This window comes from Eucyclogobius newberryi, unplaced genomic scaffold (assembly GCF_026437365.1).
Source record: "Eucyclogobius newberryi isolate DKJ021-1_F unplaced genomic scaffold, fEucNew1.0.hap1 SCAF_2, whole genome shotgun sequence".
Classification (NCBI taxonomy): domain Eukaryota; kingdom Metazoa; phylum Chordata; class Actinopteri; order Gobiiformes; family Gobiidae; genus Eucyclogobius; species Eucyclogobius newberryi.
In genome coordinates this window covers 4011786-4083874 of record NW_027315834.1, presented here as the reverse complement: position 1 = coordinate 4083874, position 72089 = coordinate 4011786, and the positions used below count along the sequence as shown (strand labels likewise).

Here is a 72089-nt window from a genome sequence, read left to right as displayed (position 1 = left end):
GTCAAACAATCAGATAAAGGTTGAAAAATGTATTTTCTTATTATTTCTAGGTTTTAAAGTCTGTACAGTCCAGATCATGACTACGATTATCAAAATACAACAACACCATTTATTTCATTTTTTTTACAGTTATTGGCCGCAGCCTCATTAAACTCAAACCTTATTTTGCTGGCATGATCAATCTCAGTTGTTCTTTGCATTTCTCTGGCCTCATCAGCAGCTTGATTATTGGTTTCCATGGTGTTTAAAGTGCTCTTCTGAGAGGCAGTCAGCTGTAGAACCAAATGACAGAAGCATTGGAAACACTAAAGCATTCAGAATATTAACCTTAATAATAAACAGTAGGCCACATAAACATATATTGTAAAATATGTTATACACATGATTTACAGTCACAGGCAGACTTACTCTATTTCTAAGTTTCTGTCAGAACTCCGTCGTCTCCTGAAGCTGTTTCTCTCGTTTTTCTTCTGTATCTTCAATTTTACGTTTTTGGACAAAACAATTCACAAAAATACGTACCGCAGCTAAAAGTGGCTAACGTTTTTTGATCTATAAACCAACTTCCAGCCTGTTGACTCTTCTGGTGCGAGACGTTTGCCAAACGTTGCCATGGTAACATGCTGCGTTCACGTGTTCACGGAGGATTCTCTTCGTCTGTGACAAACCCAGAAGGTCGCTGTTATTTGATCGGCTGGTCTTGTGTAGGCTGATTAAGGTTGTGTTCGTTTTATTAAACATTTCATACTTTGTCGTTTTCATAAATATGACGCCGGTGCTGTAACGAGGGACTTTTGTGAACACTAGATGGCGCCACAGCTCCTTGACGGTCGTTTGCTGAAAAGGACGTTTTTGTGTCGGTTTGTTTGGTTATTAAACTGAGATGGGAAAAGAGGACGAACAGCAGAAGAGCAGGACACAGGCTTTAGATTGTGACATGTTTTATACCGTTCTCATAAATATGAAGTAAAGGACATTTCACTTCACATTCAGTTGTATTTGACTGAAGCATCAGCTGTTTACTATTATGTTTTATCATGGAAGGCTCAGTGCACTTTCCTGACACAGAGGATTGTCTACTTAGAATCAGAGTCAGAAAAAGGTTTATTGCCATTGTCAGTGACGCTTCAGTGGTCAAATAAGTCATGTATAAAATAAAGAATTTACTAATCAAACAAATATAGACTTAGTTTGAGTAATAGTACAAAAATGAGAAGTGCAATAAATAGTTGATTTACACTGCATCTGGAAAGTATGCAGTGTATGCCTTATTCTTATCCCCAATATTATTATTATTAAATGTATTAAATGATTTGCCCCATACCCCAAAAATTACAACTTGAAAGAAGTTTAGAATTATTTGCAAATATATTAATAATAATCATCATTTTAAAAAGCACGTGTTCACAGTGTTTGCCATGACACTCAACATTGGTTTCAGGTACATTGTTTTTCCTTTCCGTCCTTGAGATGCTTCTACAAGTTGATTGTAGTCCACTTGTGGTAAACTCAGTTGTTTATATGAGGTCCCACAGTGTCAGAAGGAATTGTCTGCTGACCGCTGAGACAGGATTGTGTCATGGCATAGATCTGGGGACGAGTGCAGAAACATGTCATTGAAGCTTTCCTCTGAGCACACTGGCCTCCATCATCTTAATGGAAAAAGTATGTGTAGAGGCTAATCCTTGTTCTTTGTTTCTCAATTTTAACCTCTTCGGAAAATGATGCATGAGGCTGTTTTACGCGTAGGACCATGGATGTAGTCGCAGCACGGTAAAACGACCGCGTTGCTCCAGCCATCTCTCTTTATTAGAGTTTAGAACAAAAACGTCTTCACCTTTGTTACATGACAGGTAACAGTAGTGCGCCTCCAAACGTCCAGGACATGCACACACATCAAAACTTCTTTTAAATAAAACATTATTACTTATATTAAATTAATAATGTAAAATATCACGTACAAAAATCACACATGAGAGTCCACACTGGAGAGAAACCTTACAGCTGTGATGTTTGTGAGAAGGCATTTTCAAACTCAGGCAGCTTAATAAGTAAGACACATGAGAGTACACAGCGTTGAAAAGCCTTAGTTTTATCAGATGCATGTGTTTTCATATCAAACACCTGCTAATGTTCATGTTTTATGATAAATGAGCTCGTCATCTGGACACAGTTTTTTTTTAGAAAAACAGGACATTTCAACTCATCCAAGAGTCATTCTCAATCTGCGGATCTAGTTTGAGAATGCAGTTATTTATTCTACTCTGAGTAGGTAATTGTCCATTGTTTTTGAATTCATTGTTCAGTGTTTGATGTTTGTGTTGCACCAAACCGCCAGGACAAGTTCCTATGTTTGTGAATCCCATTCATTAACAAATGGCAATAAACTTTATTCTGATTCTGATTCTAAAAAAGGTTCCAAGGTAAAGTCTGACCTTTGGCATGAAGCTGGAGGTATAGATTTACTTATGTTTCATTTTCGAGGAAACAATTTTGACAAAGGTCAGTGTCAGTGGTCAAGGCTTTCCAGCGACGTGTTTAAAGAAAAAACAACCAAAACAAAAATAAATGGTTAATTATTTAATCTTACATTAATTACAAAAAACAACAATAGGAGACATGAAAATTACCATGTACAAATGTCATTAAATCAAGATCATGAATTAATCCATTCTGAATCTTCTGGTCGGAGTCACTTTGAGTCAATTTTGTCAAAGTCCAAAAAAAAGTAAGTAGTCAAAGGTGGAAGAAAAAGTCACTTCAAGGCCTCCAACGTCCTTATGCAGCCTCAGATCCATCAGCAAACAGACCTTAGAAATAGGTCAGTCCAGGTAAATAGTCTTAATCCGGACTTGGCAAACAAATCCTTTCCGATCTGGAAATGTCTCCAAAATATTTCCCATTATCCAGGAATTTCATGGCGCAGTACTGTCCATAACAATCACAATAATGTTGAACTTGTCTCCATCTTCTCGTAGCATACAGGTCGGCAGGCTGGAACTCCCCATGAGATAAAGACTGCAAGTTCTTCATAAACCGGGTGTTGGTTCCCTTTACTCTCCTATAATCAGACTCCTGAATTCCTCAGGGAACCTTCTCTCCTGACTGAATGTTATGACTGCGGGTGCCGCTTCATTCAAGTCCTCCACAGTGAGACTGACGCACATGTTGTTTTGAATTGCTTCATCTCATCTTCCAATTCATTGCATTGAGCGTAACTTGCTCCGAGCTCCTTTTTCTTCTTAGAGCAGGACAACAGCCTCTTCTTGCACCTCTACCACGCCACAGATTTATTTAGGCAGGCCCTTTTCAAATAGTTCAGCCTCTGTTCAACAGCCCTTTTAGTGTTTAGCATGCTGATGTTCAGCTCCTTCAGTGGAAGCCGAACCTTATAGTGACCATCTAAATGTTTAGCAGATGATGTCACCATTTTGAGGATTTTTTTGTTGTTATGTCAGTAAACTTTGCTCTCCTGTTATGCTTCTCCTGTAGGTCGCAGGCACAACTTCTCCACCGCTCCCTCATCTTGTATGGCAACGTTTTTATGATTTCAAGTTTGCTGTTCCAACATTTTGACTAAATATATTGCCATACTGTGTCATTGTGTTGTGTCATTCATCATTATAATCGTGTGCAATACTGTGACATAATGTCGATCTTCCTGGTGCAATATCATCTGTCCATATAACAGCTGTAAATAAGAGTGTTACTATTGTTACTATTATTTTATTTTTTTATTAAGAGTCTAAGAGGTTTTTTTTCATCAGAGTTTTTCTACAAGAGTGTTTTTTATAAGTTATCTGCTTTTTATTATCTACTTCTGTACCTACCCTGCGTTAAAACACTAGAATTACCCCATAGTGGGAAAAATTAAGGCTCACCTGATCTTACCTGGTTTAGACCTGGTTTAGACCTGGTTTAGACCTGGTTTAAACCTGGTTTAGACCTGGTTTAAACCTGGTTTAGACCTGGTTTAGACCTGGTTTAGACCTGGTTTAAACCTGGTTTAGACCTGGTTTAGACCTGGTTTAGACCTGGTTTAGACCTGGTTTAAACCTGGTTTAGACCTGGTTTAGACCTGGTTTAGACCTGGTTTAAACCTGGTTTAAACCTGGTTTAGACCTGGTTTAGACCTGGTTTAGACCTGGTTTAAACCTGGTTTAGACCTGGTTTAGACCTGGTTTAGACCTGGGTTTGTCGTTTCAGAACCTTTTCACGTGACACACGCTCCCTCTAGTGGAAGACAGAGGTTGGTGCAGACCTCACAGTCCCGGGACAGGGGGGCGGGGCTTCAGGAGAGAAATGTAATAAAACCATTATGAAATATGATTAAAGATAAAGGTCTGTCTGTGACCAAAGGTCCTCCAACACCAGCTTTACTCTGATTTGTATTCAACAAATAAAATCTAGGTATAATTTAAAATGTGTTGTTCCTCTGTGCAGAGATTGTTTCTATGTGTTTTATTTTCTCACCGGATGTGACAGAGTTTAGTCGAACTACATGGGATGAATTTACAGAAGCTTGTTGCAAAGACCTAGATAAGGTTAATGAAGGTGCAGTAGATGAGTGGAAAACAGTTTGTGTGAAATGATTGCGTGTAATGTTCAGTTATATATTCCAGAAAGAAAAGGCCCAAAACAAAAGGTATGTGTGCCATGGTTGAGGAGTGTAGGAGTGTAGCGAGGCAATTAGGAAGAGGAATAAAGCATATAAGAGACTAAGGAGGCAGCCAATAGAGCATAATGCAGTAGAATATAAGAGGCTAAGAGCTGTTGCAAGGAGAGTTATTATTAAGAGTGCAAAGAAAGCATGTTGGAGGAAATACTGTGGTAAGCTGGGTGCGGAAACCTCTGTTCATGTAATATGGTCAGCTGTAAGACAAATGTCAGGGAATAAACGCTTGAGATCTGTTCCGCTGTTGGATAGTGATGGAGTTGTAGCAGTCACTGAGAGGCAGAAGGCAGGTCTTTTAGCCAGAGCTTTTCAGCTCGTCCACAGTGGAGCAAACTTGGGGGATGTAGGGATCAGTAGGAGGTACACAATGTTACATAATCAGTCGTACAAACTTGAAATAAACATGGATAATCCAATTATCATTGTTTTCAAATGTTCTGATGGTGTTTACTAAATGGTACTGAATAACACGGCTCAGACAACATTAGAATTGTGTTGAAATCCATCCATCCATCCATTTTCTACCGCTTGTTCCCTTTCGGGGTCGCGGGTGACTGGAGCCTATCCCATTGACTTCGGGCCTTAGGCGGGGTACACCCTGGACAGTGGCCAACTCGTCGCAGGGTTGCTTAAACTTGTTGAAAGTTTAAGCAAAATTATATTTCCTTTTGGGATTGTATACAAACGTTTCCCATGTTTACTTTGCTGTTGGGAATCAGCAAAAGAGGGAGATGTGATGTAATATTTAATTTGATCACTATGTGTTCCACTAGGAGGCGCCACTGTTTTGTGTTGCAGCTTGTCGCTGCTTGATGACGTAAGAAGTGCCCTCTGACCTAAGATAGACGCTGTTATCGCTGTTACTGACTTCTGTCTAATCCTCTCAATAAAAGACATTTAAGTCGACTCCAACGGCTCCAACTCAACACAGCCGAAGGTAAGTGGAGAATGACATTGTATTTGTACAGGAATGTGTTTCATTCACTTATATCCAGCGTTTAGGACAACGTTTTAACTTGTGTGTGACGTTAGCTAGTCGGCTAACGCTACAAACCTAGAACAACAACGTAAATGAAATGAAAACTCTTTTTATCGGCTCGGCTGGATGTGAAGTGAATTACTGAGAGTGTGTTTCTACTATTATTTCACCTATTTATTGCTGCTTATGAAAGATATACGTGTTTCAACCGGCAACAATAGACTCGGAAAACTACCGGAAATTGAAGAGGTTGAGAAGTTTTGTTTTTGTGTTTTTAAATGATAATTTCAATGAATACATCCATTCTTGTGAAAGTAGGCAGTAGATGGTTAACAGACGTACAAGAAGTACTAATACGGATTAATAATGAAAATGAAAAAGTAGATAAAATGTAGTCAAAGAGGAGAGAAGAGTTGTAGTTGAGTTGAGTTCCAGGTTGTTTTTCACTCCTTTCTTTCATGTGCTTCAGAGATGAAAAGAAAAAGCATAGCTCCTTATGAAATACACTGAAAAGTAACACTCCCAGCATTGAGAGATAACGAAGTAACTGTTGAATTAAAACAATAAATCATGAGATAGAATGAAATGAGATAAACCAAAGTGAAAGTATCTTCACTGAGATTAAGCCCATGACACAATTTCTTTACATTTGATTCAACTCTCATATTAAAGGCCTGTTTTTTAAGTAGTGCAAATATCAAATAAGTAAAACTATTGCCCTTTATTTATATAATTTGATAATTAGTCATCGTTACTTACATCCCCAATTGTTCTTTTTACTTCTTGACAGAAAAAGTCACGTTTTAGAAGGTTTTAGTCAAATTTCCATTCTTTCTTTGATATGGATCAACAGGAGAAAAAGTGGGTGGAGCTTGTGAACAATATTGACAGCTTCTGAACACAATGAATAGTTTATGCTCGCCACATTTAAAGGCGAGTTTATTTGTAGAGCACATTTCATACACAAGGCAATTCAAAGTGCTTCACAACAGGAAAAAAATCATTAAAATCACAAAGAAATGACAGAAATCACGAAACAGTTTGTGAAATAAAAGAAGAGTGCAAAGAAAAATGCTTTCAGTCATATTCACAGCTAAACAACACAGTTTTTCTAAGATTTAAACATTGTCAGAGTAGAACCTGTCTCACATCTTCAGGAAGAATGTTCCAGATTTTAACTGCATAAAACTGAAATACAGATTCCCCATGTCCTGACTCTGGCACCAGCAGGAGGCCGGTCCATGTTTAGTCCTGACTCTGGCACCAGCAGGAGGCCGCTCCATGTTTAGTCCTGACTCTGGCACCAGCAGGAGGCCGGTCCATGTTTAGTCCTGACTCTGGCACCAGCAGGAGGCCGGTCCATGTTTAGTCCTGACTCTGGCACCAGCAGGAGGCCGCTCCATGTTTAGTCCTGACTCTGGCACCAGCAGGAGGCCGGTCCATGTTTAATCCTGACTCTGGCACCAGCAGGAGGCCGGTCCATGCTTAGTCCCGAACATCTTCTATCATAATATAGTTCCCTCAGTGTACAGGACAAAATTAAGACGGAGAAAGACAGTTTGAGCTGGCTCAGAAGAGACAGAAATCTACAGAGACGAGAGATGTGATGCGATCCGTCGCGCTAATAAACAAACTCGCGTGTAGCCTCAAGGCTTTTTCTGTGCGTCCGCGCGGGGGGAGTGCGCACTTCCGCTTGAGTTCTCAAATTGTCCATTACGCCTTTTAATTAAGAGTGATTTGTTACATAAGGATCTGACATTTAGCACAGGAAGTTTCAGTGGGACTGGGCCTTATCTTTTCACAGGGAATATGAATCACATTTCCCAGATTCGGCACGGCAGTCTGACTCGCATTGTGTTTTCCCATCTTTGTGATGTGACTACAGAAATGGCACAAGGGGGGGCTATTTTTACACAGTACCCTGGTCAGTTTGCTTTTTAATATGACAATAAGTCCCGGCAACGCTGAGACCCAGTGCATCCCATATATGGGAGATACCAGATGGTCCCATATCATGCAAAATTGACTTTTTAGAGCCTCATATGTGCTCAAAGTGTTTGTGTGATTGATTCCTGCAGTCTTTAGCTAGAGAACACTGCTGCCGCTGACACAGTTTGTTTATTTGTATTCCCGGGGTCAGTGGAGACAGGCCAGGAGGACGCGGGGCGGGGAGAGGACGCGGGGCGGGGAGAGGACGCGGGGCGGGGAGAGGACGCGGGGCGGGGAGAGGACGCGGGGCGGGGAGAGGACGCGGGGCGGGGAGAGGACGCGGGGCGGGGAGAGGACGCGGGGCGGGGAGAGGACGCGGGGCGGGGAGAGGACGCGGGGCGGGGAGAGGACGCGGACGCGGGGCGGGGAGAGGACGCGGACGCGGGGCGGGGAGAGGACGCGGACGCGGGGCGGGGAGAGGACGCGGACGCTGGGCGGGGAGAGGACGCGGACGCTGGGCGGGGAGAGGACGCGGACGCTGGGCGGGGAGAGGACGCGGACGCTGGGCGGGGAGAGGACGCGGACGCTGGGCGGGGAGAGGACGCGGACGCTGGGCGGGGAGAGGACGCGGACGCTGGGCGGGGAGAGGACGCGGACGCTGGGCGGGGAGAGGACGCGGACGCTGGGCGGGGAGAGGACGCGGACGCTGGGCGGGGAGAGGACGCGGACGCTGGGCGGGGAGAGGACGCGGACGCTGGGAGAGGACGAGGACGCGGACGCTGGGCGGGGAGAGGACGCGGACGCTGGGAGAGGACGCGGACGCTGGGAGAGGACGAGGACGCGGACGCTGGGCGGGGAGAGGACGCGGACGCTGGGCGGGGAGAGGACGCGGACGCTGGGCGGGGAGCGGACGCGGACGCTGGGCGGGGAGCGGACGCGGACGCTGGGCGGGGAGCGGACGCGGACGCTGGGCGGGGAGCGGACGCGGACGCTGGGCGGGGAGCGGACGCGGACGCTGGGCGGGGAGCGGACGCGGACGCTGGGCGGGGAGCGGACGCGGACGCTGGGCGGGGAGAGGACGCGGACGCTGGGCGGGGAGAGGACGCGGACGCTGGGCGGGGAGAGGACGCGGACGCTGGGCGGGGAGAGGACGCGGACGCTGGGCGGGGAGAGGACGCGGACGCTGGGCGGGGACGCGGGGAGGGGAGAGGACGCGGACGCGGGGAGGGGAGAGGACGCGGACGCTGGGCGGGGAGAGGACGCGGACGCTGGGCGGGGAGAGGACGCGGACGCTGGGCGGGGAGAGGACGCGGACGCTGGGCGGGGAGAGGACGCGGACGCTGGGCGGGGAGAGGACGCGGACGCTGGGCGGGGAGAGGACGCGGACGCTGGGCGGGGAGAGGACGCGGACGCTGGGCGGGGAGAGGACGCGGACGCTGGGCGGGGAGAGGACGCGGACGCTGGGCGGGGAGAGGACGCGGACGCTGGGCGGGGAGAGGACGCGGACGCGGGGCGGGGAGAGGACGCGGACGCGGGGAGGGGAGAGGGGGAGGGGAGGGGAGAGGGGGAGAGGACGCGGGGAGGGGAGAGGACGCGGGGAGGGGAGAGGACGCGGGGAGGGGAGAGGACGCGGGGAGGGGAGAGGACGCGGGGAGGGGAGAGGACGCGGGGAGGGGAGAGGACGCGGACGCGGGGAGCGGACGCGGGGAGCGGACGCGGGGAGAGGACGCGGGGCGGGAGAGCCTGGTCCGCTGCGCTGGAGGAAAGATCTAGAGCCTTGTGACCCTTCAAACTTGTGGTGTGGAACCTACAATTATGAAAATTGACGAAAATTTTGCACAACATTCCATTTTGGTATCCTGATCAAAAAGGTAAATGGGACCCATATTTGTTACGACTTAGCCGTAGCGATTACCGAAACGCCCCATGTTATTCCAATGGGAAAATTGCCAAATCTCTGAAATGTGAACATGCTGACACTTTATACTTTTACAAACCCCTTCTTGGCCGAGTAACCTGAAATTTGTTGAAACTGAATCTTCAGGGGTGGACCATCAAAAGTTATCAATATTTTTATTCTAAGCTTCACGGTCTGTTTGCAGCATGCTGACACTTTATACTTCTAAGAACCCCTCTTCTTGCAGCGTGGCAAGGGCCGATCATTGCCGCTTGCAGCTATACTTGCTTTTATTCTATGATAACCAAGCTGAGAAATAGATTTTCAAAGTTAGGGCCCCCCAAGCAATTTCAGGGGCCCACAATCGCGCGGGGCATGGCGGCGTCATAAGAACAAGATAAATGTGTTGTTTTAAACCTGGTTATTAGCATGTAAAACAATTTAAAGTACTTTTATCTGTTATTTGATATGAAGAGCACAAATACTGAATCATATAAACCAGAGATCATGATCTTTAAAACTGTTTAATTCAATATAATAATGTTTATTATATATAAAATAAATACTGTTTACCGCATTTGACACAAGGAGATGTTGTGGAATATATGAAATCACGTTCTACAAAATAAACTACAACTATGGACTAATATACATTGCCCCGAAAATTAGACCGGGCATTTCCGAGGACACGTGAACGCAACACGAACGCAGCGGCCAATCAGATGCCCGCTTTCATCGATATTACATCACGGAGACCGCTCGGCCAATGAGAAGCGTGTCTGTCAAAACGAAACTTAAGCGATGAAAATGCCCAAATATGACCAAATTACTAGTTAAATCTTGATTTTTTTCCGAGGAGGGGCACGGCGGGCCCCCTCCTATTTCAAACCATGGGCTCGCCGGAGATTCAACTGCTTGCGGGCCCCGGCCCCCCGTCTATTTCGCAGCCTGATAACTAGGCATTCCCGTGTGCCGCTGTGTCATGCATTGTGTACCGGCGCACGCCTCTGCCTCTTTTTACACCCCCATTTTCTCCATGCTGAGACTACGTCACGGGGTGGGCGGGGGAGGCAGATCGCTCATCGTGAGGGTGGAGGTAAATCTCAAACTAAGCCATCTTCATTTCCAGGTTTGTGAGCGGGGTCCAAGATATGGGTGATATTTTATAACTATTATGGGTGTTGCGCAACACTTATTATGATCAAATATACCCTTAGGGTAGACTACGAAACGGGAAAAATTGCATGATATGGGATCTTTAAATATACTAAATGTTTTTGCTGAATGTTTCGGTTTGTTTGTTCAGACATTAGTCACAAGACGGTTATGAAGTTCTCAGGTGTGAACTGTTGCCTTTTTAGTGAACTGACCCAAACTACCATTTTTAGAGCCAATTACTTTCCCAGGAATGTTGTGTAGGAGCATTGCGACCCCTGCTGACCAATTTGTGCCATGACTAAAACATATTTTGTCTCTCCAACAGTAAAGTCCTGTTCATTTCATAACTCACTGAAGCTTGTGAAAATAAATCTTATTTTTTATGTAACAACACCACTCTCAACAATGGAACTGACAAAAGTATAAGTTCTATATTTAACACTATTATTACTTTACGTCTTCTTTTTCTGTGTTTATGGTAGATCTAAAAGTCCATCAGAAGAATGGGATTCACCTGTGACCAGTGTGGAAAGACATGGAGGTCTGCTTTTGCACTCAAGAAACACTGCAGAACTCACACAGGAGAAAAGCCTTTTAAGTGTGACCAGTGTGGGAAAAGTTTTTCTCGAGCAAATAATCTCAAAAGACACACCATAATCCATACTGGAGAGAAACCTTACAGCTGTGATGTTTGTGAGAAGGCATTCTCACACTCGAGCAGCTTAACATCACACATGAGAACCCACACTGGAGAGAAACCTTACAGCTGTGATGTTTGTGAGAGGGCATTTTCAGAATCAAACCACCTAATAACACACATGAGAATCCACACTGGAGAGAAACCTTACAGCTGTGATGTTTGTAAGAGGGCATTTTCAAACTTAAGCCACTTAATATCACACATGAGGGTTCACACTGGAGAGAAACTTTACAGCTGTGATGTTTGTAAGAAGGTATTTTCCCAGTCAAATCACTTAAAAAGGCACATGAGAATCCACACTGGAGAGAAACCTTACAGCTGTGATGTTTGTGAGAAGGCATTTTCAAACTCGGCTAGCTTTATATTACACATGAGAATTCACACTGGAGAGAAACCTTTTAAGTGTGACCAGTGTGAAAAGGCTTTTAAAACATCACCAGATCTCACCAGACATTACCGAACCCACACAGGAGAAAAACCATACGAATGTGACCAGTGTGGAAACAGTTTTACTCAAGCAGGTGCGCTCAAAAGCCACACCATAATCCACACTGGAGAGAAACCTTACAGCTGTGATGTTTGTGAGAAGGCATTCTCATACTCAAGCAGCTTAACATCACACATGAGAACCCACACTGGAGAGAAACCTTACTGCTGTGATGTTTGTCAGAGGGCATTTTCAGAATCAAACCACCTAATAACACACATGAGAATCCACACTGGAGAGAAGCCTTACAGCTGTGATGTTTGTAAGAGGGCATTTTCAAACTTAAGCCACTTAATATCACACATGAGGTTTCACACTGGAGAGAAACTTTACAGCTGTGATGTTTGTAAGAAGGTATTTTCCCAGTCAAATCACTTAAAAAGGCACATGAGAATCCACACTGGAGAGAAACCTTACAGCTGTGAAGTTTGTGAGAAGGCATTTTCAAACTCGGCTAGCTTTATATTACACATGAGACTTCACACTGGAGAGAAACCTTTTAAGTGTGACCAGTGTGAAAAGGCTTTTAAAACATCACCAGATCTCACCAGACATTACCGAACCCACACAGGAGAAAAACCATACGAGTGTGACCAGTGTGGAAACAGTTTTACTCAAGCAGGTGCGCTCAAAAGACACACCAGAATCCACACTGGAGAGAAACCTTACAGCTGTGATGTTTGTGAGAAGGCATTTTCACACTCAAGCAGCTTAATAAGGCACGTGAGAGTCCACGCTGTTTAAAAGCCTTAGTCTTATCAGATACATGTGTTTTCATATCAAAAACCTGCTAATGTTCATGTTTTACGATGAATGAGCTTGTCATCTGGACACAGTCATTCTCAATCTGCTGATCTAGTTTGAGAAAGCAGATATTTATTCTACTCTGAGTAGGCCCTGCCCACCAGGCAGAACCTACCGATGAAGGGTGTTTGCAGTTTCACTTGAGATTACTCCTCTTTGTATCCTAACTGTAAAGGGCTATCAAACCCTTTGGACTTTAGCTCCCTCATCACTGAGTACCTCATTAGCATCAGAATGGCCAGGTCTTCTCCCGCCCCATGGCTTCAAGACACTATTGTATACGACAGGTATATTGAACCTTAAACTTCCATTTCTGTTCAAAGAGGGATTCTCTTTCTGAACAAAATGGCCGCTGTAGGACATATGTGTCCAAAGAGACCTTTAAAAGACATGACCTTTTCATCATTCAAGACACTATTGCAGAAAGCAAAGCAAAATGTTGGATGGGTGGAAGAATGTTCCCCATCCCCCATGGACCAACAACACTGTCTTCACCACACCCCCCTCCCCCCCTTTGGGTCAACACCTCTGATAAAGAACACAGAGGGCACCAAATGGGTCCAAGGGCCTGACCCCTGTGGAGAAGTGGAATCATCCACTGTAACAAATCCTCTTGTTCTGCTGGATGGAAACTTTCTCAGGATTAAGTCCTTAATGACTGTATTTCACATTTAAAGTGACTTAACGTTTACTGTGTGATCTAAACTTGTAACTAAATCATGCTTTAGTTTAGTTTGCCTTAAGAACTGTGTTTGAAATGTGTTTGTCATATTTAATGTACTTCCTCATGACCTGCTAATGATGTGTGTTCATTGACATTCTTGCAGTATGTTGTTATGGTTACATGTCATTTTACCAGTTTAAGTTATATCTGTCCAAATTAGGAATATGTTTGACTGAGAGTACGCCCACTCGAGGCCACACCCCATTCACCCTAAACTAATCCAAAATAATTCCAATTAATGATTAGGATCGGGTTTGACAATTGAATTTCTCTGAATATTCATTGTAACTTTTAATAAAAATATTTTGGCTAAAATATGAGAGTGTTTTCAATAACGTTTAGGCTTTGTCAACCATTCACTCACCAATGCTAGTCTGTGCTGTGATTTTTGTTGGCAAAAGTTTTTCTGATTCTGTTTTCACAAATGTAAATGGTTTTTCAAGTTTGACAGTGTCCACTTCATCAGGAGTTAATGATGGGCTGCAAAGTTATTTGGAATTGTGCTTTCAAGTCGTCGTCGGCCGTTAGTATCCAAGTCTTAATATATTCAGATACTATTGCTTAAGAAATCAACTATTTTGGAGAATAATTATGCTTTTTTGCATTATACGTCTTTTTGCCTTCACATAACCTAAAAGTGTGACATCACTCCGGGGGATTGTCTAGCCAATATGGCAGATATTTACACTGAAGTGGACAGCGATAGCGATGAAAATGCGCGTGAATCCTCGTCAAGTGAGAGGATTTTAACGAATGACAAACCACATCCAGTTGATGAACAGGTCCAGCAACTGCTGCCTCATATACTTGAGCCTGACGCCTCGTCAGACGATGAAAATGGAGCGGATGAGAATGATGATGAGGAGACGAGAATGAGATGGCGACTGGACATCGACAGACTTTCTAAATGGTGCGTGTTAAACTGGAATATTTCCCATGAAATTATGTGAAATAAAATGATGACAAGGTCCTCTTGCTCTATTAGTTCGAAACTACATATTACTAGTCAAACTGAAAACGGGAGTCAAGAACGTGCCGGTGGCTCGATTCCATTTCATTTCAAATCCATTCAACTTCCAGGTATAATTATTACAACCAGTAATATGCATAAAGTGAGCACTCTCACATTAACTAGGCCAACTAACAGATGGAGTACATGGAGTTTTTTGACCGATATACTAATCAAGTGTAGAACTGGTTATTACAATATTGCGTAATGTATCTACAGTAATTATTGTTTCCTGTATTCTCATTTCGTCTATAAATGATATGTGAAAGGATCATTATTAGGAGGAAAACAAAAGATCATCCAGTTGTTTGATGCTAGTGAAATAAAACCGGTGCACTTGTTCACATTGCCAAGTCCTGTCTCTTGCTCGAGAAAATATTTGCTGCAAAGAGGCACCAGAGGTGCAAGCCAAGATGGATGAGGCAACACCAGTGCCTGCCTGTATAACGGATCACCAACTTGTCTTAATCCATGGTCCTTTCAGTGTGCTTGGTCTGCATACAAACAACAGTATAGACGTGCCTATGATGGACCTCAAGATGCCAAGTACAGGCACATAGCCTATAGAGGTCATTCCTGTGATGTCACACGACCGCTCCCCCACGCTCCCCCAGGCTCTTTTGGCCATGTTGTCCGTCGGCAGTGCGTGTCTACCTTCTGTCTGCTTCGATTTACGACGAAACACGACGGTTCGAAGAGGCACAAAACCTCATTAATGATATCGGTCACTTTACTATAATCAAAATGGTGAAGATATATGTGGCAGTTGGATGCAGCAACCGGGAAGATGAACTGAGAGAAGTTCTATCGGATACCGAGAAACCCGGAAAGAAGAGCGCGATGGACATTATATATATATATATATATATATATATATATAATCTTTAGACTTTCACAAACTCCTCTTAGGGCGTTAGACATATTAACCTGAAATTTGGTGAGACTCATCTTCAGGGGTGGACCATCAAAAGTTATCCACATTTTTATTCAACGAGTCACGGTGTCTGTGCGGCAAAGCCGCACATTTTGCCAAGAATTCAAAATAAAATTGCTTTTTGATGGTAAAACAAAGGGGAGAAGATGTGACAGCGTCACAGATTCAGCAGTAGGCGTAACAAAAGGACAATTTGGGCGCGTTAGCGCCCCCTCTTGCGGCGTGGCGGCGGCGTAGCGAGGGCCGATCATTGCCGCTTGCGGCTATATTTTTATGTATTTCTATTACTTTATTTTGAACATGTATATGGAATTAATGATGTCTTACGTTGTAGGAAGATGCCACAACTGTTAGTTGTAAATTTATTGGGGGTTTTAATTAGGCTGAGCAAAATAATGTCTGTTTGCCGTAACCCGACCGACCCAGTGTGAAACTAGCCGACTGAATATTTTTTATCAGCAGTTTGTTGAAATAACGTCCGCGAGTTAATGACAACAAATTGCCTTAAACAAGTTGATGTGCCTCTGTCGGCGCCACTCTAGTGTCCATAGGACATGCCAGGCTCTGTCAGGGTGTTTTACCCAATGCATTCTGTGATTGACACACGCCCAGTAGCGTCATCACAACAAACATGGCGGTGCCCCTGTCCCCCGCATGTTCCCCCCACTCGCCTTCGCTACCAAAATAAAGGATAACGGCGTACAAAAGGTCGATTGAAATGTCTTAAAATCGTGAGATTGAGTCTCCTGATCGGGTTGATCGAGACGTTTTCCGTCATTGACTGTTGAAGCCTGACCCCTGGACTGTTGAAGCCTGACCCCTGGACTGTTGAAGCCTGACCCCTAGACTGTTGAAGCCTGACCCCTGGTGGTCACTCCGACTCAAAAAATTGCAAAATCTGGATCTTTTTTTTTTGCCTTCAAAGTAAAAAAAATAAGAATTTGCCTACCGACCGACCCACTTGAAAAATGTTGACTCGGGTTACAGCAAACAGACAATTTATTTGAGGTAGCCTTATCTAAATATTTTGCTCAGTAGGAGGGGCAAGTGGGGGATAAAGCAGAGCCGCTCTTGGCTGGCGGTGAGTCTGTCACCGACAACAGAGCAGGTAAGTGTGTTGAGAGAGTCTGAAAGAGTCTTAGAGTGTTAAAGTTGAACTCCACGTTTGAACTCTGTAAATATATCGAGTTTTGGACATTTTTCCTCACTGTAGATATTTTGGCACTTTGGTTTTTGAAATGACTCTTGATATTACATGAAAATTGATAGTCAATAGAGTGACTCTCTACCCCAATATTTCCTCCCAAGATTTTAATTTATATACATATATAGAAGCAGTTTTAGCAGATTAGCTATGAAAGCCACAAACAACATATCCACAACCAGATAGACAAGACAGTGATGGCACAGTGAGCACAAGTACCAGTGAGGCCTATATAGAGCTCATTCATGTGACGTCACACGAGTGTTCGCCTTATTGTCTGTCAGTAGATCGTGTTTACCACTACAAGCCAATTCAATACTGCCGTCTGTCTGCTTCGATTTACAACGAAACACTGTTTGAAGAGGCCCAAAACCTCATTAATGATATCGAACGCTTTACTATAATCAAAATGGTGAAGGCATGTGTGGCAGTTGGATGCAGCAACCGGGAAGATAAACGGAGAGATCTGAAGTTCTATCAGATACCGATAAACCCGGAAAGAAGAGCGTGATGGACAGCTGCAATAAAACGTTAGAACTGGGAACCAAACGATCACCGCAGACTATGTAGTCGTCATTTCATATCTGTTCAGTTACTATTTGTAGTTGAGTTAAAACTGTCACTCACTTGCGCGACAGAGGAAGAGGGCGCTCAAGCGGACTTGTGAACCATCGGACCAGTGGGCTTGAATCGTAAATGTCCGGGGTACAATATATCCGAAAGAGTTGGTGATTTACGCATTAAATATGGATCTGAGTTGATTGATTGCAGTTTTTATAAATATTGACCTTTGTGTAGCTCATCCAAGGAGTTTGTGGAATCTGAAAGCACTGGGGCCTCCATAATGTACGTTTGAGATCCCTTTCCACACTCAATCAGTGCATACTGACAGCAACAAGGGACGGACAATCTGGCGGCACAGTATGCGATCACGTGGTTTTGTGACGTCGGTGAATAAGCTCTATAGACCTCGTGCAGCTGACGTCAGCGGGTCACGTGACACATGTCGCTGGACGGCAAAGCAAACCACCACGCATAGTGAAACCCAATAGATCCATGAGTGAAACACTGCCGACACTTAACTTTTTCGTCTCTATTCACCTCGAACACAACCACTACAAAATGGTAATCTCATGCTTAGCATATGGATGTACCAATCGACAAGGAAAGAAAGAAGACATTTAATTTGATCGCTTCCCAAAAGCCCCAGAAAGGTGAGCGAGATGGGTGGCTGCGGTGAGGAGACAAAACTGGCAACCGAGTGCCACTGGCAGAATGTGCAGCAAACACTTCCCGAACGTTTAGTTCTTTCAGCCCAAGCTATTGTATTGAACTGCAACAGGCCTTCGACACGATCAGTGGCTTATTCTGCACTTTCCACAGCTGGACTCCACTAACCCGTCCTAACACAAAATAACTGTAGGCATCTAAACTTTTATAAGCTTTAATCGCTTTTTCAGTGAAGTAGGGCTGACGATTCACCAAGTAATTGTACAGGTCGTGGTAGACAAAGTCGGGGATGTCTGATGGACGGTGTTAGAGCGATGTTCACCACTGCATATGTGGGAGCCATATTTGGGTTTTGTGCACGCGCTTAGATAAGACGACTCGGCTGTGTTTGGGGGGCGGCGCTAAGAGGTGTGTAAGGTTAATTAGGGAGGGCGCTCACCTGCGTTTAGTGGCTTGTTTAATGGTGGCGGGGTGAGCACGGGGAAGCAGACTTGTTGACCGTTTTTCGCTACCTTTACGTTTTGTTACCGTTTCTTGTTTTGTTATTCATTCACATTTTACGCCTGGTTTAAGTTGATCTTTTCTGTCACTCCAGACTGTGCAGTTATCATTGTTGTGTCCCTATTGTGTGTCATCAAACTAAAAGTATGTGCCGGCTTTTGTTTCTGCGGTTTGGAACAATAAATAACCTGGCATGTGCCCCTGTCTGCACGCGTCTTCAATCTCATATACTCGTGTCTTAGCCTGCCGCGGCTTTGGTTTGGTTTTGGATGCCGCAATAGCATATGTTGGCACTATTTTGTTGTGCGCAAGGTTTAAATGATAAAGGTGGAGCCTCCTGTTACTCTCTGAAACAGAGCGGCTGAGCAGCGCGGCTTCCGAACGTGAAAGACACACATGTCTCCTGCCTTGCGTGTTGCTAACTTGGTGTGTTGCTGATAGTATTCTGTAAAGATTTCTACACAATCAGAAGGCACGGGTGCGAGTTCCCGTGCACAAGCAGAGCGACCCGCAGCAATAGACTCAACAGACGCCAATCTTGAATCGATGTGAACAAACTTGCAGGCAAATTAAAGGGGTCCTGCACCCGAACAAGTGAGCTTTTTACCACATATCGGTTCTTTAACTCTCCATCTAAATGTTCTACATACTTCGGTAATGTCGGGTTGGCTGAATCACCGCTCATTTTGGATCGATTCAGTGTAATTTGTGTCTAGCTGTAGTTTTCCAGTATAGGTACGCGTTTGTTTTGCCGTCCAGCGTCAAACTGTTGTCACATGTCACAGTCAGATACTTTAGGGCAGCGTCGCAGCTTTTGATTGATTCAGGATAAGGGCGTATCAGCCCTCTACGCTAAATACGGCTGGAGGAAACACTGCCAATAAGGCCACTTCAATGCGAAGCGCTCACTTCTGAGAAAAGTAAACTGTAATTTTAAACCTGTGCAAGGATTATAATTATATATATTTTTTTAATTTAATTTTTTTTTATTTGGCCTAAAGTTGAAATGACCTGCTGCGCATACCATAGTATGAAAAGCTGTACATCTTTGGAGCAAAGTGGTTGACAAGGCTATGATGGCTTTCTACTCCACTTGTTTGACCGTATGAGGACATCTTGACAACAACATCTTTAAGGAAATTAGGTTTTGTTAAGAGCTCCTCCTACTCAACAAAGCATTCTCTACCTGAAAAGATGTTTTGCTTAAATTGTGACAATGGTTGGTTTCTTTATCATGAAGAATATAAGGGAAGAATATACTTGGTTTGAACCATTTCTTCTTCAAGCCAGGACCATGGCTTTGACACTTATGTATGTTCTGCAAGTGGTCAATGGTCCATAACCACTTCTCCTTTATGGTGTCTTCATCACCAGGGTCTGACCACTGAACACAATACAATACAATACACATACAATACAGCTGATATGCTATCCCCTTTATCCACTCCTTGATACTCTCATTGCGGGTGCATCCAGCTTTTTGCTGAGTCCTGAAAGTATACAAGGCATGTGGGTGAAAACTAGGAAAACAAGATGGCATAAGACAATATTTCGATTCTAGTTACCTTTCACCACATGCCAGCAATCATAGAAATGAGGCACTTCCCAACTTTCTCGTACCCACTTGGCCTCCTGTCTGTGTCGGTCTGTCACTAGAGCTGTTATTGGATGGTCCCCAACTTCTTGTCGACAACATTTTAGAGCCTCCAGCTCCATGTGATAGCTTCCCAGGGTTTCATTGCTCTAAAAAATAGATGGTATAACCAACAGGTTTTCTAAGCTCTGATTTATTCCATAAGATGTGTAAGAAACTTGCTGTGCTAAATGTCAGATCCTTATGTAACAAATCTCTCTTAATTAATAATTTTATTTCTTCTTCTTTTATGTTTTTAACTGAAACATGGCTTGACAAAAACACAGGAAATGTAGTTCTGATAGAATCTGCTCCACCTAACTTTAAGTTTGAATCTGAAACACGAGAAAACAAAAAAGGGGGTGGAGTCTGTGCTGTCTTTAGAGATGAAATAATTACCCGCAGGTTGTCTTTTGGGGTGTTTTCATCATTTGAGTATGTATCCTTTAAAATGGAGCTAAAACGGTCTCCATCCATTCTCTTCATTGTTTTATACAAACCTCCCCAGCACTGCCAAAGTTTTATTGATGATTTTACTGAGATGCTTTCAGTCGTATGCACAGACTTTGATGGTTTGGTCATTACAGGTGATTTCAATGTGCACGTTGATAATATTTGTGACAGAAACACTAAAGAGCTTGATGCTGTCCTTGAAACCTTCAGTCTTACTCAGCATGTGAGAGGCCCCACCCACAGCAAAGGACACACTCTAGATCTCATAATTACAAAGGGGGTAAATATTTCAAATGTTAATGTGATCGATGTTGCTCTGTCTGATCATTTCTGTGTCTTTTTTGACCTGTCTGTTTCTCCCAAACCTCCGGTTGGTCCTGCAGTTGTTCAGAGGAGACACATAAGTGATGGCACAGGTACACTCTTTATGGAAATGATAAACTTTGAAAATGTCTCATTTTCTAATGTAAATGATTTGTTGAACTCTGTTACATCTAGTGTTTTGAATGTTCTGGACACCAATGCCCCTATAAAGGCTAAAATGGTTAAAAATAAGCAGAAGGCGCCGTGGAGAAATGATGATTCGGTCAGGGCACAGAAAAGGGAGTGCCGCAGGGCCGAACGGAAATGGCGCAAGTCAAAGCTCCAGGTTCAAAAAGAGATTTACAAAGAAAAGCTGAACATGTACAACCTAATCTTATGTGTAACTAGGGAAAGATATTTTTCTGAAATAATTGGAAGCTGCAGTTACAACTCGCGTGTCCTGTTTGCCACAGTAAACAGATTAACAAACCCTCCAGCTCAGCTGCCGTTTGAACTCATTTCCACATCCAAGTGTAATGAGTTTGCATTATTCTTTAATGACAAAGTTCAGGGCATTAAAAATGCTATAAATCCCACAATGCAAAAAATTACCCTAAAACCACCAAGACACTTAGAGCTAACTCACTTTGCACCAGTAACTGACAAAACTGTCCATGAGATCATCACCAGTCTGAGTTCATCTACATGCTGCCTTGATGTGTTACCCACCAAATTTCTAAAGTCTGTGCTGAACAGTTTGTTAGCACCATTCACTCACATAGTTAACATGTCGCTTCAATCTGGAACATTCCCAATGTCTTTGAAAACTGCGGTCATAAAGCCTCTCCTAAAGAAGAGCAGTCTTGATGCCGCAGTACTGAGTCATTACCGGCCCATCTCTAAACTGCCATTTTGGGGCAAAGTCCTTGAAAAGGTTGTTTACCAACAGCTCACAGATTTCCTCTTAATAAACAACTCATTTGATGTTTTTCAGTCAGGTTTTAGACCTCATCACAGCACTGAGACTGCTCTTGTCAAGGTGACAAATGACACCCGCCTGAACACTGACACGGGCAAAGCCTCAGTCTTAATTCTGTTAGATCTGAGTGCTGCTTTTGACACTGTCGATCATGGGATCCTCTTACAGAGACTAGAGGACTGGGTGGGCATCACTGGCACTGCCCTAAACTGGTTAAGGTACTATCTGGAAGACAGGAAGTACTTTGTTGAAATTGGTAGCTGTGTCTCAGACCACATGACCCTGACCTGTGGAGTGCCCCAAGGGTCAGTCCTGGGTCCCCTTCTGTTCAACCTCTACATGCTGCCGTTGGGTCAGTTGATACGCAGTGAAAATGTGTCCTATCACAATTATGCAGACGACACTCAGATCTATGTTTCACTATCGGCAGGTGACTATGGACCAGTGGATTCACTCTGTCACTGCATCCAACAGATCAGTGTGTGGATGCAAAACAACTTTCTCCAGCTGAACTCAGACAAGACTGAAATAATCGTTTTTGGCCCACAGAAACAAAGAGAAAGTGTTAGCGGTCACCTCCAGAGTCTCGCTCTAAAACTTACAAACCAAATTAGAAATCTGGGGGTAATAATGGACTCAGACTTGAACTTTAATAGCCACGTCAAATCAATAACATCAGCAGCTTTTTACCATCTAAAAAACATTGCCAAAATCAAAAATATAGTGTCAAAACCAGATTTAGAGAGACTTATCCATGCGTTTGTCTCCAGTAGATTAGACTACTGTAACGGCCTGCTCACTGGTCTCTCCAAACGAGCTGTAAAACCGCCGCAGTACATCCAGAACACTGCTGCTCGGGTCCTGACCAGAACCAGGAAGTATGAGCACATTAGTCCTGTTCTCAGGTCTCTGCACTGGCTCCTGTGGCTCAGAGAATAGACTTTAAAGCAGCTCTGCTTGTGTATAAGTCTCTCCATGGCCTAGCACCAAAGTACATCTTGGATATGTTAGTGCCATATGAACCATCTCAGACTCTGAGGACCTCAGGGACCGGCCTCCTGCTGGTGCCCAGAGTCAGGACAAAACATGGGGAATCTGCGTTTCAGTTTTATGCAGCTAAAATCTGGAACAGTCTTCCTGAAGATGTGAGACAGACTTCTACTCTGACAATGTTCAAATCTAAGCTAAAAACAGTTTTGTTTAGCTGCGCATGTGACTGAAAGGATTTTTTCTTTGCACTCTTCTCTTTTGTTTGTGATTTTATTAGTTTAGAAAATCAGTTGGATTGATGATTTTTAATTTAATTAATTTTATTGTATTTCTGTTTCTGTAATTTCTTTGTGATTTGAATGCATTTTTCCTGCTGTGTGAAGCACTTTGAATTGCCTTGTGTATGAAATGTGCTCTACAAATAAACTTGCCTTGCCTTGCCTTGCCTTACGCGTAAAGTCATATCTCACAAGTTGAACTGAAATCAGCTTATTTGTGGCTCGCTCCACGAGACTGTAACTCCCAAACTTTGCACAATGACCCATGGGTCATCGGGCATCAGCTCCTGAAATGAGACTTTTGCCCTGGTACTTTTCCATGAGTCTCTCTTTGCTGTCCTTGCAGGTATCAAAAACAACCTCATGTAGGTAAAGAGACTGATGATAAAAGAATGTCCTCATTGAGGAAACTGAAAATAAAAAGTGATCATCAGAATATGTAGACAACTAATTCTGGAGTATATTGAAACAAAATAATCCAGATAAAAACAAATATTATACAGTTAGAACCTACAGCCAAAGCCGCAAGACTTTGGCTGGCATCCACCCGGTGAACAATATGGCTGCACTGAGGAGAATGTTGAGAACTGGCATTTGTCTGACTGATGGTTGACTTCACCATTCACCTTTTTATTTATATATATATATATATATATATATATATATATATATATATATATATATATATATATATATATATATACCACAGAGAACCCGGAGAGCAAGTTTGGTTCTCTGAGTCAGAGCTGAATGTTGTTTTTGGGTGTGTTTTTTGCCTGAGTCAGGGTGTAGGCCTGCCCTTCTCAGAGGTTAAAAAAAAAAAAAGGGTTGTGACGTTTGTTTGAGTGTTGTACGTTTTTCAAATGCCAACGATTGCATTTTTCTGTGTTGATTTTCGTACGTTTTTGATGTGTAATTTGTTATTACTGCATTGTACCACTGTTGTTCTGGAGTGATATCACATGTTTAATTCTCATCCAGAGTGGGGCTCGTTACCGGCCTGGCCCCTTTAAGAGAGAGAGGGGCATTGTGGGTAGCGGGTGTGTTGTTGTTTTGGTTGTGTTTTTCGCCTCGCGCGTGTGTCTGCCGCCGCTGGTCCGTATGTCCTGCATTCTGCTTCATGTGATCAATAAAATCGTGTTGCAACGAGTCGTAGTCCTGCTCAGCCTCTGCACCACGGTTATGAGTTTACTGGGCAGAGGAAGAAAGTAAGAGACACAAGAAGAAGAAGCAAACCTCCTCCACACGGCGTCTGCTGCTGGACTCTCGGCTTCATCGCTTTGCTCTGATTAAACCCAAGACCTACAACGGCTCCAACTCAACACAGCCGAAGGTAAGTGGAGAATGACATTGTATTTGTACAGGAATGTGTTTCATTCACTTATATCCAGCGTTTAGGACAACGTTTTAACTTGTTTGTGACGTTAGCTAGTCGGCTAACGCTACAAACTTAAAACAACTCAAATTAAATGAAAACTCTTTTTATCGGCTCGGCTGGATGTGAAGTGAATTACTGACGGTGCATTTCTACTATTACTTCACACATTTATTGCTGCTTATGAGAGCTATACGTGTTTCAACCGTTGTCCCGGCAACAATAGACTCGGAAAACTACCGGAAATTGAGGAGGAAGTTTTTTTTAATGTTTTTAAAATGATAATTTAAATTAATGCATCCATTCTTGTGAACATAGGCAATAGATGATTAACCGACGTACAAGAAGTACTAATACGGATTAGTACTGAAAGTAAAAGTAAATAAAATGTAGTCAAAGAGGAGAGAAGAGTTGTTGTTGAGTTTTCTCCAGAGGTTCAGTTCAAGGTTGTTTTTCACTCCTTTCTTTCATGTGCTTGAGATGAAAAGAAAACACATAGTTCCTCATGAAATACACTGAAAAGTAACAAAAACAAACTAACACCCCCAGCATTGAGAGATAATGAAGTAACTGTTGAATTAAAACCATAAATCATGAGATAGAATAAAATAACGTGAGATAAACCAAAATGAAAGTAGCTTCACTGAGATGAAGCCCATGACACAATTTCTTTACATTTGATTCAACTCTCATATTAAAGGCCCAAAACCTCATTAATGATATTGGACGCTTTACTATAATCAAAATGGTGAAGGTATGTGTGGCAGTTGGTGCAGCAACCGGGAAGATAAACGGAGAGAAGTTCTATCGGATACTACAGAGAAACCCGGAAAGAAGAGCGCGATGGAGAGCTGCGACAAAACGTCCGAACCAAACGATCACCACGGACTATGTTGTCATTTTATATCTTTATTCAAAATTGGGACTTGTGAACCATCGGACCAGTGGGCTTGAATCGTAAATGTCCGGGTACGAGATATTCGAAAGAGTCTGTGATTTAGGCATCAAATATTGATCTGAGTTTATTGATCTTTCTAGAAGAAGATGTCTAAGTATTGACCTTTTGTGTAGCTCATCCAAGGAGTTTGTGGAATCTGAAAGCATTGGGGCCTCCATCATTTACGTTTGAGATCACTTTTCACTCTTGAAGGTTATGGAAAGCCAACATGATCACACTCCGTCACTTAGGAGCGGCGTATTTTCCGACGCTCGTCGTTCTCTTAATTTACGCCGTACGATTGTGATCATATTGGCTTCCCAGCATTCATTGGCATTCTCCGGACCGCGGCTCGGCAGCCAATAAGAGCCAAATACACAAATTTCGTCGACCAATCAGTGCGCATCATAGAAATTTTAATGGCGGACTACTGTCAAACGCCTTCCGGCCCGATTTAATGATAATATTCCCTTTTTTTCTAAAATGTATAAAATGGATTGAATGCCTAATCTAATCTCTTTATCCTCGATCCTGCCAGAAAATATGTGTAACGCACAACAAGCTGATTAATAACACTCCAATTAAAGCTGGATAAGATGTACATGAATAAAGCCAAAGGTGCATTTATACGTTTTAAAGTCAAAGGGTTAGAAGAGGGTGAACAACATCCTACTGCCTTTTTTATACCCTAAAGGCAAACTAAAAACAGCATGAATAAACTTTTAATTAATGGAACTGTTATTGATGATCCAAAGGAAATATCACATTATTCTGAAAATTACTATTCAAAATATATATAAATCACACTTTTCACATGCTCACGTGAATAATTTTATAAAAAATATAGACGACATAAAAACCATCGGTGAACCTAATAAAACAATTTGCGATTCACCAATGACTTGGACAGAAATGTCTGGACCTGGATCACCACTCGGACCTGGACCACCTTGAGGATTACATCGACAAATGCTACAATAGACTCTGCAATACAAAAAAACACGCACTTAAGCCTCGCCCACCGCAACTGACTCGTCTTCATCGTCACCATCACCAACGCCTCCAAAAACGAACTGGAGTTCAACCACTCAACTCACCGCCAAACTCTCCACCTTAACCACACAACTCACCTCCGTCACCGCCGAAAACAAAGCAATGCAAGAAACCATCCTGGATCTACAGTCACACCGCCCGACCCAGACCCGACTCCGCCCGACCCAGACCCGACTCCGCCCGACCCAGACCCGACTCCGCCCGACCCAGACCCGACTCCGCCCGACCCAGACCCGACTCCGCCAGACCCGACTCCGCCCGACCCAGACCCGACTCCGCCCGACCCAGACCCGACTCCGCCCGACCTAGACCCATCATCGTCAAATTAGAACATTTCAAACGAAAGGAACAGGTTCAGAGACGAGGCCGATAACTCAAAGAAACTCATACCCAACTCAACGACCAATTTCCACATGAGGTCATCCGCAGACGTAAGATCTACTGTCATTACAGTAGATAAATTATACATTGATGGACAGTTATTCAAAGACAAAGACACTCCCCCTGGCTTAATTAACTACAATGATGATGATGATGATGATGATTATGATCCACTCACTTTATTCTCCTTTAACTTTCTGTAGTTTCTCTCCCTCACAAACATGCACATTATACCTGCACCTCACACCCTCACTGTACACACACACGCACATACACACACACGTGTTTTTTTTGTTCTTGTTGTCCAACCAAAATAAGATAAGATATGCCTTTATTGTCCACACATGGTGAAATATCGGTGTTACAACGCAAGTAGATACAGAGGATAAGAACAGATAACTCATAGGAAGTTTTTTTTTAAAAACACTCTAATAAAAGAACTCTTATAAACAAAAACTCTTAACAAAACTCCTGTAGACAGAACCTCTCATATCTTAATAGGGAATTGAGGGGAAAAATAAAGATGAAATAAAAATAGCTAGCAAAAGAAAATAATAATAATAATAATATAAATAATGGTAAAGTAAACACTCTAATTTACATCCGTTATATGCACATGAATATGACATTATTGCGTGTTGCGTATTGTTACTGTTTTGTATCTGTAAATTAATAAATTAAAAATATCCTAAATGTTTTTGCTGAATGTTCCAGTTTCTGTTTGCTTGTTCATACATTAGTTACTTGCCTGTCACACGACGGTTATGAAGTTATCTCAGGTGTGAACTGTTATCCTTTTAGTGAACTGACTCAAACTACCATTTTTAGTGCCAATTACTTACCCAGGAATGTTGCGTAGGAGCATTGTGACTCCTGCTGACCAATTTGTGCCATAACTAAAACATATTTTGTCTCCCCAACATTTTTCATCAGTGGTTTTGTTGTGTGTTGTTGAAGAAAACTATGTGACTTTGTTTTAGTCGAATCTCTCATACCCCTAGCATTGAGAGATGTCTGCCATGTGGGGCGGGCTGCGGCCTCATGAGTTTGAGTCCGGCTTTCACCTGTTTGCTGCATGTCGTTCCCCAGTCTAATTCCTATTTCACGCTGCACTGTCCTGTTTTTTAGCCTACAGGCCAAAAAAGTATACGGATTGTAAAATGCAAAGGATCAAACACATTACACATTCACACAAACACATTTAATTATTTCACTGTATGTTCATTGATGTTCAACATCTTTATGCCAAACCCTTTGCCAAAATGTTGAATGTAAACATGTTAAAATGACAGAGCCCATGGTCAGACTGGTTTGATACTGTCCGTCCTCACCCAAAGCCAGAGCGTGTTACACTGTCCACATTCTTATAGAAACAGTAAAGTCCTGTTCATTCAACTCACTGAAGCTTGTGAAAATTACTCTTATTTTTCCATAACAACACCACTCTCAACGGTGATAAGGAATTGACAAAAGTATAAGTTCTTTATTTGACACTATTATTACTTTGTCTTCTTTTTCTGTGTTCATGGCAGATCTAAAAGTCCATCAGAAGAATGGGGTTCACCTGTGACCAGTGTGGAAAGACATTGAGCGATGCTTCTGCCCTCAAGAAACACTACAGAACTCACACTGGAGAAAAGCCATACAAGTGTGACCAGTGTGGGAAAGGTTTTTCTCAAGCAGGTGCTCTCAAGAAACACACCAGAATCCACACTGGAGAGAAACCTTACAGCTGTAATGTTTGTGAGAAGGCCTTTTCAGACTCAAGCTACTTAATATCACACATGAAAATCCACACTGGAGAGAAACCTTACACCTGTGATATATGTGAGAAGGCTTTTTCCTACTCAAGCAACTTAATAAAACACATGAGAGTCCACACTGGAGAGAAACCATATGAGTGTGACCAGTGTGGAAACAGTTTTTCTACAGCAGGTCATCTCAAAAGGCACAGCAGAATGCACACAGGAGAGAAACCTTACAGCTGTGATGTTTGCGAGAAGGCATTTTCAAGATCAAGCAGCTTAGTATCTCACATGAGAATCCACACTGGTGAGAAACCTTACAGTTGTGATGTTTGTGAGAGGGTATTTTCAGACTCAAGCAGCTTAATAAAACACATGAGAATTCACACTGGAGAGAAACCTTTTAAGTGTGACCAGTGTGAAAAGGCTTTTAGAACATCACATGAGCTCTCGCTTCACTACCAAACCCACACAGGAGAAAAACCATTTGAGTGTGACCAGTGTGGAAACAGTTTTTCTACAGCAAGTACTCTCAAAAGACACACCAGAATACACTCTGGAGAGAAACCTCACAGCTGTGATGTTTGTGAGATGGCATTTTCAGACTCAAGCAGCTTAATAAAACACATGAGAATCCACACAGGAGAGAAACCTTACAGCTGTAATGTTTGTGAGATGGCATTTTCAGACTCAAGCAGCTTAATAAAACACATGAGAATCCACACAGGAGAGAAACCTTACAGCTGTAATGTTTGTGAGAAGGCATTTTCAGACTCAAGCAGCTTAATAAAACACATGAGAATCCACACTGGGAAGAAACCTTACAGCTGTGATGTTTGTGAGAAGGTATTTTCCCAGTTAGCCCACTTAATATCACACATGAGAGTCCACACCGGAGAAAAACCTTACACCTGTGATATCTGTGAGAAGGCTTTTTCCCACTCAAGCCACTTAATGTCACACATGAGAGTCCACACTGGAGAGAAACCTTACACCTGTGATATCTGTGAGAAGGCTTTTTCCCACTCAAGCAACTTAATAAAACACATGAGAGGCCACACTGGAGAGAAACCATATGAGTGTGACCAGTGTGGAAACAGTTTTTCTACAGCAGGTCATCTCAAAAGACACAGCATAATCCACACAGGAGAGAAACCTTACAGCTGTGATGTTTGCGAGAAGGCATTTTCAAGATCAAGCTGCTTAATATCACACATGAAAATCCACACTGGTGAGAAACCTTACAGTTGTGATGTTTGTGAGAAGGCATTTTCACACTCAAGCCACTTAATGTCACACATGAGAGTCCACACTGGAGAGAAACCTTACACCTGTGATATCTGTGAGAAGGCTTTTTCCCACTCAAGCAACTTAATAAAACACATGAGAGTCCACACTGTTGAAAAGCCTTAGTCTTATCAGATGCATGTGTTTTCATATCAAACACCTGCTAATGTGTGCTAATGTTTTACGATAAATGAGCTCGTCATCTGGACACTGTTTTTATGGAAAAACAGGACGTTTTAAATCATCCAAGAGTCATTCCTCAATCTGCGGATCTAGTTTGAGAATGCAGATATTTATTCTACTCTGAGTAGGCCCCGCCCACTAGGCGGAACCTACTGACGAAGGGTATTTACAGTTTCACTAAAGATTACTCTCCTTTGTATCCTAACTATAAAGGGCTATCAAACCCTTTTGTTAGCTGATTTTAGCTCCTTTGTGTAAAGAATGTGTAATGAATTGCTCTGATATTTTTGTTTATTAAACCACACAAAATCATTCTGGTTTATAGACCTTTTTATTGATCTTTTTTTAGAGTTATAATTGTCAGTGAATGAATCGAGTTCTCCCATTTCAGAAAATGAGACTCAGTAGTTATTAATGATTTGCTGAACAAGCTTCAGATGGAGCCCTTTTAAAATATAAATCTGAACATTAACTACCTAAAATCCGAGTCCCAGAGGATATACATAACATATTGGTGCAGCTGTGTGAGGAGGATACGAGAGATATACCCTACATAATGGTGCTGCCCGTGTGAGGATGCATATGTTACACCTCCTTAACTCTTTCAAACCATCGCTCAAGATTCAGATGCACTGCACTCTGTGGTCCTGAACTCTAGTGTCTTCTGTGCTGATAAAGCCTCTTGTGCAGTGGCTGATTAGGCTCACTATGTAACGCTCTTTACAACTTCCTTCACTGCTTATTATTTTAACGCTGTGGCCGGTACTAGCAAGATGAGGTTTTAGTGATTTCTACTAGTACAAATACTGTAGTATTATTCATGTCCTGTGAAATTACGTGGCATACGACCAGAATCAGGAGCTGTGATCCAGCCATGATGGGCCTGTGTGTTGAGGAGCTGACGCCTCCGGGGTTCAGCTCGGAATCACACTCTGGAGCTTGGTCTGGAGCTGTGGCTCCGACGGTGTCGGGCTGAAGAAGCACTGGATCAGTTCCTCTTGATCTGCCTTTTCCTTGGCTTTGAGGCGTTTCTCAGATAACAAAAAGGCTTTGGCACTGATTCAACAATGAGGCTTGTCCTGGATCCAAGTTTTGTTGTAGACTTGAAAAGTTGCAAAAAATGTCCTTTGCTGCATGTTACAATTTAAAGCAAAAATCGTGTCCAAAGACGGGCACAGATTTTTTTTGGGAGAGAATAAAGCTAGCTTCCGTAGGTGTGTCTCTCTCTGGAATGTCTTTGGCTCCTATGTTAGTCTAGCATCGCATTGAGTAGGCCAGAGATGAGCCCTTCTCTCCTCGAGATCCTTCCTCCTTGAAGACCTCTGATGGCACTGGGTTTGGTCTCCTTTCTCTCCCTCTGTTAGGCAGAATAATGCTATTTCAACCAAAGTCTTTCTGCTTGATTTATTTTCTTTTTTGCATGTTGTATTTCTTTATATTATGTTAAAAATGAAACACTTGTGAAAACACCAGGGTTCACTGGCCTGACTATCCTAACATTTGACAAATAAGTTTCTTATTTTAATTTGTGTGACATATAATGCAAATTAATTCATAGTAACTGTTTACAAACACAGTCTGGTGACAAGTTAATTAGGCCTTTATATTCTAATAGAACAGTTTGGACTGAAGTGAAATGTTGCTGTTTTGGGGACATGTTAAATGAAGTGTTATTTGAACCAGAAACTCCTGATTTGTTATTGTTTATTACTATGAACTATAACATTTATTTAAAAAGAATTGAATCTGCTTTTAAAAATGGTTTACTGAATGTAAAATAAATGATTGAAAACAGATTACTCGATTGATCTAAGACGATAATCGAAAGATTACCCGATAACTAAAATCAATAGCTACAGCCCTAGTAGGAACCACAACAGCCAAACACAATAGAACAAACAATCTTCAATTGTTTGCTCATTACAATAAAGTGAAAAGAGCTCCCAGGCTGATCCATAAAGAGATCAGAGAACTATTTTCTAGGTAAAAAGGCCTAGGTATGGTTGATATAAGGTTTTCCCCTTTGGCATTTACAAACCAAAGTTGGAACACACTGGCCCAATACTCACATGTCTCAAGCAAAGGTGCCATAACATGCTTTTTTTCACGTTTTGTAGTCTATCCTAAGTGTATAATTGATAATAATAAGAGTTGTGCAACACCCTTAACCTAATAGTTAAGAAATATCACCCATACCTTGGACCCCCTCACCAACCTGGAAATGCAAACGGCTTGGTTTGATATTCGCCCCTTTGTGCCTCTTTGAACCGTGTTTCGTGTAAATCGAAACAGAAAAACTCCGGGGCTTGTATGGGGAGACACGGGAGCATGGAGCAGCGCGGCGCCAGGGGGAAGGGGGCGGGAGGTGTCAGGCGGGAGGGGGTGGAGAGGGGGGGGGGGAGGGGGGATTGTGACGCGTGCTTGCCCTTATGACGCGGTCTTGCACCACCGCCTGTCAGTTTGGAGATTCGAGGAAAGGAGATAGTCTGTACTATAGCTAAAAAATACGGGAATCAATCAAAAAAACACTCTGGGTACATATATGAAGCACAAATAGCAATGTAAGAAGATTAAAAGCTCTGAAAAGTCGATTTTGCATGTTATGGGACTTTTAAAGTTAGGGTTGCCAACTACCTCAACCCCAAATGAGACACTTTCACTTTTTTTTCCATTGTTGGCACGCGCCAACAGCTGACCAACTATAATGCAAATTGCATGGTTTCATTAGACATACCATAAACCTACTAATTTCAGTGTAATTTTGGCAAACCACTACTGTACTTGCTTGGATGTAGTGTTCATGGGAATCGTGAAGACAGTTATTACAAGTTTCTCTAAAATGTCATGTTAGCATTAGACTATAACCATATGCTGCAGACACTGAAAAGCTTTAGGCCTAAACCAACCATTGTCAAACTAATTTATCAGAATTCTGAGCAATACATGGGAGGCCAAAAAGACAGAAATTTATGTAAGTTATATATTGACATTTTATTATAACGCTTACATTTAAGCTTTTAAAACATGTCATTTAAACGGTGTAGAACTGTGTGTTTTTCTCTCCTACATAAATTGTACTGTTGTTTCTTACAATGTATTGTCTTCTTGACCGTGTCTCTGTTGTTGTCCTCAGTTGTCTGTGTCTCTGTCTGTTTCATGGACCTCCTCTTACCCTGCAGTAAATGACAGAAACAAATTATTCTTAGTTTGAGAAAGGCTGCCCCTAATCTATCAGGTTAATTTAACAAAGTCAAAAGAAGACTCACCATCTAAGTTACGTCTTCCATGGATATTTCTTGCTTCTCCTACTCAACCCTACTTTCAGCACACATCAGCATCATTCACAAGAATGATGCTCGTTCAACATCAGCTCACGTTCTCCGCACCTGTCCGTGCGCAGCAGCAGCTGGGTTTTTCTCCTCACGCCAAACGCCTATATCCATGCACCTCGGTTTAAACGCGCTTTACATTCTGTTTCCCTCTATGGATATGAATGATACTTGATCTTGAGCTGGCGGTGGCAGTCAGAGAACGAGGACAGGCCAGATATTTCAATTCACTCTAACCTCGGATAGATTGCGCGCGCTGATTGGCTGAGACGCACGTCTGTCACGGTATTTCCAGGAAGTGGAGCTTTGAGAGGCGCGTGGTAAATGTATGCGTAGCGCGTTTGCAGTAGCCAATTATTGGCTGGTGAGGCTGTGATTGGAATACGGGACTGGAGCTGTCCCGGATGGGACAAATCAAAATCACCCATAATTCGGGACGTCCCGGGCAATTTGGGACGGTTGGCAACCCTAACTAAAGTCCACGTCCCTTTCATTGAAATTAAGAAATTAAAAGGGAAAAATACCAGATCTTGAATTGGATTGGCAAATGCTAACGCCCATGGGCGGAGCCAGGCCCTGGCTTTGAGGCTTGAGCCCCGGACCTTTTTCCAAAAGCCCCGGATTGTGACGTCACTAAGTGTTTAGTGAAACAGATAGAGCATTGGGTTGGGACACAGGGGATCAGGATTTGAATCCAGCAGTGGCTTCACTTTAATCATGTTGTTCTTTTCATATTTAAATGTTTAAAAGTGAAACGTGTCATTTGTGCAGAGCGGAGGGTCACTCTTCTCTGCGCCGCTCCATCTCTGATTGGGTGCTTGTTCTCTTTACCCATTGGTTATTTCTGTTGAACTTATGTATGATTGTGGACGGGAGCATAGAAAGTGCGCTGTGTTTACAACAGACAGCACGTCATGTGATCTGACCATAGAACTGACAAAAAGGCCTTTTCTACATCATTTAACTGAGGTTTTGCAAAAAAGTGAAGAGCAAAAATAAGAGCAGATCGACTGGAAAAAAGAGACATTCAGAACATGTGCTGCAAAACAAAGTTTATCGAACGTAGAATAGACAACAGCACATGATCGTTCAACGATGAAGTCATTGTGGTTGTCAGTGTAACAGTGGCTCAGAGGTTTTATTCATCTACAAAGCTAAAGCAGAGAAACTACAGGACAAACAACTCACTGAGGCAGGTGTCTGCTAAAGTTACTGACTTTTACTTTCTTTTACTTTCAAAAACAGTCAGTTCCTAACTTAGGTCTGGCTAGCTCAGTCAGTAGAGCATGAGACTGTGAGCCCTATCATATTTGTTTTGTCACTGATTCTTTTAAATCAGAACACCAAGATGTACAATTTCTTGAAAAAGTAAATGTAACTAAATGCCACCTCTGCTGTTCTGTTCAACGTTTTTTGGAGGGAGGAGCTCTCTCAGAAGATTAAAAGGCCATGGTCTGTCTTTGCCTTTGGTGGGTTACTGTATGTAACTGCACTAAAACCACATCATATTGGCCTGAATGAACCCCCTCCCTTTCTTTTTGGGCTAAGCTCCGGAGGTTTAGAATGTCTGGCTCCGCCTCTGCTAACGCCTCTTCCGCTGAAGTAAATCTTTATATTTTTCCATTCACGTTGATCCTCAGCGTTACCGAATAAAGCAGAGCATATTCCACATTCTTCTCCCTCAGGTGGGATTTCACCGGATCAAAAGCTTGGCTTTTATTGACCACTTCGGCTGAGTAGTCGTTGTAGAAAGAGACTTATGGCTTGGTTGATCTGGGTTGGCCCTAGGCACGCTGTTTATCATTGAAGTTTTGGAACTTCAATATGATCGGTGTTGGATGCCGCTTGGGGGCGGTTTGGGGCGCGGCTTTGGGGGCCGGCTTGGGGGTGGTTTGGGGGCCAGTTTGGCGGCCAGGGAGCAAAGTTTGAGATATTCGGGTCCAGGTCTCCATATATTTGAAAACATATTTGCCCTTAGTGTCATCTGGGTGAAAAGACACATGCTGAAAAGATACGGCCAGGTATTAAGATAACCGTGCAATAAGGGTGCTGCTGCACTCGCTTGTGCACTCGGGTGCCGCGGGCGGCGCGGGCACCGTGGTGTTGTTAACTCGCGCCGCCTGTGGTTAACTGCGCGGCCGAGCCGGGCACCGAGCGCCGCGATACGCCGCTCCTAAGTGGCGGAGTGTGATCACATTGACTTTCTATATCGAGGACGTGATCGAAAATGTTTTGGTGTCCCGCCGCCATCCTCAAACCTCAGCCCAGCGAGAACACTGATATTATATAGAGTGTAGGCCTGCCCTTCTCAGAGGTAAAAAAAATAGTTTGTTCGAGTATTGTACATTTTTCACATGCAACTATTGCATTTTTCTGTGTTGATTTTCCTACGTTTTAAAGGAGAGTTTGACGTGTAATTTGTTATTACTGCATTGTACCACTGTTGTTCTGGAGCGATATCACATCACACTATAAGTAGAAAAAGCTTCAGTTGTAGTCATCTGGACTCAGTTTGAAAAAATAGACGTTTCGACTCTCATCCAAGAGTCATTGTCAATAAAAGAATTAGATCGAGAACTCTGATATTAATACTGTTCTGTGGTAAGACCCACCCATTGGGCGGAGCCTTCCTGAAGTAGAAGGAGTTGTTTGTTTCAACAGAAACTCCCCCCTTCTGAGGTCAGGACCTCAGAGTGCCGTGCATCTCCATCTTGAAGCCTCTAATCACTCGTTTGAAGACGGTGAGGTGAAGGTTTTAAGCAGGGAGAAAAGATGGTTTGAAAGAGGAGTCAAGGAAGCTATTTTTGTTAAAAAAGAAAGACCTTCTTTAAACAGAAATGGAGGGCTAAGATTCAATCTTCCTGGTATCTATAATGGGTTACTGAACCCTTGGAAAGGTAGAGGACCAGGACCAGGACATTTAGATGCTAATCAGGTACTCAGGGTGGTTGAGCCAGGGTCTCACAAAGACAAAGAGGATTCTAATAGGCCATTCAAATTCTGAATAGGCTCGGTAGATACAAGGGGGGAGTTTCTGTTGAAACAAACAACTCTTTCTACTTCAGGAAGGCTCCGCCCAATGGGCGGGTCTTACCACAGAACAGTATTAATATCGGAGTTCTCGATCTAAATTCTTTTATTGACAATGACTCTTGGATGAGAGTCGAAACGTCTATTTTTTCAAACTGAGTCCAGATGACTACAACTGAAGCTTTTTCTACTATGGAACACGCCTGGACGAATGAGGGATTACACCGACATATCACACTATAAGGTTTAATTCTCATCCAGAGTGGGGGTCGTTACCGGCCTGGCCCCTTTAAGAGAGAGAGGGGCATTGTGGGTAGCCGGAAGTGTGCAGTTGTTTTGGTTGTGTTTTTCGCCTCGCGCGTGTGTCTGCCGCCGCTGGTCCGTATGTCCTGCATTCTGCTTCATGTGATCAATAAAATCGTGTTGCAACGAGTCGTAGTCCTGCTCAGCCTCTGCACCACGGTTATGAGTTTACTGGGCAGAGGAAGAAAGTAAGAGACACAAGAAGAAGAAGCAAACCTCCTCCACACGGCGTCTGCTGCTGGACTCTCGGCTTCATTGCTTTGCTCTGATTAAACCCAAGACCTACAACGGCTCCAACTCAACACAGCCGAAGGTAAGTGGAGAATGACATTGTATTTGTACAGGAATGTGTTTCATTCACTTATATCCAGCGTTTAGGACAACGTTTTAACTTGTTTTTGACGTTAGCTAGTCGGCTAACGCTACAAACCTAAAACAACAACGCAAATGAAATTAAAACTCTTTATCGGCTCGGCTGGATGTGAAGTGAATTACTGAGAGTGTGTTTCTACTATTATTTTACAAATGTTTTGCTTTTTATGAAAGATATACGTCACTTGACCTAGTAACGGGGGCGTCAGTTTGCGAGGGGGAAACAACACCTTAATTACCACATGTCATACGGTTGCAGAGCATTTGGAGCATCAGAAAAGCATCGTTATGAGCTGAAGAAATCACACGCTAGGCTAAAATGTTGTCCTTATAAGATACACAAAGTTTTGTGGGAAAACGATCCCACAGACCTGATCCTGACCCCTGCGCTGGTCATTTCTCATGCGCTCTTTCCACTATATTTTTCTTGAGTGTTGAAATTTGAAATGAGGTAGCACCATGAGCTAGTGTCGGCAGAGAAAAGAAATCTAAAGAAAACGGAAGCCTTTTCTTCTTGATACACGTGTTTTAAACATACAAAAACTGAGCAACTTTTAGGTATTAATACTGTTTTAGTGTCCGAGACCTCGCTAAATGACGAGGGGCCGACTCTGTGGAAAGGTGTGTCCATGCTCGTACAAAAAATCGCGGAAAAGGGGGGGTCTTCAGGCCGTTTCCGCGGATCCGTGATTAGGGGTCCTTTTTTTTACCTTTTTCTGCAAATAGGGGTACTTTTTCAAGCAATCTTAGTGATTTTTTTGTTTGACAGTCAAAAGTTTTTTTGTGTATATGTCAGAAACAGTCATGTGTGGTGAGGTCCAGGGCGAGTGAGGCACAAAGACAAATTTGGAACAAGCGGGAATCGAACACACTTTGGCCGTGTCGCTAGCCGTTAGGCTACGTGTTCAATATGTGACGTCAGCGTTTTTAGATGTATAGGTCCGTCTAAAGCAGTGGTCCCCAAACTTTCTGACTCGAGGGCCACATTGGGTTCTAAAATTTGACCGAGGGGCCGGGCCAGGAAAATATGGTGTGTTTGTGTGAACTAATGAATTACTATAAATTACCCGCAAGATTTGACCTGTAACTTGTAACAAAGCAACAAATGCAAGGCTCAATGTACAAATTGTTTTCCAAATGCATTAAATAATGATTATTTCAATTACATTTCAGTTGAATAAACACTGCAGGAAAATTTACCTTCAATTTCAGTGGGAACAGTGTTGTTGATCTCCCTGTTTTGCATCAAAGTCTGGTGTAAGTTTTGTTGTGGCAATTCTCAGGATCGATCCTTTGGTGTTGGTCAGTGAAGCTGGATCTGTGACGTTTGTTCATGTTCATGACACTGAATGTCTCACATATGCAGGTCGAGCCAAACAAGACCAGCATCTTCTGTACGTCCTCCGGAGGTTTTGTTTCGTTCAGTGAAGCATAAAAGTCGTTAAGTTTAAGAGTGTTGGACCGTTTTTTTTTAGCATTTCTTCTAAACATAAATGATCTAGTAGTAACAGCATGGAATGATTAATATCCATAAGTAAAAAATCTTAAATGTCACCAGAATATGCAAACATTTTGACTTTAATGTTACATTTTTGCACTTCTGTCCTTCTCATGTCTCCAGTGGTTGGACACTTTGTCCAGGTTGATGCTGCGTTTGCTTCTTGCTGTGACTTTATGCTCATCAACTGCTCCAAAATGTGCCACTTCAAGACCATTTCTGGATGATATTATTCATAAACTAACAGGGTCGCACCTGTCACGTTGTAACATGAGATATTTACACAGAAATAAACGCAGTAGTGATGCTTCTTAAACCGGGGGCCTCGTGGCGCACGCGGCGCAGCCTGCGGTCCGCTTTAGTCCTGCTTTAGACCCGCTTTAGAACAAATCACAGCTGTCTCTAGTGTCCCCTCTGTCCCCTCTGTCCTTGATGACTCTGTGTGGCTGATTTACCAGTGTCTTCACATCAGGATCATCTGCTCCTGAGCGTGTACTCATCGAGTGAGTGTTACTGTGACATGAGATATGTACACAGAAATATGATACAGATAATGATGCACATGTGTCTTTGACTCGTGAGTCAGGTCTGGACAAGAAAGTCTCATTTACACAATAGTGACACACCAGTTGTCTATTGAACGTGCCCGCACCCCGCGCTGCGCCTCGGGACTAATAAGACTAATTTCTCAGTGAATATGATTCTGATTGTAATAAAACACACAGCGTTTTGAAACTAAAAATGTAGAGAACACAACGTGTCCCCTGGACAGTGCTTCTACTGTCCACAAGAGTCTTCTACAGTGTGTCAAACACTTGCGCGTCCTGCTTGATTGGCCCCGGTGGCCGTTTGTGGTAAATTTTATTTCTTCGCACCATAGATCTCATGTGCGAGCAGTGCGCAGCTTAGACGGAACAGTGCCATCTCTTGGGGAAATGTGGGCATTACAGGCGAAAGGTAAAGTGAACGGCCAGCCACAGTATCATGAGTTTGACTCCGACATTTGCTTAAATTTTTATTTTTTTTTTCCAAATTATTTTTTAATATAACTTGGACAAGCTTGGCGGGCAGGTTTGAAAGGCCCAGGGGCCGGATAAGGCCCAACGCAGCAGGGGCCGGATAAGGCCCAGCGCAGCGCGGGCCGGATAAGGATAAGGCCCAGCGCAGCGCGGGCCGGATAAGGATAGGGCCCAGCGCAGCGCGGGCCGGATAAGGATAGGGCCCAGCGCAGCGCGGGCCGGATAAGGATAGGGCCCAGCGCAGCGCGGGCCGGATAAGGATAGGGCCCAGCGCAGCGCGGGCCGGATAAGGATAGGGCCCAGCGCAGCGCGGGCCGGATAAGGATAGGGCCCAGCGCAGCGCGGGCCGGATAAGGATAGGGCCCAGCGCAGCGCGGGCCGGATAAGGATATGGCCCAGCGCAGCGCGGGCCGGATAAGGATATGGCCCAGCGCAGCGCGGGCCGGATAAGGATATGGCCCAGCGCAGCGCGGGCCGGATAAGGATATGGCCCAGCGCAGCGCGGGCCGGATAAGGATATGGCCCAGCGCAGCGCGGGCCGGATAAGGATATGGCCCAGCGCAGCGCGGGCCGGATAAGGATATGGCCCAGCGCAGCGCGGGCCGGATAAGGATAAGGCCCAGCGCAGCGCGGGCCGGATAAGGATAAGGCCCAGCGCAGTGCGGGCCGTAGTTTGGGGACCACTGGTTTAAAGCAACCCGTTCAACTCTGGTGTAGGTCTTTCTTTAGTTATAACCTCTTGCTTTGATTGAAAATCCAGATTTGCGAAACGTTTTAACTTGGAAATCGTCCAGATTCTACATACACAATTATAAGGAAGAAGATAGTGAAACTTGTCCACACACAGCCGGGCTCAGGAGCATGCGCATTACATGCGCCTTCCATGAGGGGCATGTAATGAAGCCTCTGAGTGAACTTTTACTGCGTTTTTTTTAATGAATCTGTGAGCCTAAAACACGCTTCAGAAATACATTTCATACATTATTGAGAATATGGAAGCACTGAGCACTTGCTTGGAGATATCCTTGTCTCTGATTGGCTGATGGGCATATCAACAGGAAACAGATCAATGATGCAAGAGAAAGGTAAAATTTTGACTGTTAAGATAATCCATCCAACTTTTCTAACTTTTAAAGTGAAAAAGGGTATATTTTCAGGCCTTGTCAATGAAAAGGGGTACTTTTTGGTTGTGGTCAGTGAAAAGGGGTACTTTTTTTGGCGTGGTCAGTAAAAAGGGGTACTTTTTCAGGGATAAGGAGGTCAGTGATTAGGGGTGGTTTTTCAAACCTGTGTATGAGCATGGGCACTATATAAAAGCTATAGAGTTGCCCCCCCCCGGGGGGCAAGTGACAGATATGCTATGTATCACTTTACATATGTATTGCGTTTTATGAAAGATATACACGTTTTTACCGTTGTTCCGGCAGCAATAGATTCGGAAAACTGCCGGAAGTTGAGGAGGAAGTTTTGTTTTTGTGTTTTTTTAATGATCATTTCAATGAATACATCCATTCTTGTGAAAGTCGGCAATAGATGGTTAACAGATGTACAAGAAGTACTAATACGGATTAATAATGAAAGTAAAAGTAAAACAAAATATAGTCAAAGAGGAGAGAAGAGTTGTAGTTGAGTTGATTGTCTCCAGAGGTTCAGTTCCAGGTTGTTTTTCACTCCTTTCTTTCATGTGCTTCAGAGATGAAAAGAAAAAGCATAGTTCCTTATGAAATACACAGAAAATTAACCCCCAAAAAAGTCACACCCCCAGCATTGAGAGATAACGAAGTAACTGTTGAAAATCAAATTACACTGATCCAACTGTGCAGCTGGAGACGAGTACTTGGGGACCGTCATCAAATGTGCAGCCCGAGCCGTGACAAGTACTTAGGGACCGTCATCAAATGTGCAGCCGGAGCCGAGGCGAGTGCTTAGTGACCGTCATCAAATCTGCAACTGGAGACACGACGAGTAGTTGCCTCTTTCGGCAAATTAAACAGTCTAGAGACATATTTACAGCAGAAAACACATTTTCTCCAAGTTGATAATATTTGTGAAAGAAACGCTAAATAGCTAGATGCTGTCGTACTCGGCATGTGAGTGGTCCCACCCACAGCAAAGTGGCCCCACCCACAGCAGAGAGAACACTCTAGATCTCATAATTGCTACAGGGTTAAATATATTTCAAATGTCAATGTGGTCGATGCTGCTCTATCTGATCATTTCTGTGTCTATGACATTTCTATGCCATGTTTTTCCCAAACCACCGGCCGGTCCTGCAGCTGGTCAGAGGAGACACATAAATGATGGCACAGGTGCACTGTTTATGGAAATGATCCACTTGGAAAATGTCTCATGTTCTAATGTGAATGATTTGTTGAACTCCGTTACATCTAGCGTTTTGAATGTTCTGGACACCAATGCCCCTATGAAGGCTAAAATGTTTCAAAAATAAGCTGAAGGCGTCATGGAGAAATGATGATGGGGTCAGGGCACAGAAAAGGGAGTGCCGCCGGGCCGAACGGAAATGGCGCAAGTCAAAGCTCCAGGTTCAAAAAGAGATTTACAGAGAAAAGTTGAACATGTACAACCTAATTGTATGTAGAACTAAAAGATATTTTTCTAATTTCTGAAATTATTGTAAGCTGCAGTAAAAACTGGCGTGTTCTGTTTGCCACAGTAAACAGAGGTTGCAACATCTTTTTGCCAAATCCTTTGCCAAAATGTTGAATGTAAACATGTTTAAATGACAGAGCTCTGGGTCAGACTGGTTTGATACTGGCAGTCCTCACCCAAACCCAGAGTCTGTTACACTGTCCACATTCTTATAGAAACCGCAAAGTCCACTTCATTTCATAACTCACTGAAACTTACTATTACTGTTACTGAAAATGACTTTTCTGTAACAGTACCACTCTTAACGGTTATAAGGAACTGACAAAAGTATAAGTTCTTTATTTAACACTATTATTATTTAATGTATTTTTTTCATGTGTTCATGGCAGATCTAAAAGTCCATCAGAAGAATGGGGTTCACCTGTGACCAGTGTGGAAAGACATTGAGGTCTGCTTCTGCACTCAAGGCCCACTCCAGAATCCACACTGGAGAGAAACCTTTTAAGTGTGACCAGTGTGAAAAGGCTTTTAGAACATCACATAAGCTCTCGCTCCACTACCGAACTCACACAGGAGAACAACCATACGAGTGTGACCAGTGTGGAAACAGTTTTTCTACAGCAGATGCGCTCAAAACCCACACCAGAATCCACACTGGAGAGAAACCTTACAGCTGCGATGTTTGTGAGAAGGCTTTTTCAGACTCAAGCAGCTTAATATCACACATGAGAGTCCACACTGGAGAGAAACCTTACAGCTGTGATGTTTGTGAGAAGGCATTTTCAAAATCAAGCCACTTAATAAGACACACGAGAGTTCACACTGGAGAGAAACCTTACAGCTGTGATGTTTGTGAGAAGGTATTTTCAAACTCAAGCCACTTAATATCACACATGAGAATCCACACAGGAGAGAAGCCTTACAGCTGTAATTTTTGTGAGAAGGCATTTTCTAGATCAAGCAGCTTAATAAGACACACCAGAATCCACACTGGAGAGAAACCTTTTAAGTGTGACCAGTGTGAAAATGCTTTTAGAACATCAAATGATTTTTTTATTCACTACCGAACCCACACAGGAGAAAAACCATATAAGTGTGACCAGTGTGGAAACAGTTTTTCTACAGCAGGTGCTCTCAAAAGACACATGAGAATCCACACTGGAGCGAAACCTTACAGCTGTGAGGTTTGTGAAAAGGCATTTTCAGACTCAAGCAGCTTAATATCACACATGAGAATCCACACTGGAGAGAAACCTTACAGCTGTGATGTTTGTAAGAAGGCCTTTTCAGACTCAAGCAGCTTAATATCACATATGAGAATCCACACTGGAGAGAAGCCTTACAGTTGTGATGTTTGCGAGAAGGCATTTTCCCGGTCAAGAAACTTAATATCACACATGAGAGTCCACACAGGAGAGAAACCTTACAGCTGCGATGTTTGTGAGAAGGCATTTTCACACTAAAGCAGCTTAATATCACACATGAGAAACCACACTGTTGAAAAGCCTTAGCCTTATCAGACTCTTGTGTTTACTGTTTCACTTGAGATCACTCTCCTTTGTATCCTAACTGTAAAGGGCTATCAAACCCTTTTGTTAGCTGACTTTAGCTCCCTCATCACTGTGTACCTAATTAGCATCAGAATGGCCAGGGCTTCTCCTGCCCCATGGCTTCAAGACACTATTGTATACGACAGGTATGTTGAACCTTAAACTTCCATTTCTGTTCAAAGAGGGATTCTCTTTCTGAACAAAATGGCCGCTGTAGGACATATGTGTCCAAAGAGACCTTTAAAAGACATGACCTTTTCATCATTCAAGACACTATTGCAGAAAGCAAAGCAAAATGTTGGATGGGTGGAAGAATGTTCCCCATCCCCCATGTACCAACAACACTGTCTTCACCACACCCCCCTCCCCCCCTTTGGGTCAACACCTCTGATAAAGAACACAGAGGACACCAAATGGGTCCAAGGACCTGACCCCTGTGGAGAAGTGGAATCGTCCACTGTAACAAATCCTCTTGTTCTGCTGGATGGAAACTTTCTCAGGATTAAGTCCTTAATGACTGTATTTCACATTTAAAGTGACTTAACGTTTACTGTGTGATCTAAACTTGTAAATAAATCATGCTTTAGTTTAGTTTGCCTTAAGAACTGTGTTTGAAATGTGTTTGTCATATTTAATGTACTTCCTCATGACCTGCTAATGATGTGTGTTCATTGACATTGTTGCAGTATGTTGTTATGGTTACATGTCATTTTGCTGGTTTAAGTTATATTTGTCCAAATTAGGAATATGTTTGACTGAGAGTACGTCCACTCGAGGCCACACCCCATTCACCCCAAACAAATCCAAAATAGTTCCAATTAATGATTAGGATCGGGTTTGGCAATTTAATTTTTCTGAATTTTCATTGTGATTTTTAATAAAATATATTTTGTCTAGTTTTTTCAATAACTTTGAGGCTTTGTCAAACATTCACTCACCAATACAAGTTCCTAGTCTGTGATTTTTGTTCACTGACAATACAAGGTTTTCTGATTCTGTTTTCACACATGTAAATGGTTTTCAAGTTTGACTGTGCGTCCACGTCATCAGGAGTTAAGTTAGTCACATCTTTGATATTAAAATGAAGTTCATGTACAAGCTCCTCCAAATTCCCAACAAGATGTGACAACTGCAATAAGAGATGCACACATTTCTCGAATACTTTATAAACTAAGAGCTTTAATGTATTAACTTTCACATGTTCATGTATGTATTACTTTAGTGGTAGACATATATATACTTAACTTATACTTATATACAAAACGTCACCCCTGTGGACAGCTGCTGATTTATTCAGTCTACTTTATTACATTTTGAGCTCTCAAGCTGCTAGATATGTTATACTTTAAAAGAAAGCTGTCACCCACTTATTTCCAGTTAAATCAATCATTCTGGAAAGAAGTCAGTTTGTTCTCAAAACCCACAAATATCCTAAAACTAATCAACATATTAATAGTACATTGATATATTTCAGTGACAGAAGCCAACAAAATGCTCAAACTAGTGCCAATCAGACCATCCTCCAACACCAGCTTTACTTTGATTTGTATTTAACAAAGAAAATCTAGGTATAATTTAAAATGTGTTTTTCCTCTGTGCAGAGATTGTTTCTATTTGTTGGATTTTCTCACCGGATGTGACGGAGTTTAGTCGAGCTAAATGGGATGAATTTGCAGAAGCTTGTTGCAAAGACCTAGATAAGGTTAATGAAGGTGCAGTAGATGAGTGAAATAACGGTTTGTGTGAAATTATTGCGTGTAATGTTCAGTTATATATTCCAGAAAAAAAAGGCCCAAAACAAAAGGTATGTGTGCCATGGTGGAACAAAGAGTGTAGCGAGGCAATTAGGAAGAGGAATAAAGCATATAAGAGACTAAGGAGGCAGCCAATTGAGCATAATGCAGTAGAATATAAGAGGCTAAGAGCTGTTGCAAGGAGAGTTATTATTAAGAGTGCAAAGAAAGCATGTTGGAGGAAATACTGTGGTAAGCTGGGTGCGGAAACCTCTGTTCATGAAATTTGGTCAGCTGTAAGACGAATGTCAGGGATTAAACACTTGAGATCTGTTCCGCTGTTAGAAAATGATGGAGTCGTTGAAGGAGAACTGGTTTCATCAACGGCTTTAGGAAGGGGAGGAGCCCCATGGAGTCAGTATTATCTCTAGACTGTGACATTATAAAATCACATGCATGTAAAGAGGTTCTTGTTGCTGTGTTCTTGGATATTGAGAAGGCCTATGACATGCTGTGGAGGGAGGGGCTGATCATTAAACTGTATGATGCAGGCATTCGAGGCACTTTAAATTGGATCAGGGCATTTTTACAAGACCGTGGTGTTCAAGTCAGAGTACTTGAACACCACGGTCTTTATCTCAAGTAGTGAGTATTGATAATGGCACGCCCCAAGGGAGTGTAATGAGTCCAGTTCTGTTTAATGTGATGGTCAATGATATTGTTCTAAATGTAGGGGCGGGGTCTGGGATGTCTCTGTTAGTGGATGATGGGGCTGTGTGGAAGAGAGGGAGGAATGTCAAATTAGTTTGAATAAGGTGCAAAGGGCATTGACTAGTATTATGGAATGGGGAAGCCAGTGGAGTTTGAACATTTCTGTGGAGGAAATTTTGGGGAAAAAGAGGAAGATGGTAAATGTCGGCCTGCAGCTGTAGGACAAAGCACTGGAAAGTGTTGCATCATTCAAATGTTTGGGGTCCACCTTGATGAAAAGATGACATGGAGAGGACACATTGGGAAAGTGGCAGATAAATGTAATAGAGTAATTAATGTAATGTGGTGTCTTTCTGGTTGTAACTGGGGGTCAGGCAGAACCACAAAGTGGTGTGTGTGTGTGTGTGTGTGTGTGTGTGTGTGTGTGTGTGTGTGTGTGTGTGTGTGTGTGTGTGTGTGTGTTCGTTCGTTCGTTCGTTCGTTCGTTCGTTCCTCAGACTGTCGTAGTCCGTAAAAGTACTCCTTCCATTGCTTTGGTGTTACAAAGCCCATGAGGTCATGATATGTCTTTGTGACTAGAATAGTTGTTGTTGTTTCAGACAACAACCGGCTTTATTCCAGGGAGACTCTTCTTCATCTTCCTCTCCTTCTTTGACGTTCGGTGCTTCCACCGTACAGCTTTATGTGATTTAATCTGATGATTACTATGTGCTCCACTAGGAGGCGTCACTGTTTTGTGTTGCAACTTGTCGCTGCTTGATGACGTCAGAAGGATCTACACTTTGATGTAAGATAGACGCTGTTTTCGCTGTTGCTGACTTCTGTTTAATCCTCTCAATAAAAGACATTTAAGTTCGTCTCCAACGGCTCCAACTCAACACAGCCAAAGGTAAGTGGAGAATGACATTATATTTGTACAGGAATGTGTTTCATTCACTTCCAGCGTTTAGGCCAACGTTTTAACTTGTTTGTGACGTTAGCTAGTCGGCTAACGCTACAAACCTAAAACATCAACTCAAATCAAATGAAAACTCTTATCGGCTCGGCTGGATGTGAAGTGAATTACTGAGAGTGTGTTTCTACTATTATTTTACACATTTAATACTGATTATGAAAGATACAAGAACGTACAAGAAGTACTAATACGGATTAGTAATGAAAGTAAAAGTAAATCATATGTAGTCAAAGAGGTGAGAAGAGTTGTATTTGAGTTGATTGTCTCCAGAGGTTCAGTTCCAGGTTGTTTTTCACTCCTTTCTTTCATGTGCTTCAGACATGAAAATAAAAAGCATAGTTCCTTATGAAATACACTGAAAAGTAACCAAACAAACTAACACCCTCAGCATCGAGAGATAACCAAGTAACTGTTGAATTAAAACAATAAATCATGAGATAGAATACAATTAAGTGAGATAAACCAAAGTGAAAGTATCTTCACTGAGATTAAGCCCATGACACAATTTCTTTACATTTGATTAAACTCTCATATTAAAGGTCTGTTTTTTTTAAGTAGTGCAAATATTCAATAAATAAAACTATTGGCCTTTTATTTATATCATTTGATGAGTCATCGTTAATTACATCCCCAATTGTTCTTTTTACATATTGACAAAAAAGTCACGTTTTAGAAGGTTTGAGTCAAATTTCCATTCTTTCTTTGATATGGATCAACAGGAGAAAAAGTGGGTGGAGCTTGTGAACAATATCGACAGCTTCTGAACACAATAAATAGTTTATAAGATAAGATATTCCTTTATTGTCCCACATGGGGAAATTTTATTGGTGCAACGCAGGTAGATACAGAGGTAGATACAGAAGAACAGATCACTTATAGGAAGTCTGAAAAACACTTTCAGTAGAAGATCTCCTATAAACAAATAAAAACTCCCATAGACAAATAAATAAATACATAAATACCATTGCATGTGATCACGACAGTAATTGCACATGAATATGTGTCACGACAGCACATAGACTGCACATGAATTTCACAGCAATTGCACATATGACAGAATTGCGCATGGTTAGGTCAGTATTGCGAGTGTTCAGTACTAACAGTGTTTGTTATAAAGTCTGACAGCAGCAGGAAGGAAAGACCTACGAAACCTTTCCTTCACACAGCGAGGGTGGATCAGTCTCTTACTGAAGCCGCTCTCCAGAGCGGACAGAGTGTCCTGCAGGGAGTGACACTCATGGTCCAGCATAGATGTGAATCTAGCCAGGACCCTCCTATGCTCGCCACATTTAAAGGCGAGTTTATTTGTAGAGCACATTTCATACACAAGGCAATTCAAAGTGCTTCACAACAGGAAAAATGCATTCAAATCACAAAGAAATGACATAAAACAGTTTAAGAATTAAAGAGAAGAGTGCAAAGAAAAATGATTTCAGTCATATGTACAGCTAAACAAAACTGTTTTTAGCTTAGATTTGAACATTGTCAGAGTAGAACCTGTCTCACATCTTCAGGAAGAATGTTCCAGATTTTAACTACATAAAACTTAAATACAGATTCCCCATGTTTAGTCCTGACTCTGGCACCAGCAGGAGGCCGGTCCATGTTTAGTGCTGACTCTGGCACCAGCAGGAGGCCGGCCCATGTTTAGTCCCGACTCTGGCACCAGCAGGAGGCCGGCCCATGTTTAGTCCCGACTCTAGCACCAGCAGGAGGCCGGTCCATGTTTAGTGCTGACTCTGGCACCAGCAGGAGGCCGGCCCATGTTTAGTCCTGACCTTGGCACCAGCAGGTGGCCGTTACAGTCTAATCTACTGGAGACAATCGCATGGATAAGTCTCTCCAAATCTGGTTAACACAGTATATTTTTGATTTTGGCATTGTTTTTAGATGGTGATATTATTGATTTGATGTGGCTGTTAATGTTCAAGTCTGAGTCCATTTTTACCTCCAGATTTCTAATTTGGTTTGTGGGTTTTAGAGAGAGACTCTGGAGGTGACCGCTAACACTTTCTCTTTGTTTCTGTGGCCAAAGACAATGATTTAACTCTTGTCTGATTTCAGCTGTAGAAAGTTGTTTTGCATCCACACACTGATCTGTTGGATGCAGTGACCGAGGGAATCCACTGGTCCATATTCACCTGTCGACCGTGAAACATAGATCTGACTCGTCTGCATCATTTTGATAGGACACATTTTCACTGTGTATCAACTGACCTAACGGCAGCATGTAGAGGTTGAACAGAAGGGGTCCCAGGACTGATTGTTCGGGCACCCCACAAGTCAGGGGCATGTGGTCTGAGACACAAAGTACTTCCTTGTCTTCCAGATAGGACCTTAACCAGTTTAGGGCAGTGCCAGTGATGCCCACCCAGTTCCTTATTGAGAGAAAATCTGAGTTGTAAACAACCTTTTCAAGGACTTTGCCCCAAAATGTCAGATTAGAGATGGCCCGGTAATTACTCGGTACAGCAGCATCAAGACTGCTCTTCTTTAGGAGAGGCTTTATGACCGCAGTTTTCAAAGATATTGGTAAGGATCCAGATTGAAGCGACATGTTAACTACATGAGTGAGTGGTGCTAACAAAATGTTCAGCACAGACTTTAGAATTCTGGAGGGTCACACATGGAGCCAGCATGTAGATGAACTCAGACTGGTGATGATCTCCTGGACAGTTTTGTCAGTTACAGGTGCAAAGTGAGTTAGCTCTAAGTGTCTAGTTGGTTTTAGTATTATTTTTTGCACTGTGTCCTGACCCTAGTCTCAGTCCTGGTCTCAGTCCTGGTCTCAGTCCTGGTCTCAGTCCTGGTCTCAGTCCTGGTCTCAGTCCTGGTCTCAGTCCTGGTCTCAGTCCTGGTCTCAGTCCTGGTCTTGTTCTCTGTTTCAGTCCGAGGTCTTGTGGATCCCAAACAAACACTACTCTGGGATCTATGGTCTGATGAAGCTGGTCCTGACCAAGACTCTTCCGTTGGAGCTGCAGAAGGTCATTGTCCTCGACACAGACATTGCCGAGCTCTGGGCCGTCTTCCACAAGTCCAGAGGTACTACACCAGATGACCTCCCAACCTCCTAACCCTAACCTTCTTACAGTGCTATTGGTGCCTCCATGTATGTGCCCAAAGTGTTTTTTGATTGATTCCTGCAGTCTTTAGCTAGAGAACAATGTCTCTCCCTTTCCTCGGATGTGCAGACGGACGGGGCCTACCCACAGGCCTAACCCTACATTGTTTTGTGATGTTTTTCATTTGTTATGAAGACTGTGCAAGTGCTTGAAATGGGATTATTGCTTTTATTCTTTGATAACTTGGCATTCCTGTGTGCCGCTGTGTCATGCACTGTGTACCGGCCTCTGTTAACACCCCCACTTTCTCACCTGGTGGGCGGGGCACACAGGCTCTTGCTGAGACTACGTCATGGGGTGGGCGGGGGAGGCGGATCGCCCTTGGCGAGGGTGGGGGCGAACCTCAAACTAAGCCGTCTGCATTTCCATGTTTGTGAGCGGGGTCCAAGATATGGGTGGTATTTCATTACTATTGTGTTATGGGTGTTGCACAACACTTATTATGATTAAATAGACTAGGAAACAGGAAAAAATGCATGATACTGGATCTTTAAAGATCCCAAATGTTTTTGCTGAATGTTTCTGTTTGCTTGTTCAGACATTAGTCACTTGCCTGTCACAAGACGGTTGAAGTTATCTCTGTTGTGAACTGTTGCCCTTTTAGTGATCTGACCCAAACTACCATTTTTAGAGCCAATTACTTTCCCAGGAATATTGTGTAGGATCATTGGGACCCCTGCTGACCAATTTGTGCCATGACTAAAACATATTTTGTCTCCCCAACATTTTTCATGAGTGTTTTTGTTGTGTGTCTCTTGAAGAAGAAAACAATGTGCTTTTGTTTTAGTCGAGTCTCTCAAACCCCTAGAATTGAGAGATGCCGTGTGGAGCGGGCTGCGGCCTCATGAGTTTGAGTCCTGCTTTCACCTGTTTGCTGCATGTCGTTCCCCAGTCTCATACCCATTTCACGCTGCACTGTCCCGTCAAAGCCTACAAGCCAAAAAATCCTTTGGGAAAAAAAAGTACTCGGATTGTAAAATACAAAGGATCAAACACGACTCTCCCACTTCACACACATTCACACAAACACATTTAATTGTTTCACTGTATGTTCATTGATGTTGCAACATCTTTTTGCCAAAACGTTGAATGTAAACATGTTTAAATGATAGAGCTCTGGGTCAGACTGGTTTGATACTGTCGGTCCTCACCCAAAGCCAGAGCCTGTTACACTGTCCACATTCTTATAGAAACAGTAAAGTCCTGTTCATTCAACTCACTGAAGCTTGTGAAAATTACTCTTATTTTTTCCATAACAACACCACTCTCAACGGTGATAACTATTATTACTTTACCCCTTCTTTTTCTGTGTTCATGGCAGATTTAAAAGTCCATCAGAAGAATGGGTTTCACCTGTGACCAGTGTGGAAAGACATGGAGCTTTGCTTCTGCACTCAAGAAACACTACAGAACTCACACAGGAGAAAAGCCATACGAGTGTGACCAGTGTGGGAAAAGTTTTTCTCATACAGGTGCTCTCAAGACCCACTCCAGAATCCACACTGGAGAAAAACCTTACAGGTGTGATGTTTGTGAGAAGGTGTTTTCAGACTTAAGCAGCTTAACATCACACATGAGAATCCACACTGGAGAGAAACCTTACAGCTGTGATGTTTGTGAGAAGGCATTTTCAAGATTAAGCAGCTTAATATCACACACGAGAATCCACACTGGAGAGAAGCCTATTAAGTGTGACCAATGTGAAAATGCTTTTGGGACATTAAATGACCTCTCCAAACATTACAGAACTCATACAGGAGAAAAGCCATACGAGTGTGACCAGTGTGGAAACCGTTTTTCTCAAGCAGGTGCTCTCAAGAAACACACTAGAATCCACACTGGAGAGAAACCTTACAGCTGTGATGTTTGTAAGAAGGCATTTTCAAACTCAGGCAGCTTAATATCACACATGAGAGTCCACACTGGAGAGAAACCTTGCAGGTGTGATGTTTGTGAGAAGGCATTTTCAAACTCAAGCAACTTAAAATCGCACATGAGAGTCCACACTGGAGAGAAACCTTACAGTTGTGATGTTTGTGAGAAGGCATTTTCAGAGTCAAGCAACTTAATAAAACACATGAGAGTTCACACTGGCGAGAAACCTTACAGTTGTGATGTTTGTGAAAAGGTATTTTCAGAGTCAAGCAGCTTAACAAAACACATGAGAGTTCACACTAGAGAGAAACCTTACAGTTGTAATGTTTGTGAGAAGGCATTTTCAGACTTAAGCAGCTTAAAATCACACATGAGAGTCCACACTGGAGAGAAACCTTACAGCTGTGATGTTTGTGAGAAGGCATTTTCAGAGTCAAGCACCTTAATAAGACACATGAGAGTCCACACTGTTGAAAAGCCTTAGTTTTATCAGATGTATATGTTTTCATATCAAACACCTGCTAATGTTCATGTTTTACGTTGAATGAGCTCGTCACCTGGACACTTTTTTTTTTTTTTTTTTAGAAAAAAAGACGTTTCGACTCATCCAAGAGTCATTCTCAATTTGAGGATCTAGTTTGAGAATGCAGATATCTATTCTACTCTGAGTACGCCCTGCCCACCAGGCGGAACCTACTGATGAAGGGTGTTTACAGTTTCACTTGAGCTTACGCTCCATTGTATCCTAACTGTAAAGGGCTATCAAACCCTTTTGTTAGCTGACTTTAGCTCCCTCATCACTTTGTACCTGATTAGCATCAGAATGGTCAGACTTCTCCTGCCCCATGGCTTCAAGACACTATTGTATACGACAGGTATATTGAACCTTAAACTTCCATTTCTGTTCAAAGAGGGATTCTCTTTCTGAACAAAATGGCCGCTGTAGGACATATGTGTCCAAAGAGACCCTTTAAAAGACATGACCTTTTCATCATTCAAGACACTGTTGCAGAAAGCAAAGCAAAATGTTGGATGGGTAGAAGAATGTTCCCCATCCCCCATGGACCAACAACACTGTCTTCACCACACCCCCCTCCCCCCCTTTGGGTCAACACCTCTGATAAAGAACAGAGGACACCAAATGGGTCCAAGGACCTGACCCCTGTGGAGAAGTGGAATCATCCACTGTAACAAATCCTCTTGTTCTGCTGGATGGAAACTTTCTCAGGATTAAGTTCTTAATGACTGTATTTCACTTTTAAACTGACTTAACGTTTACTGTGTGATCTAAACTTGTAACTAAATCATGCTTTACTTTAGTTTGCCTTAAGAGCTGTGTTTGCAGTATGTTGTTATGGTTACATGTAATTTTGCTGGTTTTGGTTATATTTGTCCAAATTAGGAATATGTTTGACTGAGAGTACGTCCACTCGAGGCCACACCCCATTCACCCCAAACTAATCCAAAATGGTTCCAATTAATGATTAGGATCGAGTTTGGCAAATAAATGTTTCTGAATATTCATTGTACATTTTTAATAAAAGTATTCTGGCTAAAATATGAGAGTTTATCAAGTACTTTTAGCCTTTGTCAAACATTCACTCACCAATGCAAGTTCCTAGTCTGATTTTTGTTCACTGACAATGGCAATAAAAAGTTTTCTGATTCTGTTTTCACACATGTAAATGAATTTTCAAGTTTGACTGTGCGTCCACGTCATCGGGAGTTAAGTTAGTCACATCTTTGATATTAAAATGAAGTTCATGTAGAAGTTCCTCCAAATTACCAACAAGATGTGACAACTGCAATAAGAGATGCACACATTTCTTGAATACTTTATAAACTATTCACTTTCACATGTTCATTTATGTATTACTTTAGTGGAGGGCATATATATATACTTGGGCCCCTGACAAAACATCACCCCTGTGGACAGCTGGTGATTTATTCAGTCTACTTTTTTTATTCAATTTTGTCCACATGTGATAAAAGGAGCTCTCAAGCTGCTAGATATGTTGTACTTTAAAAAAAGGGAGTGTCTACAGAGCCGCGGCCGAAACTGCCATGTTATTTTGTGCCGCGGCTCCTGAAACTGCTGGGCCATTTGACCGCGCCGCGGCTCTGCAACCACGGCCTTAAAAGAAAGCTGTCACCCACTTATTTCAAGTTAAATCAATCATTCTGGAAATAAGTCAGTTTGTTCTCCAAACCCACAAATATCCTAGAACTAACCAACATATTAATAGTACATCTATATATTTAAGTGACTTTAAGCCAAAAAATGCTCAAACTAGTGTATCAGACCATCCTCCAACACCAGCTTTACTCTGATTTGTATTTAACAAGAACATCTATGTATCATTTAAAATGTGTTTTTCCTCTGTGCAGAGATTGTTTCTACTTCTAATCACAATAAATCAGACACAAAAATACAAAATTACAGAGAGTCAGCTTCAGTCCATACAGTGGTTTGTGCTCCAAAGGGTCAGAAACTCCTTTAGTTTAGTCACGCGTTTTAGGAAAAATAGGCCCCCAAATGGGTCAATTAAAGGTACCTGGTGAAGGATTCTGATTGGTCAATCGTTGCGACAGGCCGCACACATCACCACATCGAGCCATGGGGTGTTTAAAAAGGGTTCCAAGGTAAAGTCTGACCTTTGGCATGAAGCTGGAGGTATAGATTTACTTGTAAACAATTTTGACAAAGGTCAGTGTCAGTGGTCAAGGCTTTCCAGTGACGTGTTTAATGGGGAAAAAAAAAGAGAAATGGTTAATTATTTAATCTTACAACAATTACAAAAAACAATAATAGGAGACATGAAAATTACCATGTACAAATGTCAACAAATCAAGATCATGAATTAATCCATTCCGGCTTTGTATGAATGATACTGGAGCTCACATGTAGGAAAGAATTCTGTCGCATGGGCGTTCAGCTGTGGTTGCGCCGGTGGCCGCTTTAGTGGCTTTAGTATTCATTCCAGAGGCTCTTGATATTTTACTTATGGCAAAGCTTGGACATTTTCTCAGCTATTTCATTGATCAATTCAGACTGTTTCTTTCCGCAGTTTTTCTGTGAGCAGTTTTTGTCTAGCGTCTAAAGCTGCCAGCTCAGCTTCAGCTTTCCAACAAACAGAAACTCTGGTGAAGGAACGATTGGACCTTTTACTCCCATCATTTAAAATACTATCCTTTGGATGCACTTTATCCTGGGCCCTGTGTTCAGAGGAGAATGAAGTGAGAGATTCCTCAGTGCGCAATGGCAGATCATTGTTTTCTGTAGTTGGTGGTGGTGGTTGATTGAGCTCATTTGCAAGAAGAGAGCTAGGCCATTGGCTGAGATCTGTAGGAGCCCCAGAAAGCAAGTTTCGTTCCACCGAGCTGGAGAATAGACACTTTTTACATTTTCATAAAGGTAATATCATAAAGTATTCACACAAAAAAATCCACAAACCAATTCCCTGCAGTTAATGAGAAAATTGATCTTGAAGTTGACTAAAATGCGGGGAAATGGACGTTTTACCCTCGAGTCATATTTAGTACATAATAAGTCAAGAACCAATTAAGTTACAAATAAATATTTTATTAGGCATATAGTTAAGTCTCCAGACTATATGTACAAATAATATCAAGGTTGTAAGGCAAGTGGTTTGATAATGGGAATAAATGGAAAATGCGAAAAATCACTATTTACACAGGTATTCAATATTTACACACATCAAGGGGGTGAATATTTCAACCTCAGGGGTGTTCAAACTAGGCCCCTCTATCAATCTGCAGTACTTACAATTTGAATCCCTAAAGAAAAGAATAGGCGTATAACGACAAACAACATGATACACTTTTCTGTCAAAGGTTGTGCCCGAGCAGCGGTCAACAGTTAAACAATCAGCGGTCGGGGGCCACAGGGTTTGAATGACAGGATGATCTTTTAGAGCTTTATGAACAATGATACCAGCCGTAAACAGTTTTTCGGTCTCTGATGCTGCAGAAATCATCTCAATAACATCAGATGTAGAAAGTGTTTCTACATAAACTATGTCACTCATATTCTGCTGTTGTGGTGTTGGAAGGTGATCTGTGGATAGTCTACAGAGAGACGGCATTTCAACTGATCTGTTCTGAAAGCAGACAAAGAATATTTAGATTTTTTTCAAAATCTAAAAAAAATGTATGATGCTGGTCCTTTCAAATTCTAATGAGAATAACATTTTATCATAAGAAAAGTTGTTGGTATAAACAAAATATGCACATTTGAATTTATATTGACATTTCTACCACTTGGTGTCATTCTCAATAACTTCTACCTGGTATGGGTTTAAGCAGGGTATAAAATGGAAGGTTTTGTGAAAACCTTCTTACCTATAAGATGTTGCACTAGATCCTCGTTTTTTCGCTTTTTCACAGTTTTCTTGAACAGTCCAAGCTTGTTCATTCTCATGATTTCACCACTTTCTATCAGCGGTTTCGTAATGACATCTTTGCAGAAAATGTTGTATGTTGTGGTGTACGGATGGTTTCGGGTGCTGAAAGAGACATTTAAAATGGTTTTAGAAAAAGGGAAAATTGAATTTACCTTAGGCTGCCATGAAATGAATGGAGTTGGAAAAAATCATACTTTCCAATGTGGTGTAACTCTAATAATTCTTGTTATATTAAGTATAACAGAGATAATCTGTGGCAAATCATAATGACAATAACATAAATGTTCATCTTTACCTCATTTTCCCAATTGTCTTTGATAAGAGTGTAGCTTTTATAGCAGTTGTAGTGGTAGTGCACTTCTATAGCGGTGCAGTCTCTTTCTCTAATGTGGAGTAATATTGACTCATCCCGTTTCACTTCGGCAGCATTTCTGGGTTTTCTTGCAAAAAATGACAATTTTAGTGAGTGCTAATCTATTTATTTCACCAGAAAATTCATTTTGACAAGCCTGCTATATTTCATGAAATGTTCTTGAATGATATTTTACATACCAAATGATTCAGGGTCAGCCTGGACAAGTTTGTCTTTCTGTCCTTTTCGTCCCACTGTGATATCGCTGTCTAGTTCTTATTTCATATGATACAAACTGCAGGAATAAATGTTGTTTGTCCTTGGGGCTTTTCTACTCCACTACTCGCAGATCTTAAGTCTTTTGGGAAAAATACATTCGGAATATTCATCACTACTGGAATCTACAATGATGACACAAAGAATAAATTCAATGATGAATAATTTATCATTTTATACACTACTTGTACAGGAGTGAAGGTGATTATTTCTACTCACCATTGCTTGATTTAGTGCGGGTTTCTGATGGTTTACATGTCTCTCTCTGGCATAAATAGTTGCCGCTTCTCGGTGCATCTCTTGTAACACGAGGGTGGTACTGTGGTACTGCAGTACTGTAGTACTCTGTAGTACTGTAGTACTGTGGTACTGCAGTACTGCGGTACTGTAGAACTGTGGTACTGCAGTACTGTAGTACTGTGGTACTGATCCCCCGAGTGTCTCGTGTTCACAGTCCAACATGCTTTCCACTTTTCGACGGCATTTGCTTCTTTTCCGCCGAGTTCCAGCCATTCCTTCGCAATCCTCCGATATATATTCCATGTTGGTTCGGTTAGGACCTTAGTCTGCTCATTATCAGTGTCGAGGATGTGCAAACAGCACAGATATTCCGGTTCATGTCGCTGTGAAGACGAGGAAACACAACGATCAGCGGCCATGCTTGTTTACATACAAACCGCATCACAGCAAGCTGCGCGCAAGGTTTTCAAGGTTTAATCAACGCTCATTGGTCGAAATTGCGTCACTGTCACATCACTGCATACAATTAGTCCGCGGCGCTAACAAAAATAGGTTTGTCTTTGTGAACCGATTACACGAAAACGATAGCGAATATTTTTGTGTAATTTTGTTTTGGGGGTTATTGTTACGAGCTTTATATTAAACAATGTCAAAATTGTATTCTCCACCTCGGTGGACCAGAACTAAACGATAGAAATTCTAGCCGATGGCCTAAGCCTTCAGGTCAGGGAACAAGGAGGAGCTGAGGACTGTGCAGAAGAAGCTGAGTAGGAAGATCAGGCAGGAGGAAGCCAGCTACAAGAGGAGGATGGAGGAGCAGCTGCAGCAGCAGAACATTCAGGGAGTGTGGAGGAGCCTGAAAACCATCTCAGGCTTCAAAGTTCCCCCTGTCTAGGCGGAGGAGGACCTACAGTAGGTGAATGAACTGAATTCTCACTTCTTGAGATTTGATCAATCACCCACTCCTCCCCCTGATCAGCTGCACGCTCTCTCTTCCACAGCTGGACAATGGTCCACATCCGTTCCTCTTCTGGCCTATATGGACCTGCTTTCTTTACCTCCTTTCCTGGTTTCATAATGGGGATAACCACAGATGCCTCCAAGCATCCGGAACACACCCTTCTGTCCACACATTGTTTATCAATGCAAGAACTTCCTGCAATACATCTTCTTTTTGTTTTTAAAAAATGTCATCCCCATCTTTTCCTGGAGCAGTTGGACCGCCCCCATTTATCGCCTTCACCAGCTCTTTCAAGGAGAAAAACAAATGAATAGGATCAGAAATATCCATGTTTATTTCAAGTTTGTACGGATGATTATCTAACATTGTGTTCCTCCTATTGATCCCTACATCCCCCAAGTTTGCTCCACTGTGGACGAGCTGAAAAGCTCTGGCTGAAAGATCTGCCTTCTGCCTGTTGTTGACTTCCATCACTTTCTAACACTTTCTCAAGCGTTTAATCCCTGACATTTGTCTTACAGCTGACCATATTTCATGAACAGAGGTTTCCGCCCCCAGCTTACCACAGTATTTCCTCCAACATGCTTTCTTTGCACTCTTAATAACTCTCCTTGCAACAGCTCTTAGCCTCATATATTCTACTGCATTATGCTCAATTGACTGCCTCCTTAGTCTCTTATATGCTTTATTCCTCTTCCTAATTGCCTCGCTACACTCCTTGTTCCACAATGGCACACATACCTTTTCTTTTGGGCATTTCCTTTCTGGAATATATAACTGAACATTACACGCAATCAGTGTTGTGCCTGAACGCGTTCATTGAACGAAAGTTCATGAACGCGTTCATAATTTGGTGAACGTGAACTGAACGAACAGTATTACTGCTGACGAACGATAATATGAACGCGTTCATTCTGGTGTCAGTAAACTGCATGTTCGTTCTTTTTATTTTCTTTCAATAAGATGTCAGATTTCTAGAGACTTCCTGGCTAAAAACACACCATTAAGTTGCCCAAAAAGAGCCTATGCCTGGAAAGTGTGAGAGCTCCGAAGTTGTAGAGGCCGATAGATAGCGGAGACAAGACAGATTTCAAGTGTCGCACCACACTGCGCATGCGCATCAAAACAAAAAGCAGCATGAAAGTTTTCCCTCATGTTTTTGAGAATATACTGTGGGGTTGAAAAGCTACAACTGCTACTAGTACTACTACTACTAATACTACTACTACTACTGCTACTAGTGTGGGCTGAATGGACAGCAACACATGAGAGAAGGCTGTCCCTTCAATGTGAATGTAAATCCTGGTTGGGTAAGGATTCAAAATTGGATATGAAGATGAAATCTGACACATATTTTCAGCATTAAACTAATAAAATAATTGCTGCCTGTGGTTGTATATGGGGAGGGAAATACTTTAGAAAAATTATTGCATAATATTGAAAAAAATAACTGAACTAGTTCATTTTTTGGAGCTGTGAACTTAGTTCAAAACTTTGAATTATGAACTATGAACTGAACTAGTTCATGTAGAAAGTGAACTTTCCCAACACTGCACGCAATCATTTCACAAAAACTGTTATTCCACTCATCTACTGCACCTTCATTAACCTTATCTAGGTCTTTGCAACAAGCTTCTGCAAATTCATCCCATTTAGCTCAACTCTAAACTCCGTCAGATCTTGTGGGAAAAGAAAACAAATCGAAACAATCTCTGCACAGAAGAAAAACACATTTTAAATTGTACATAGATTTTCTTTGTTGAATACAAATCAGAGTAAAGCTGGTGTTGAAGGACCTTTGGTCACAGACAGACCTTTTATCTTTAATCATATTTCATCATGTTTTTATTACATTTCTCTTCTGAATGACTGAATGGTCCGCCCCCCTGTCTGCGAGGTTTGCACCGACATCTGTCCTCCACTAGAGGAAGCGCGTGTTACGTGAAAAGGCTCTGAAACGACAAACCCAGGACTAAACTAGGACAAAACCAGGACAAAACCAGGTCTAAACCAGGACTAAACCAGGTCTAAACCAGGACTAAACCAAGACTAACCCAGGTCTAAACCAGGACTAAACCAGTCTATAATAATATTTAGTTGATGATGATTTCTCCAAATGAGATAGTGATGACTATGTTCCAGCAGACGATGTATTCAATGATCAAAGCTGTCAGTTTGATGAGATGTAGTAAGTTTCATGAATAACAAAACAAAGACATTCCCCAATTTCACCCAACTACTTTATTCAGTCATGTAACCACTTATTCTCTGCGTTCAACAGATCATCAACATGATTACTTTTTATTTTCAGTTTCATCACCATACAGTGTATTTCAATGAGGACATTCTTTTATCATCAGTCTCTTTACGTACATGATGTTGTTTTTGATACCTGCAAGGACAGCAAAGAGAGACTCATGGAAAAGTACCAGGGCATAAATCTCATTTCAGGAGCTGATGCCCGATGACCCATGGGTCATTGTGCAAAGTTTGGGAGTTACAGTCTCGTGGAGCGAGCCACAAATAAGCTGATTTCAGTTCAACTTATTCAGGTGAGATATTACTTTAAACATACTTACACATCTTATGGAATAAATGAAAGCTTAGAAAAACTGTTGATTATACCATCTATTGTTTAGAGCAATGAAACCCTGGGAAGCTCTTACATGGAGCTTGAGGCTCTAAAACGTTGTCGGCAAGAAGTTGGGGACCATCCAATAACAGCTCTAGTGACAGACCGACACAGACAGGAGGCCAAGTGTGTGCGAGAAAGTTGGAAAGTGCCTCATTTCTATGATTGCTGGCATGTGGTGAAAGATAATTAGAATCGAAATGTCTTCTTATGCCATCTTGATTTCCTAGTTTTCACGCCTTATATACTTTCAGGACTCAGTGAAAATCTGGATGCACTGTCAATAAAGAAGGGCAATGAGAGTATCAAGGAGTGGATAAAGGGGATAACATAACAGCTGTATTGGTCCATAAAGGAGAAGTGGTTATGGACCATTGACCACTTGCAGAACATACATGAGAAGTGTCAAAGCCATGGTCCTGGCTTGAAGAAGAAATGGTTCAAACCAAGTATATTCTTCTCTTATATTCTTCATGATACAGAAACCAACCATTGTCACAATTTAAGCGAAACATTTTTTCAGGTAGAGAATGCTTCGTTGAGTTGGAGGAGCTCTTAACAAAACCTCATTTCCTAAAAGATGTTGTCAAGATGTCCTCATACGGTCAGACAAGTGGAATAGAAAGCCGTCATAGCCTTGTCAACCACTTTGCTCCAAAGATGTACAGCTTTTCATACCATGGTATGTGCAGCAGGTCATTTCAACTTTAGCACCTACTGTTCCCTTTTATTTTTAAGTGTCTTAGCTTTTAATTACAGGGTCTATCACTTTAGTTTTATTATAAGATTCTTCTAGCAGCCATGCACTACAATGAAAATGCTGGTAGGCCCTAAGCCATGACAAAGGCAGGTTCTGCACAATACAGCATTGCCTTAAACATATTCAAAAAGAGAGGCTACACCATGAAAAAGGTCCTAGTTGATGCATCTTATCATAAGTATTATCAACTCAGGATCTGGAAATGTCAACATTTTCACATTGCTAATGATGAATGTCATTTTTCATTTCAGACAAACATTTTAAGGAGAAGTAAGACACTTTTTCAAATTGGATTAACATACACACATTCCTATGTTAATTGCTAACACTCCACTTTCTATCTAAATTCCAACCTGGACCTATCATAACTGTTCCACTTGCCACCACAGACATTGTTTGACTCCATCACCACCACAGACATTGTTTGACTCCATCACCACCACAGACATTGTTTGACTCCATCACCACCACAGACATTGTTTGACTCTATCACCACCACAGACATTGTTTGACTCCATCACCACCACAGACATTGTTTGACTCCATCACCACCACAGACATTGTTTGACTCCATCACCACCACAGACATTGTTTGACTCCATCACCACCACAGACATTGTTTGACTCCATCACCACCACAGACATTGTTTGACTCTATCACCACCACAGACATTGTTTGACTCCATCACCACCACAGACATTGTTTGACTCCATCACCACCACAGACATTGTTTGACTCCATCACCACCACAGACATTGTTGATTCATTTCTCACTGTGGCCCTCAGAGGCAACCGTTGTTGTGATTTTGGACTTTACAAAAATAAATTGAATTGAACTGAACTACTTATATAGGCCTCACTGGTACTTGTGCTCACTGTGCCATCACTGTCTTGTCTCTCTGGTTGTGGATATGTTGTTTGAGGCTTTCATATCGGCTAAATCGGCTAAAACTGCTTCTATATATGTATAATGACAAATTACAATTTTGGGAAAAAATATTGGGATACAGAGTCACCCTATTGACTATCAATTTTAGTGTAATTTCAAGAGTAATTTTACATCCATGAATTTGTAATTTTACCTAAACTGAAGAGAGTGCTTCAAATGATTGTTGCTTACTTCTCATTTCTACCGAACTCTTCAGAATACGTTGACGAATGCTTTGATCTGTTGTTCAGAGAACAAGAGAAGTCACCCCACAACAAGCAGGACAGCCAGCTGACTGAACCACCACCACCACTCAGTCAATCTTTTGAGAGACCAGTCAAAGCTGATGCAATTGAAAATATTTCACAAGATTTGGAAATCAGTAGATTGAGTTAGATTTATTCTGTTGCAAGATATTTATTGTAGATGATATTAATGGATTAAGACAGGTTGGCTCCAATCCTGGATGATCTGTCTGTGGCGTTGTCTTCTCCATCTTGACTTGCACCTCTGGTACCTCTTTGCAGCAAATATTTTCTCGAAAATCCATTTACATGTGTGAAAACAGAATCAGAAAACCTTTTATTGCCATTGTCAGTGAACAAAAATCACAGACTAGGAACTTGCATTGGTGAGTGAATGGTTGACAAAGCCTAAAAGTAATTAAAGAAAAAAAAAAAAAAAAGTCAAAATATTTTTTATTAAAAATTTATAATGAAGATTCTGGAAAATCAAATTGCCAAACTCGATCCTAATCATTATTTGAACTATTTTGGATTTGTTTGGGGTGAATGGGGTGTGGCCTAGAGTGGGCGTACTCTCGGTCAAACATATTCCTAATTTGGACAAATATAACTTAAACTAGGGCTGAACAATTAATTGCATTTGCGATTAAATCGCGATATGGTCAAACGCAATGTGCTAATTGCAATGTACGCGATTAGAATGTGCTCATGTGGTAGAATGTGGGCGCTAGCCCCGCGGCAGCTAGAGCGGAGCTAGCCCCGGCGGCATTTAGCTAGCGCTACCCTGAAGAAGGACCAAAACAAACCCAATCTGCATGGGGTTTCAGGCAAATCACAGAAGCAGTACACGTGCTTTCGTCTCAGTGCGAATCTCTTCTGTCATTCTGACAGTATGTATAAAAATGTAAAATGTGGGAAAGAATGCACTAAATGTACACTAAATGTAAATCGGAGTGACCAAGAGGGGTCAGGCTTCAACAGTAAATGACGGAAAACGTCTCTATCAACCCGATCAGGAGACTAAATCTCACGATTTTAAGACATTTCAATCGACCTTCTGTACGCCATTATCCTTTATTTTAAGATAAGATAAGATAAGATATTCCTTTATTGTCCCACATGGGGAAATTTCATTGATGCAACGCAGGTAGATACAGAGGTAGATACAAAGGAAAAGAACAGATCACTTATAGGAAGTTTGAAAAACACTCTCAGTAGAAGATCTCTTATAAACAAAAACTCCTATAGACAAAAACGATCTCCGGGTAAGACGACGGTTCTCCGCAGTTTCATGATGTGCGGCGGTCGGGGGGCGCGGGGGGCCGGGGGTAGCGAAGGTGAGCGGGGGGAACATGCGGGGGACACGGGCGCCGCCATGTTTGTTGTGATGACGCTACTGGGCGTGTTTAAGATAAGATAAGATATTCCTTTATTGTCCCACATGGGGAAATTTCATTGGTGCAACGCAGGTAGATACAGAGGTATCCCAATCCCAGAATGCATTGCGTAAGACACTCTGACAGAGTCTGGCATGTCCTATGGACACTTGAGTGGCGCCGACGGAGGCGTACCAACTTGTTAAAGGCAATTTGTCGTCACTAACTCGCGGTCTGTTTCGTTACAGACTTTGGGGAGTGACTGTAAAGACGCACATGCGTTGCGCAGTGCGTTATCTTTGCTATAAGGATGAAAGATAGGATAACAAGCGTTTTAAAAATATTCGACACGGTGGTTTAGGGAAGTCCGGTCGGTGAGTCGGCGAAATAATTGAAAAATAAAAGAATTTGACGTTTTTTCAACAAACAAAAAATTTCAGTCGGCTAGTTTCACGCCGGGTCGGTCGGGTTACCGCAAACAGACATATTATTTTGCTCAGCCTTAGATTATTTCTGTAAATCGTTCAGCCCTAATTTAAACCAGCAAAATGAACAACAATGTCAATGAACACACATCATTAGCAGGTCATGAGGAAGTACATTAAATAGGACAAACATATTTCAAACACAGTTTTTAAGGTAAACTAAACAAAAGTATGATTTAGTTACAAGTTTAGGTCAAAAATACCCGAGTTGTGGCAGAAAGAATAAAGTCTAAAGAATAAAGTAAAAATATTAAGTCTAAAGAATCAAGCCTAAAGAATAAAGTCTAAAGAATAATAATTCTAATGCGTCACGAGAGGAAATGTCCCATCAAAATAAAAGAGAAAGATGAAATGAAGGCATTCATTGCGCCTCTGCTGGCCAATTGTGAAAATACACAATATCTGCAATGAACTTTTTTCATGGCGTCTCGAGGAGAATATAAACCATGAGACAATGTTGAGTTTTTCACACAATGGGTAGGGGGCGCTATAGAGTAAATTTGTTACATGGGTATTTATTTCCAATCAGTCCATAAAGACGCATTAGTGAGTGAAATATGAGCTCCGTAGATCAATTCCAATAGGCGTAACTTGTCCTTGAAAAAACTGAAAATTAAGCCTTTTTTGAGGGCGTGTTACGCGGAGACCGTAAAGAATATCAACATTCTTTATTATTGTTATTATTTATTAAATTTCAATGTCTTTAGATGCAAAAGGTGTTGTTTTGAGCTCGATCAGACAAAAAACCTTTTTCAAACGATTTTGAAAAAAAAAAGTCAAGCGTGGCGGTGCCACTTTGATTCAACATGGCTGACTTCCTGTTTATCATAGAGCAATGCTGCCAGGTGTGTTTTACTCTTCAAAAGGTAGCTCTATCACTGTCCCAAGTTTCATGTGCCTAGGCCAAAGATTAAGAATTTCATGTTTTTATTTTTTGAACTAGTCGGCACTGTTGCGACGGGCGTTATTGCAACCTCCATTTAATTGGAGTTCGGGCTGAGCCGATCACGTCTATGTCCCCATGTGTGACATTCATCAATGTTAGGGGGTCAAAAATGCCCGAGTTGTGGCAAAATTTTACCATGCAAAACAATAATAAGAATAAGAAACCATGGCAAGAACAATGTCTCGATCCATTCCATTCTGGAAGGCTCGAGCCAATAAGAAACCATGGCAAGAACAAAGACTCGTCGCATTCCATTCCATGGAATGGCTCGAGCCAAATATAGAACTTATACTTTTGTCAGTTCCTTATCACTGTTGAGAGTGGTGTTTTTTTCAGAAAAAAAATTGAATAATTTTCACAAGCTTCAGTGAGTTATGAAATGAACAGGACTTTACTGTTGGGGAGACAAAATATGTTTTAGTCATGGCCCAAATTGATCAGCAGGGGTTGTAATGCTCCTACACAACATTCCTGGGAAAGTAATTGGCTCTAAAAATGGTAGTTTGGGTCAGTTCACTAAAAGGGCAACAGTTCACACCTGAGAACTTCATAACCGTCTTGTGACAGGCAAGTGACTAATGTCTGAACAAGCAAACAGAAACAGGAACATTCAGCAAAAACATTTGGGATCTTTAAAGATCCCATATCATGCCATTTTTCCCGTTTCGTAGTCTACCCTAAGGGTATATTTGATCATAATAAGTGTTGTGCAACACCCATAGCATAACAGTTATAAAATATCACTCATATCTTGGACCCCGCTCACAAACCTGGAAATGCAGATGGCTTAGTTTGAGATTTGCCTCCACCCTCGCCAAGAGCGATCTGCCTCCCCCACCCACCCCGTGACGTAGTCTCAGCGTGGAGAAAATGGGGGTGTAAACAGAGGTCGGTACACAGTGCATGACACAGCGGCAAACGGGAATTCCAAGTTATCAAAGAATAAAAGCAAATATAGCCGCAAGCGGTAATGGTCGGCCCTTAGAAGTATAAAGTGTCAGCTCAGCATGCAACAGACCGTGAAGCTTAGAATACTTACAAAACTTTTGATGGTCAACCCCTGAAGATTCAGTCTCAACAAATTTCAGGTTAATCGGGTTAACGCCCAAGAAGGAGTTCGTAAAAGTATAAATTGTCAGCATGTTCACATTTCAGAGATTTGACAATTTTCCCAGTGGAATAACATGGGCTACGGCTAAGTTGTAACAGATATGACATGGGTCCCTTTTACTTTTTTGATCAGGATAACAAAATGGAATGTTAGGGGGTTGGTCCCGAGCAGATTTAACTTAATTGTAGGTTCCACCCCACAAGTTCAAAGGTTAACAAGGCTAGATCAGGGGTGCCCAATACGTCAATCGCAGAGGCAGTCAATCGCGCCGAAATGCGCTGAAAGGTGCCGCAGCGCAAGAGCGCTGGAAAGATCCGGCAAAGCAAGGGGGCCCCACCGCTGACGGCGCTGGAGCGCAAAGTAGTGAGTGTGGCTCGCAAAGTGGTGCCACGGAACGCACAAGCTCAAAGGAGGGGAGGAGGAGAGGAAGAGAGGGGGAGAGGGAAAGGGAGGGAAAGAGAGGATATAGGTCGTTCCAGAGCGTAATCTTACCTGTAAATGCGTTTTTATTCTTCACAAATGTTTTTTGTTGGCCTGAGCCAAAGCAAAGTTTCAAGCCCCTCCCCCGAACGTTACCATGGAGCTGATCCCACTAATAAATGATATAATGCTTAAAAGAGCTACCATGAGGGGCCAATAAGCATACTTTTATATGATTTAATTGCATTTTTGGCCATTTCATTTTTAAATTAATATGCTGTATTAAAGAGTGGGGAAGTTTATTGTTATTAAAAAATTTAAAAATGTTGGCACTGACAGCAAGAAACCAAATAAATTACACATCAATAAAACACACACTTTGCTTTGCTAACATATCTGGGGTGCGGAGTTTATACACTCACCGTATTTATAGTCGCGGCGGAGAGGAGGGGGGCGCAAAGTGTTTTCTTCTTCCTAGGGGGAAGATTGATTATCAGAAAATAATTAAGAAGCACTGCTATAGCCTAATTATGGATAAACAAAAATAAAACCTGTTTGATACTGACAAAAAAATAATACTAAATTATTCTATAGGTAGATCTTCGGCCTTTGTTGAATATGAGCCAAAAATGTGTGGGCACCCCTGCTCTGGATCTTTCCTGCAGCGCAGCGGACCAGGCTCTCCCCGCCTCCTCTCCTCGCCTCCTCTCCCTGCCTCCTCTCCCCGCCTCCTCTCCCCCTGCCTCCGCTGACCCCAGGAATACAAATAAGCTGTGTCAGCGACAGCAGCATTGGAACAAAAGAAGTCGCCGCGGCTCCTCTCACTGGATGTTTTCATCATTTGAGTATTTATCCGTTAAAATGGAGCTAAAACAGTCTCCATCCATTCTCTTCATTGTTTTATACAAGCCTCTCCAGCACTGCCAACGTTTTATTGATGATTTTACTGAGATGTTTCAGACGTATGCACAGACTTTGATGGTTTGGTCATTACAGGTGATTTCAATGTGCATGTGGATAATATTTGTGATAGGAATGCTAATGAGCTTGATGCTGTCCTTGAAACCTTCAGTCTTACTCAGCATGTGAGTGGCCCCACCCACAGCAGAGTGGCGCCATCCACAGCGGAGTGGCCCCACCCACAGCAGAATGGCCCCACCCAGAGCAGAGTGGCCCCAGCCACAGCAGAGGGCACACTCTAGATCTCATAATTACAAAGGGGTTAAATATTTCAAATGTCAATGTGGTCGATGCTGCTCTGTCTGATCATTTCTCTGTCTTCTTTGATATGTCTTCTTTGTTTGTTTTTCCCAAACCACTGGCTGGTCCTGCAGTTGTTCAGAAGCTGGTCCTGCAGCTGGTCAGAGGAGACACTTAAATGATGGCACAGACGCACCGTTTATGGAAATGATAAACTTTGAAAATGTCTCATGTTCAAGTGTAAATTAATTTGTTGAACTCTGTTACATCTAGTGCAGGTGTGTCCAAATATAGGTCGGACTGCTAAATCACACAACAATTTTATGTTTTATCTCTATAAGATCAACAAAAAATTCACAGTGGCACAATTCAACATCAGAAATCAACATAAGATATTTTTACTGCTCTGAACGTAAAGTCCTAACAATATTACATGACTAAAAGCAGGACAAAAGTACTAAAACACAGTGTTTACCAAACATTTGACTCGACTAGTGCAAAGCAGACCTTAGACAAGACCAGGGTTAAACCAAGACTAAACAAACCATATCTACCAGAACAACATGGATAAACTATATATCCTCGCCCCGCCTCACGCTGCCTCATGAGACGTCGCCTCATGAGACGTCTCCTCACACCACGTCTCCTCACACCATGTCTCGACCCTCTTCACAGCTTCAGAATATGAGATTTTATTTACTTTCCTCAGATTATCAATCTGATCTTCCAGTTTTCCTCTTGGACAAACAGATGATCCGACTCTGTGATTCCCTTTACAGCACGTTGGTTCTACCTAACGGAATATTCTACACTCTTCAAAATCACATTCATACTTTCCACAATTTGCACATCTCTTTTTCCCTCAACACACCGTCACAACATGGCCATATTATTGGCAAGCAAAACATCTTACAGGAGGTTGTTCAAAAGGTCTTATTCGATAACAAACTGAGACATCCACTAACAGAGACATCCCAGACCCCGCCCCTACATTTAGAACAATATCATTGACCATCACATTAAACAGAACTTGACTCATTACACTCCCTTGGGGCGTGCCATTATCAATACTCACTACTTGAGATAAAGTGCTGCCTACTCTGACTTGAACACTAGGGTCTTGTAAAAATGCCCAGATCAAATTTAAAGTGCCTCGAATGCCTGCATCATACAGTTTAATGATCAGCCCCTCCCTCCACAGCATGTCATAGGCCTTCTCAATATCCAAGAACACAGCAACAAGAACCTCTTTACATGCATGTGATTTTATAATGTCACTGGGCTGCACTGAGGAGAATGTTGAGAACTGGCATTTGTCTGACTTCACCATTCACCTTTTTCATCACAGTTGTCACACACTGTCTTTACAGCAAGAAGGGCGCCTCTCGCCTGAAATAATGTATTTGAATGTGTAATATGACATAGGTCTCTGCAACTGGTATAATTTACAATCAGTTATGTTGAAGGATAAACCCAGGTGGTTAGAAATGTACCTGTCTGTAACAGCGAGTGAGTAAAGCTGACTCCAAGACAACATATTTTCTTCTCTTATTAAATGCTTCTTCCTCATCTGATCAGTTGAACACAGAAAATAAATGATTATATGACTTAATAAAGTAGTTGGGTGATATTGGTAAATTACTTGGTATTTTCACTCATGAAACTTACTTCATCTCATCAAACTGACAGCTTTGATCATTGAATACATCGTCTAGTGCAGGGGTGGGCAATTATTTTCCTCCGAGGGCCATATTCAAATCCAGGCAAGTAGCGGAGGGCCGGCCCGCCATCATTGGTGTGAAAAAAAATAAATCCAAAAAATTAAATATCAAATAAAATATCACTTTTCTGTCAAATATAGGCTATTGAATCTATTATTTAATTTATTTAACGTCATAGGTATTAAGGATACACGTGCAGACAGATGCCTGAGGGCAAAAAAGATTATTATTATTATTTTTTTAAATATTACTTGAACAAGCTTGGCGGGCCGGATTGAAAGGCACTTTGGGCCGGATCCGGCCCGCGGCCCATAGTTTGCCCACCCCTGGTCTAGTGGAACATTTGGAGAAATCATCATCAACTAAATATTATTATAAACCTGGTTTAGTCCTGGTTTAGACCTGGTTTAGTCCGGGTTTAGTGCTGGTTTAGTCCTGGTTTTGATCCTGGTTTAGTCCTGGTTTGGTCCTGGTTTAGTCCTGGATTTAGTCCTGGTTTAGTCCTGGTTTAGTCCTGGTTTAGTCCTGGGTTTAGTCCTGGTTTAGCGTAGTTTAGTCCTGGTGTAGCCTTTTCACGTGACACACGCTTCCTCTCGTGGAATACAGACCTCACAGTCCCGGGACAGGGGGGCGGGGCTTCAGAAGAGAAATGTAATAAAAACGATGAAATATGATTAGAGATAAAGGTCCTCCAACACCAGCTTTACTCTGATTTATATTAAACAGAAAATCTAGGTATAATTTAAAATGTGTTTTCCTCTGTGCAGATATTGACTCTATTTGTTTTCTTTTCTCACCGGATGTGACGAAAGGTAGCTCCACCCACTCCTGTGCCTCCGGAAAATAATACATCCATGCTCCGGAAGCAAATGTTCTCCACACGGCGTCTGCTGCTGGACTCTCTCGGTTTCATCGCTTTGCTCTGATTAAACCCAAGACCTACAACGGCTCCAACTCAACACAGCCGAAGGTAAGTGGAGAATGACATTATATTTGTACAGGAATGTGTTTCATTCACTTATATCCAGCGTTTAGGACAACGTTTTAACTTGTTTGTGACGTTAGCTAGTCGGCTAACGCTACAAACCTAAAACAACAACGCAAATGAAATAAACTCTTTTCATCGGCTCGGCTGGATGTGAAGTGAATTACTGAGAGTGTGTTTCTACTATTGCTTTACACATTTATTGCTGCGTATGAAAGATAAACGTGTTTCAACCGTTGTCCCGGCAACAGTACATAGCGTCTTGCTCCTTGTCATTTAGCGAGTGGGAAACGACACTTTTACCGAGTAAGCTAGCTGCGATCTCGGACACTAAAACAGTATTAAAAGTCCCATAACATGCAAAATCGACTTTTCAGAGCTTTTAACTTTCTTACATTGCTATTTGTGCTTCATATATGTACCCAGAGTGTTTTTTTTAATTGATTCCCGCAGTGTTTAGCTATATTGCAGATCTCCTTTCCTCGAATCTCCAAACTGACGGGGGTGTCTACAAGACCGCGTCATACCCACAGGCACGCGTCATCATCCCCCCTCCCCCCTCTCCACCACGTAGGATAGACTACGAAACGTGAAAAAAAGCACGTTATGGCACCTTAAAATTCCCAAAAGTTGGTCAGTTTTTGTCTGTTCAAATCACGCTTGGCAAGATGAAAAGGCTTCCTTCTACAGGAGATGAGCAGTAAAAGGTCAAATATGAAGTGGAGCTACGTTAGCTTACGTTTTTCTTGATGAAATCCGTCTGAATGGCGAGCCGAGAGTAATTCAGGAGCAAGTGTCCTTCCTCCATGTCTTTCTTCATAGTTGCAGCGTTTGTCGCGCAAAATTACATGGACCCGTTGCTTGTTGATGCCACAGTTATTGAGCATTTTTCCTTAATCTGTTTGATGCGCTCGGCTGTGACATGCAGGATCGCATGGCGCAAAATAAAACTAAAGTTTAATGCCGTAAAGTGTGGGCTTCACGGCAGTAAAATGTGGTGATCCATTCATGCATTATTATAATATACAGAGGTGAAAGACTAATAATAAGCTTGAAATGTATAGCGCTGATCAAACTAATAAGAGTAACAT

At 42.1% G+C, this 72089-nt stretch overlaps 4 protein-coding genes across 5 annotated transcripts in view; all 4 read left to right on the top strand.

Moving 5' to 3' along the window:
• Positions 1–23954: 23954 nt before the first annotated feature.
• Positions 23955–52532, top strand: LOC140366886 (uncharacterized). The gene is given in 9 exon segments (XM_072453086.1): positions 23955–24200; positions 28146–29770; positions 42054–42105; positions 42385–43493; positions 45567–45579; positions 46828–46872; positions 49827–49980; positions 50599–50615; positions 51391–52532. Coding segments are annotated over 8 exon segments (4023 nt in total). The 5' UTR covers positions 23955–24200; positions 28146–28166; the 3' UTR covers positions 52420–52532.
• An 18343-nt stretch (positions 52533–70875) lies between these two features.
• The window catches only part of LOC140367123 (uncharacterized), an 8951-nt gene continuing 7737 nt past the window's right edge, over positions 70876–72089 (top strand). Inside the window, exon 1 of one of the 2 annotated variants that reach the window (XM_072453462.1) lies at positions 70876–70983. The gene's annotated coding sequence lies outside the window, so the exon portion shown is untranslated. The remainder of the gene's footprint in view (positions 70984–72089) is intronic. The other variant, XM_072453463.1, reaches the window with a different exon arrangement.
• The window catches only part of LOC140367128 (uncharacterized), a 142407-nt gene continuing 141196 nt past the window's right edge, over positions 70879–72089 (top strand). The window contains exon 1 of the mRNA XM_072453469.1: positions 70879–70983. The gene's annotated coding sequence lies outside the window, so the exon portion shown is untranslated. The remainder of the gene's footprint in view (positions 70984–72089) is intronic.
• Positions 70893–72089, top strand: part of LOC140366860 (uncharacterized) — a 195683-nt gene continuing 194486 nt past the window's right edge. The window contains exon 1 of the mRNA XM_072453046.1: positions 70893–70983. The gene's annotated coding sequence lies outside the window, so the exon portion shown is untranslated. The remainder of the gene's footprint in view (positions 70984–72089) is intronic.